Below are 70,907 nucleotides of genomic sequence, written 5' to 3'. Positions count from 1 at the left end.
GCTGGAGCCAACCAGCTCCACCCTGCCCCAGCTGAAGCTCCATCATTGGCACTAGGTCCAGGAATATTGTTAGATACTCTGGGGCCAAATATTACCAGTACCTTACAGACTTGCGCTTTACACTGAGGAGGTGTGATGCATCCCACTGACCCGGGAGGGAAGGGAAGGAGTGTGTGGCCCTGGGCCTTAGCAGCCAGCCTGCAAACTGCCCTGCTGAAAACCACAATTTTAGCTGAATTAGAAGGATGAGCACCCATTGCGCTGGGTGCCAGACAACCCCCTCCCACAGTACTGAATCCCTGGGAGGTGATTTGGGAGCCTGTACACTTCTGACCTGTAATAAACGGAGCTGAGGGGGTGTTGAAATCTTTAGCTTTAGACATTAAGACAGACTGAAAGGTATTACTTTCCGAGAGGTCCTCCAACGTATGCTAGCAGATTTAACACTATACACACCACAGGATAAACACCAGGGGAGAACCTTAGCTACAGTAGAGGTAAAAGAAAAGAGGCAGCCTGTATCCATGCAAAAGACAAAAGCGAAACGCGGAAATTGGGAAATGCCCTCTGTTAGTTACTATTGATTGTAAGAGATGATGGAAAATGTGTTTAGAGAAGGAGCTCTCTCCAAGTTAGTTCAATGGGCTGCCAACTCCCTTTCTGTGGCAGCTGGCCACGTTTCCCTCATTCGCTTCTGGTGATAGTCCTCCAGGACCTGTGTCAGGAGATGGGGGTGACACCATACAATTTAAAAGGAAAAGGGCTAGGGAGCCAGAGGACGCTGGGGTGTGAGCTTGGGGATATACCCAAATGTATCAGCACTAAACCTAGAGCACAAATATGTGGGAAACTAGGGTCGGGGCTTGGTTCAGTCCACTGCCGAGGATCCCAGTCCCAAAACGATGGTCACAGTTAACGATCACTACCTTACAACACTCCTCGTTGACACAGGAGCCCAAATATCAGTGGTAGATAAGTATACTTACAAAGGACTCTGCTTAGCAAGCAGTTAGTTTCCATTGTAAGTGTTAATGGGAAAATCACTAACCACCCGCTGGTCAGGGCTAAACTAATTCTGTCTGATGGTCAGACAGTCCACCCAACCTTACTTTTAGGTTCCCATGATACATTGGGTATGGATGTATGGAAGGGTCAGTCATAGGCGGACTCATAGCAAAAATGGGAAATAGGGACACCACCCTCTTTGCCCCACAGTTTACCTCCTACAAATGCATCCCTGACTGTTAATCTATTGCAGATGGCTGATTGTTTACCCCATAGCAAGCTAGTTAATATTCCACAATGCAAATTACGTTCTGATGCTATTTGTCCTGTTACTGCATTGACAAAGGAGCTGGAGGAAGGGGGAATCATTGTTCAGTCCTATTGCCCCTACAATTCTCCATTATGGCCAGCAAAGAAACCTAATGACAAGTGGTGACTAACAGGAGATTACAGAGCCTTGAACACTGCCAGTGAATTACTTACTGCAGCTGTTCCCGATACAAATGATATAGTCAGTTTTCGTAATGAACAATCCCCTGTGCTAAACCAACACCAGCAGGATGCTTTGAACACCTTGGTGTGGCATCCAGGAGATCGTGTGAGATTTCAACACCCATCATTCGGAAAACCTGGGTCACTTTGCAGCACATTTGAGGGGAAGGAGTGTGGGAGACTGTGGATACTGTCAGTATGATCCAAGACCTAGGTCTTCTTTCCCTCTCCCTAGGAACTGTTGAACTCCTGGACATATAAGTGAAAGCTGTGGTTCAACCTGCATCCTATGTAAAGTATCCATCTAGAAAGTACACTAAGCATTCCCTGGAACTTTGTTAATACTCTCTGTGGTAAAGTGCTATCACCAGAGAGAATGTTGACAACATCTAAAACGTCAAAAGCTTTCATGTGTCAGACAATTCTAACCCTCCTGTTGGGGATCTGGCATTCTGTCACATTAAAGTTGATGCACTCTGCAGTAATCAAACAAACCCACAGAAGCTGGTAACCTCCACAACACTTTCAGATACACTCTTTGCTCTGCTCAGGAGTATGAGCAGCCATCTCTGTTTCTAAGATAGGGATGAGGACCTAGGCAGGAATGTCTGACTTCAGGTTCCTAAATCTTTTTCAGGCAGTAGAAGAATAGCCTGATTTTCATCAGTGTTCAATGTCTAGTAGCCCCAGATTACTCCATTACCTTTTCAGAAATGAGTAGTAACTTCTGTGGAAGAAAAAGCTCTCTCAGAATATAATAGAATAGTTTTCTCAGGACTAGTCTCATGCTTCTACAACTTTAAAAAAAAAAAATATATATATATATACACACATATATATAAGGGGAAGTATTGATGAACAGTAGTTTCAACCAAGAGCTGACTTTTGTAGCATGCTCCAGGCTGAAATCCCTGAAAAGCAAAAGTGCTTACTTGCAAGCTATCTCCACAGCCCAGGTCAGCAGGCAGCAATTAGTTTCTCAGCCACTTGCTTTTCTTTCCATCTTCCTGATGGATATTTCATCTGAGTTTATGCTCTTCTCCCTCTCCTTCTCTTCACCTCTCTGCCTCTCTTTCGAATAAGGCTATGATCTGTCACAGACTCTCAATGGACAAGACCTATACATCCCATCACAACACTGTCATAGGCACTTACATTAGACAGGCCAGGACGAAAAGCAGTTTGGAAGCGGGAGAAGCCGTCATGCTTCAGGGCATAGACTTGAACTCTAACCAAGGGAGAGAGATGAAGGAGGGCTTTGGGCCAGGTGGTGAGAAAATTTTATTCAGGGCAGGTTATTCCATAATTACTCACTTAAACTTTATACCTTCTGAGATGCATCTGGTACTGGCCAACATCAGAGACAGAAGGGGTGGATCACTGGTCTGATCCAGGAGGGGCATGAGTTTCTTCATTCTTTTTGCCGATGCACTGAGTTTATAACATTTTCTGAAACCACAATGAAATCCCTTTCCAAGCATGACCCTTGCTCTGCTAGTGATAGCCAAAACTCCTTACCCTAGCCCCGTCCTTCACACTTCCACAGGCAATGCTGAGAGAAACCGGTACAAAGCCAGGTCAAGATGATAAGAACAAAGCCTTGAAGACTGCTCTTAGATACCAGCTTTACTTCAACAGAGGAGGAAATTTTCAAAGAGGTGAACTCTTTCTGTCTCTCTCTCAGGCAGGAGTCTCCTGGGAGGAGAAGAAAACAGCTTTCATTTTAGCGAGTCATGATATTTATGGCCCTTTTATGGGTTTTGTTTGAAAATATAAAAGTAGATGGACTTAAATCTGTTTCAAAAGAGAGGAGATGGGAAGGGGAGAGACAGAGCATATGAAGGGCATGTGGGTCTGAATCATCTGCCCATGTTCAACAGAAGATCAAACATCATCTTTGTTTTAATATGGACCCCTTCTGCCAGTCATGAGGATAATGTCTGACCTCTTCTTGCATAGACCCTTTTATCCCTAATGACTTACAAATTTTATATGTACACTACCACCAAGAACACTCACCTTGGGGTGAAACATGACAACTATTAAATTATGCAGCTGCAGCACCATGCAACAGTTCAGGTGTGATTGCTCGCAGGAAGCAGACTTTCAGATCACGTTTCCTGCAGGACTGAAAGCTTTATACTGTATTCCTGAGGGGCAACTGTCAGCTTCTGCTTGCTCACGTACCAGAGTCTCATGTGGGCTTTTATCCATCCTACTTGTGGTGTCTGTGCAGCAACTGAGGTTGCACCCTTTTGAGGGCCTCCTGCTTTTCATATGTGGAATCTCCTCTGACCCTTTGCTCCAGGAAATACTTTTGAACCAATTCACAGACTAAGGAGCAGATGCCTTTCAAAATTATTGAGGGAGGGAAGTTTAAGTTGAAGAGCTGGGGTTTGCATTTAGTTTTGAATGTAGTTAGGACTGTGGTCATTTTATCTGCTCTGTGAATGAACCTTCACAGGTTATGACAGCTCCTGGGAAATTTCTATGAACGAAATGTACAAAGCTCCCCATTAATTGGCAGTTTCATAAAGGCTAGTGTGGTTTCATAAAGCTCTCCTCTCAAGCAGGCAGGGAGAGATGTTCTTCCAAACTAATGGAGGGCTTTTGACTGGATCAGAGTTCAGTACCGAGTCATTGCAAAGACCGAATTACTGGGATGGTCCATAGAGATGGACCAGTCACACAATGTTTAATACCAACTGATGTGTGCTGCGTCTTTCTTTGATATGGTGCCCTGCACTAATAAAATGGAGAGATCACACATAGGCAAATCTCTAAAATTAGGCACGTTGCTGGCAGGATGCGACCTGAAGCATATAGCTGTCTGGCCAGTTGTAAACAGTTCTTGCCACCATGGTTATTGTCTAACATCACTCAGAAATCCGAAAAGCCTCTTAAGACATTGAGCCCCAGCTAGATCCTGTTGATAGTTGGGTGATGCTGTAAAAATGATTAGTTCCTTGAAGTGTTTCTGTCTTTTAACTAGCATCACCTACGTCTTGGTTCAGTTTTATGCCTGCACACATGCTCTTCTGACTGGAGTCATCCTTCCTTTCATGGTTACTTGTGCAGAGTCCTTGGTAAGTTTGAATCAGGTTTTAAGATTTATTGATCTGGCCTTGTCCATTCTGTGGTGTGTTCTTTGATTTAATTTAATGACCGTAAAGCACTCAGGCATGTTGGCATGAAAGGTGCACTGGGAAAAAATAAGTGATTGATTGATTGATTGATTGATTATGTAGAGACATTGTTCTCTCCATAGTTAACAATGCAGCTAGTTTTCCATTATACCCATTTGTGTCGAGGTCATACATATCTTAACTAAAAGTAAACCAATCTGTCGGCAGGTATGAATCATATGTGGGAGTAGTTACACTCTGGTGTAAGGTTTAAATTTGTCTGTTTGAAAGATATGACCAAATACAAACATTTGCAATGCAGTTCAGAGGGGAAGGTTCAAAGCACAGATAGGATGTCCCTTCTCCTGCTCTCTAAGACAATTTTCGCATCGCCACACCTGGATAGCTTGGCATAGACATCCCAACATTTATTTTTACCTGTTGGTCCTTGGAAGAACTGAATTCATATTGTTGCCTGCTTTTGTGAGTCACAAATAATGTTTTTCCTTTATGTCTGTGTGTGTACCCTGTGGCAGGGGAACAGCAGTCACAGGAAAACACCAAGATCAGAAGCTACTGAATGGTTGTAACAGGAGGATAGATGGAAGCAACATGAAATCAGCCCCTGAATATGTTGAAATGTACCAAAGAACAAAAGGTAGTCTAGAAAAAAAAAAAGGATAGGATTCTTGCATGTCCAAAAAACTTTTGTTCCTAGGCACAGGCAAAATGACAGGGTATTCATTTAAGCAGACTGTGCTCCTATTAGCAATAGACAACCCAAATACATGTGCTTTGAATGTCTCTCCATTTTTTATGTGAAGAACAATGTAACAAAGCTTACTGGCATTTAAATTATTACTCCTGGGCAAACAAGTTAGCACCTTGCTGAGATGACTGGGGCAATTCACACACCATTTAGGGCCATGCTCCCACCTCTCTGGGGGTTTTTTATTTGTTACACATAGTTCCAATTTTGGAAGTTTTCTTCACAATTAGAACAGCCAGAGATTTTACCCACTTTCATTTGTCTAAATGACAAGTGACATTCCAGAGGATAGGTAGTTCTAAAAGAGATGTTACTGAAGTACATGAACATTCAGTGTCTGTTTCCAAGCCCTAGACTATATTAATCACATGCTTTCTGCATCTCTGTTGGATTGTCTATAAATTTAGGAAGGCCATGAATACTGTGTTTTCATGTTATAATGTCTATATTTAATGTATTCCAGCTAAACCCTTTAAGGAAATGCAGGCAATGCAACATAACCATCCCCAAGTAAAACTTTTGGTCTCATAATTCACCTAGCTCTCCACTACAGCTAATGCGCAAGCGTTTCTCAAGGAGCTGTAAAAGAAGTAAATGGTGCTAAACTCCTTTTAAAATTATCCAGTCTAAACTAGTGCCACATACAATAAATCAAATTGCCCTGAAACTCCTAAATGGGGGGAAATGGGCCATGGCCCTACGTGTATCAGTATTATGACACAGAATGCATCTGTTACACTAGGAGTAACTTCCTTCTGGCACATTTCCGCTTCCTTCCAAACTTGCTTCTGCCACATTGAATTGCCAGTCTAGCACAGATATAATTTTATCATCCGTGTCCCACTAATGTCTCTCACCCTTTCCATTTCTCACAGTCCCCTTTGCATTTCTCACAAACCTGTAATTTCTGTAAACCCCACCATCTCCTTCCTTCCCCCAGACGTTGTGCTATAACCTTTCCCCAAATTTTTATACATCTAAGCAAATTAATATTTTGCATTAGCCTGTTTGGCTTATATATATATCTTACTGTCTCCGTCCAACGTAGGTCCCCTTCTTAATTTGTCTATTGTCTTCAGATCTGTTTTTGAAAACTTTTCTCCTAGCTCTCCAGCTCTCATCGCTTTCTTACTTCTTACTTCCCTCAGACCAACGTCAAATGGGTTTCTTTCTCATGTTCCTTCCTTAACTTCTTTGCTTCCCACGTACTCCGAGTTTCTACGTTGTTCAAAGGACGTTAAGGAAACAGTAGTAGAAATGAGAGGCTGGCTATGAAAAAACGCAGAAGGGCTTAATGAGACTGAGAGACTGAGCACTAAGATGGCAGCAGAAATTCAAGGCTAATAAATGTAAAGCATTATGCATAAGAAAACATATAAAATTATGAACTTGGAGCTGACTATTGCCATCCAGCAACAAGATTTTGTGGATATAATAAATAGTTCCATGAAAATATCACCTTAGTGCTCAGTAACAGCCAAAAAAGCACGCAAACTGTTAGGAATTAACAGGGAAGGAAGAGAGAACAGAAAAAAGAAGGTCATTATGCCACAGGATAAATCCCTGCCACACCTGCACCCTGAATACTGTGTGAGGATTTGGTCCCTCACCTCAAACGTGACAAAGCAGAACTGGAAAGAGCAGCTCCCATATGAGGAATGAGTAACCCGGGCTGCAAAACAGAGAGCTAAGGATGGGGCACAACGATAGAGGTGGGTAAAATCCTGTGTGGCACACAGGTACTAACTAGAGATTATTTTGGTATCAAAGGAGACTAGTGGGCAGCACGTTCAGAACAGACAAAAAGGAGATGGTTTAGCATTCAGTGCAGAGTAAGTTGTGGGACTTCTTGCCACAAGAGATCACGGAGGCTAGTGGGTACAAGGCTATAATGGCTATAACTCAAAAATGACTAGGCACCTCCATAGAAGGAAAATCTATCCAGGGCTATTAAATACAAAAATATCACATCTGGCTCAGGAGGTCCTTGAGTTGCAAATTATTAGAAGCTGGAAGATCATGCTGGAGAAATATCACTTATATCACTGCTCTTATATTCTTCCCTAGGTATTCACTGTTGTTCTCTGTCAGAGACAGGATATTGAGCCAGATGGACCTTTGGTCTGACCCCATACAGCCTTTCTGATGTCCCTGTGTTTATATTCTTAACTGACTGTATGGATGCTCCTTGCACTTTCACCTTCCACTATACAATGCCAAAAAACCTCTCGTGCCTACAGCAGCAAGCTGACGCTGAGCAAAAATATTAGTCCCAGTGCATCTTTGCTGAAAAATCCTCGCTAGATAAATTTGGGTACTTACCTACTCTTTCAATCTAGTGTCAGACCAGTGTCATTGCTGAAAAACCAGTCACTCTGCAGCGCTGGTCACCTGAAACAATCTGTGCAGACCTCTCCCCTTTCACCGATTCTCTGTCTCCTTCTAAATTCTCATCTTAAAACCTGACTTTCTAGCCTGCCTTCAACCTCTCCATTTCTGTCTTTCCTGGTTATTGGTCTTATGACTGAATGCTTTAATATTTTCACCATGCAAGGTCTTTATGTCACTGTTTCATGTAATTTATACCTGTGAGCTGAAGCCTTTCCCATCTCGCTTTCAAGCACAGGCCGTATACTGAATAGAGTCAAAAATGATCCCCACCCCCTTATTGCTTTGGGGGTTTGGCTTTATTAACAAGAATATAAGCAATAAGAAAATAAAGTTCAGCTGTTTCTAAGGCTTCTCCCTCATGACTGCTCAGCCGGCGTCTTAGATGGCCTCTCCCCAGCAAACCATTTTTGTCTCCCTTTTACACAAGTGAACTAATAAGCCACCTACCTCAGTGAGTCAGCAGAACCCACTTAACCCTTCCCCAGAAGGGTCAAAACTCGCTATCAGGATGGTTTGGCTCAGGCTTTTTACAGAACCATATTCTGCCCCTCGGTCTTGAATAATTTATTTGTGCGGCAGACCTAGATTACTGTTTAAATCAAAATGCTACCCAAACAAAGGCTGTACTGTACAGTGGAAGATGAAACCAATCGCTACATCTTATAATGCTCATCTTTTACAGTGCGAGATGCCCCCTACAGTACTGCAGAGGACGGACAGTTCTGTTGAGAACAGCAGGCAGCCGTAGGAAGCGGGAGAGGGATTTTTCACAGGGAACCAGCCGTTGATGAAAAAGTAAACCTAGTGCCAGAAGATGTTGTACACTTCCACTTCCATCCGTCGAAACTGAAGGCCTATTCTACACTGAAATTAAAGCGAGCTCCAAACATGCATGTGCAGAGTTCTTTTCCACAGAGTAACTTTACCAGGGATGAAGAAAAGAGGAAAAAGCCTATCCTAACACACATTGCAGAAATTCAATATAAAATCTCAGAATGTGGACCAAAGCCTGGAATTCCACTACTTTAAAAAAATACAACTCACAGAAGTACGCAGAAAGAAGGGATGCATTGTATTATATATTATACTGTAGTAGAAGTGCATTATATGCCTTATAGCGTCTCTGGATGCCTGAAACATTAACAAGACCATGTTCCTTATGTACTTCAAAAATGTAATCTGAGTTTACTCAAAAAAAAAAAACCCAAACCACAAGGAAAATATGTTCTTTCTCTTATTTTTCTACCCCTGTTATTGTTCAATCACCTGATTTTGAGACTCCATTCACCTGACAGTAAGCAGCTGTCATTTACGCTAGTCCTGCCTGTCAGAAAGAGTCATCTTTATCTTCAGAGAAGCAGGGATAATGTCTAATCAGTGAGTTATAGTTGAGAGAAATTATTCTAAGTTTAGGAAAATTGGCAGCTGCATTTTGTTATCAATAACCATTATTTAGATAGCATTGCTGATGTGCGTGGTGTCATACAGACAAGGACAAAGGCCAAGCCCTTGCCCTTGTGGAGCTTACTGTCTGTATTACACAATTAAAACAAGGAGAGATACTAGCATAATCGTGATAGTGAGCTCTAAGCATTGCAGTGAGAGGGAGAAGAGATGACAAGAAAAAGACACAACTTCCTGTGAGAGAGCAATACTGTATCATCCCTCCGTTGTTGTTTTATACTCAGCTCTGCCAGAGGGTTTTGTGGTTCTAAAATACAGTCTGTACAGAAGAGGGAACAGATAATCGGGAGAAACTGGCCTAGGCGTTTATAAGAGAGAGGTGGAGGATGCTGACTGGTGACAAAGAGCTGGGTGCTTTGATGTGTCGAAGACACAGCGTCATAGGAGCAACACAAGTGATGCTGTGGCAGGCCTGGCAGGTCGTGTCGCACAAGCTCGCGAGGCTCTGCAGGGCATGGAAGGACCCAAGGCTCTTAATTTGGTGTATTCAGTTAACATGGAGGCCATGCTCCTTCCACTCTGAAAAGTGGGCTCTGTAGCTCGTGATACAAACACCACATTAACTGCAACACGCCAACTAAACCTGCCATCTCCTAAGAACGAGCTTCCAAGTACCACATTCAACAGACATACAATTTGTCCTTAGGTATACGGTACCTTATACCAATGCGTTAGTTATACATAATTTTATTATGAGGTCAGTTTGTGTATCACTCTTTTCTTTTAAGGCAATCATGTTGAAAATTAATACATGACAATCTGACTATAGACATAAAATCACAGACTTAGCTGAGCTGCAAACATAAAACAAACTGAAGTCACTACTTCAGAAACCCAACCTAACCTAACACTAACTCCATCTCTTTAACTACCTCAGAACATAATTTTTAGATGGCTGTTAATATTACTAGATTTTTCCTTTGTTGACCCAAAGCAGGAACCAACCCTACTGGAACAGAGATGACTCCACCTAACAGAAAACAATGGTACCACAAGAATACATTCATTACTTCACTAAACTTCTAAAAAGAAGGAGGCATCTTCTTTTTTCTAGTATTTCATTTTGCTTTAGCTACTGAGTGAAGTAAAACAGCACATGTATTCCCCTGAAATGTCTTATTTCTGTAGACCTTCATAAGACTGGTGCAGAAAATGGAGTCTACCTGGCAATATCTTCTCAGTGGTATAAAGTAAAATGGATTAAGACAGGAACATTCTTCAAGTTCCTAGAAAAGGCTGTTGGCTTCTTCCATTTATGATCAAAAAGATCCTAGAAAAAATATGTCCAGTCTTTAATGAGACGAGGAAATTGAAATAACCAAAATGGGATGTGATTGGTCTTTTGAATTGAGGTGCCAGCATTACTTCTTTTGCTGCTGAAACATTGTCTGGCTCCTAATGGCTTCTAACATTGTGTTCCTACCTACATTGATCATTTAATACTAGCATCTTCTTTCTGACAAACCACAAACACTTCCAAAACTTGACCTCTTCCCTTTATCGCTTTTGATTAAGAAGAGAACTGTCTGCAGGAAATGCCCTACAGACCACAAAGGATTATCAGAAATATAATGATGAGTGATTCAGGGACTCTGTGGCTCTGCCTGTGTTCCTATAATCTGATCTTGGTCACTCTTCCCTTCTCCGCCGGAGCTTTGCCGTAGTTTCTTCTAGTCGGCTTCTCCAAGCAGCGATAATGGCATCATCATCCATCTCTTCTTCCTCTTTACGAACGCTTCGCCTGTACTGAGAGAACTGTCTAGATGCAAATCTTTCTTCACTTTGTTCCACTTTTGCCTCCTTCTTTCCATCCTCTTCAGACTTTGAAAAGCTCTGGGTGAACTTTCGCTTAGCTCCAAATTCTGATGTGTCTGACCTGGCCTCCTCTTCACACGCCTCCACACGATGAGATCTAACTCGACTCTGTGTAGATGGTTCAGGAGATTCAGAGAAAGAGGATGGTTCAGGTGTTCGGCTGAAAAAATGCAGCTCTGGGCTCTTTTCTCTGGAACTTGTTGTCTCACTGACCCTTGACCTTGTGAACTTATACATCTTTTTGTCCTCTTTCGCAGAAGCAGAGGAAAATCTTGACATGGTTCTCAGTGAATCTCCTTTTGACTCGTAGGAAGAACAGCTGTCTAGCTCTTCCCTTTGGGATCTGGAGAAGCTGTAACTGGATGTTTCAGAATCCGTCTCTCTCACTTTGGATGATCTGCTATATTTCTCTCTAGCCTTCTCACTCTGATCATAATATGATGGTGGTTCTCTTTCTGCTTTCAGGCCACTGAGCCACTTGGTGATGTCAGTCTCTATCTCTGACTTTGGTGCACCTGTGCTTGCAGGTTGATGGGGCAGATCAAAGACTGTATCAGTTCTGTCAAGATCTGCTTGCAAGGGGCTCCTGTGGCTGTTTGTTATACTCTCTCTGTCATCTTCTATTTCATTTTCCTCTGCTTTGGTCATCTTTTTTTTAAATAAAGTGCTGCGTTTATTGTCTCTGATCACCTTTTCAATTTGATAATCTGACATTTTCTCTCTCATTTCCATTTGCATCTCCTTCTCTTTCCTCCTGAGTTTCTTTAGGTCAACATCATCAGCAAAGAGGCTGTACAGTGGCTTGCTTGTCTGTGTTGTCTTCATGTTTGAACTAGTGCCTTCTGTCCTTGTGCTCACTGAGGTATTGCAAGACAGGACAGACTGAGACCCAGCTCTGTGCGTGTCCTGCTGGCGAAGCTGGGAGGCAGCAAGAGATGAGCCACTCTGAGCACTGAGAAGAGAAACCTTATCATCATCTACACGCCTGCCAAGGTCTCCTGACATTACGCTGGAGGCCATTGCAGATGATGGACGGGACAGCATCATGATCTCATTTTGCTTTTGAGCAATGGTTTCACTGACCACGTTAGCGATCCAGTTCTGAATGCTTGCCATGGATATTGTGTCACCTGGGCCAACTGGGAGATTGGGAAGGGGTACATTTGGCAGCTGAGGCTGCATCACCCCCGTGCTGCTCCTGGTCTGTGGTAAAGATGAATGATTTGTCTGCATGCTCAGTGCAGAAGCTGCATCCTCGGCACCGCTTGCAGAAGGCGCTGAGGGCCAGAAAGCTGACAGTGGGATACTCCCACTCATCATGCTGTCTGTCTCCCAGCTGCACATGGACTGACTTTCTTCTAAAATTTTCTTTGAGCGTTCAAGGAGCTCTACACGCCTCTGCTTCTTTTTGGCTGAAGCAGAATCCTCACTTTTGGCAAACTCCACAAATTCCTCTGTGCTTTCACTGCCCACCTTCTTCTGCCGCTTCATTTTCCAAGCCTGGTAAGCTGTCAGATTAATGTCTGACAAACTCTTCCCTCCTGTCCCCTCCCCACCAGCCTCGCTGCCATCTTCTGCTGGAGATGGTGCAGAAGACGATGATGATTCTAAATCCTTCTTGTGAAAACCAAACTGGATCCTCTTGACCTTCCACCTTTCTAGAGGAGTCAATTTGTCTTTGTTCTTTTGGCAGAAATTGTAAAAGGAGCTACTGTCTGAAAACACACTCTCCTCATCTGCATCCCTCTCCTTTCTTCCTGTTTCTGGGGATTGTCTCTCCCCACCAATTTTATTCTTAGAACGATACCTCTGAGCAGCTTCCTTCTCAATCTCCAGGAGCCTCTGGTTCCACATATCCCAAGTGCTCTCTGAAGACACAGAGCCTGTGCGGCTTCTCCTCATCCTGCTAAAGCTACTGGCTTCCAGCTGTTGTTTTAGGGTTCGGATTTCAAAACTGCTCACACTCTCAACATCACTGAATTCACCTGATCGGTAAGGTCTTCCTCCCATGCTGGAATCTCCATCCTCCTCCCTGGGTGGACCCTCCATTTGGTATTTCACATTTCTGCGCTGCCAGTCATGGATCCTCTGTTCCACATCCTCCTCAGATTGTTCCCCTTCCTGATCCAGAAGCCTTGGAGATGTTCTTCCTCCATGGTTAACTCCTGGTTCCTTTGCAGGCAGGCCTTGTTTCTTCCTCCATTCCTCATACAACTGTTCCTCTTCCTCCTCACTGATGAGGGTGGAGTGTTTGGAAACCCAGCTAGTTTTTCCTGCTGATGAAGAGCTCATAAGACTACCCAGCAGGCTGCTGGTGTCCTCTTCTTCTACCGTAATGGAATGGGCTTTGGCTCCCATGATGCTTTCTGAGTCCCCAGCTCCAGACAGCTGGGACGAAGTCCCTGCATGGACAACAGGACTTTGACTAGGAGTCACTTCGTCATCTCCAGTATGGTCCAACTCTCTTTCCTCCAACAACTGCTCGTTGAGCTCCCTTAGCTGTTTCAGAAAACCGTCATTGGGGTAAATGGCACGCTTCTTTCTTAGAGTCATCAGAGCCTCCAGAATGGTCATATGATGGTAGATCATCAGGTAAGCAGCCACCAGCACAGCTGAGCGACTGATTCCCATTTCACTGTTGACAAGGATTTTGCCTACAGATATTGAATATAAAAGTAATTAGCAATTTCCCATAACATGGAGGTTGCTCTGATATGTAGCACAAAAGCATTCTTTGAATTATGTTAAAAGTTAGACAGATTTTATGCTTCAGTGATTGAAACCAATACTAAATATTTGTTAGCTTTGTCTTAATAAAAATCTAGATACATATGAATAAAAACCATATTAGTTTCAAAAGCTGTGGGCAGGCACATTTTACAAAAAATTAAATAATATTTGTATTTTCACCTATACACTTCACTTCCCCAAATAATCGAAAAGCTTACAATAGGTATTAGAAAGATGAGTGATACAGTATTCTTGACTTGCTGGCTGACTTAGGGTAAGACATTTAATCTTGCCAGGCTTCAGTTTCCCCGTATGTAAAAGGGGAGATATTGGCATTAGCCTCCAGGAAGGTATTGGGAGGATAAGCAAATAACTTATTTTTTTATACGGCACATTATAGGACTTAGATAAAATTTTATATTGGTTTAATTATATTTTTGCCAGAATACAGATCTGCTGTTTTGCAAGGTACGCTCAGTCAGTTACCTGTAGACTGGATGGAGGCCAGAGTCACAGTATGTCTCAGCACAGGAAAACCAAGCAACTAGCAGAAGAGAGCTGATTTTGACTCTGACAAAACTGATACAGCTGCTCAAAACTACTGGGATCCACCGTTCGGTAAACAGTGACTGCAAGAGCTAGAATCAAAGCTGAGGATTTGCTTTATTTCATGGCATTTACACAGAAACCACCTCTTGCAGAAAACTAAGCTTTGGCACAGAATAATTGTTTTTTAAAGTTACTTTTGTAGCAAATTACAGTTAAAAAAAAGCCTGTAAATATGAAGAGGGCTTAAACGAGGCTTTGCTAGCCTCCAAATAACTGAAATTACTATTTCTAAATGTGTGATAAACCCCAGTTTGACCAAGTTGTTTGCAGTGAAACTTAACGAAGCCAGTTTGTGCCACCACCTTTCTGACTGCTGATAGATTACCGCAAGTATTTACCTACTGTAGCTGGTCCTACAATTCCAAAATGCCTTTTACACCTTTCTTAGTATCAGAAGTCTCGCTTGCCTTCTGCTCTAACAGCCAGTAAAGCCCATCTAACAGCTCACCAGAAGGGGGAGGTCTCACTCCTCTGCTTTCTGTCAAGGCTCCTCTGTCTCCCTGCACCCTCTCCTCGCCGGGCCCTTCAATAAGGCAGGGCAGCCCAGAACCCCCCGGAAAACCCCCTCTTCCCTGCCGGGCTGGCGTTTTTGCTGGGTTAGTGAGGAGAAGGGTCGATGAATGCCAGCAGCAGGGAGCATCTCTGCTGTGCCAAGGGTCGCAATGGGAGTTAGGAGGAGGAACGTAGATAGGTAGAGTGTCCCTCCTCGTGGTGGTGTTGGTGGTGAGCTATTAAAATTGGCTCAACTTGCATGCTAACAAAACTTCTCACTTAGTCACTTCTACTAGGAGGTAACCTGTTGTCTGTCTTCAAAAATGACAGGCACTGAATACATATATGAAGAATATCATATATGATATGATATGATATGATATGATATGATATGATATGATATGATATGATATATCACTGACTGTGATGTTCATTTTCATATTGAATTCCATAAAGGTATTTCTAACTGCCCACTGAAACTGCAACAAAATGACCAGTATGCACTGGAGGTCTGCAGAACAACAGTTGCCATGGAATCGGAGTCCAGCAAATTATACACTAGCCTGGGTGTGGACATGCAGGGGTTCAGCCCAGCTGTTTGGATGGTTCTAGTAAATCAGCCTGTTCTTTTTTAGTAAGCGTCCTGGCGAAACTGCAACTCGCAGTGTACTGGTATATATATCAGTATATGTAGTATTGTATAATACCAACATAAAAAATTATCTTTGTTGGAGCAGGGCTTCACCTCTTTGCAATAGCAGGGTACTTTCGAAGCAGCTGAGGGAGGTGGCTCGCAGCCAGTTTGAGTCTCAAGGCGTGGGGCTTGCAGCAGGGGCTGCTGGACTGCCTCCTCTCACTAGTTTGCCCTCTCCTGATTTGAATGCAGCACGGCAGAAATGGGCAAGAAGTGCTCACCGTAACTGGATGCAGGGAACAAAGTGCCTGCCTTCTACCCAGTTACAGATGTGGCACTGGCTGCTTATCAGAGTAAGGCTTCCACCCATTAATTCCCAAGCACTCTGGAACCACTGTAATCTTCTCCTCTTACCCCTGTAAGTCAGCAGTGCTTCATCGAGGAATTCTGCAGCTGGGCGGAAGTGTTTGGAGATATCCATATCTGGAAAATCATCCACTTCAATGCCCAGGTATTGGATATTCAGACCGTTGTAGAAACCTGGTCCTGTGTATACACCTGTACCATGAGCTGCGTTCAAGATATGTGTGATCCCCAGTCTCTTCAAGCGGCTTTTGTTCACTGCAACGCTTCTTCAGAAAAGAAAAAAAGATGTTAGATATCAGTGCTCCTATTTAGGGTAGGAAAGAAGCGGTCTGCTACCAGCTCTACAGAGCTCCCAGTCTGTGTTACTAATCCAACAAGCGCCTCCACTCAGACCTTAATGTCCTGTGAGAGTTCTACAGGTATTTCTTTCCAATACTCACTGGGGAAAGAAAATGAGAAACCTGCACTCACCAGTGCATGCTCAGTTTCCACTCCAGCTTGATTTTAAGCTCATCCTGCCATCCTAGGTTCAGGCTGTTTACCTGTTTCTCAATTTTTATCACCCCGTAATGGATGCTTTACATTACATCCCCTTCTCATTCTGTCTGGTCACTTGCACAGGTGTCCAAGGCAGCTGAGCCAGGGTACAGAAGACCTAACCATTTCCACTCAATATTTGCTATGGCATTTCTTTTTTAACTCTCCTTTACATAACAAAGATTTTAGTCCCAATTTCATGGCCAAATTCCAATCAGAACAGTGTAATTTGGGCTCATTTTGTCTTCTCCCCTCCTAAATTGTCAAAGCATCAAAACAGCACAGGAAAGCTGCTGACTCCATCCCAGAAGTATTTACTTTTCAGGCCACAGAGATCTTTGTGAGCATATTCTGAAAAACGCTTTGGGACTCTCTGGGAATGAAAGGTATTAGATGTGTGTAATACATGTTCTGTCTTCAACGGTTCCATCTGACCCTTCACTGGGAATCTTGTGCAACTCGGTGACAAAAGCTGACACTCACTTTTCTGCTATGAAGACATTAGGCCAGACTTCATCCACAGCATCCCTGGGGGTCTCCAGCCTGTCCTTCACAAGCGCCCTCTGCAAGTCCATCACACATGGCGTGTTAAACAAGCTGGTGTCATCAATCTTTTCTTTAACTCGGTTGTAGAGGTCTTCCACCATCAGCTGCTGCGCAGACTCTAACATCCTGGGACACACGGAATCTTCCTTGGCGTCCTTTGTCTTCAGTTCTGGAATAAACTGACATTGTAACTAAAAGCATGTAAAAACACACAAATATATGACCTGTCATTCTTTGTTTCTGGCACAAGACCTGTGGCTTCCCTTTTTCCCGGTAACATCACACCGTCCTGTCTGCAACGTGTGCATGTACGTGCTTATCTAGTAGCCTCAAGGCAGTTAGTAATGGCAAGAGCATATTGCACTGTCCTCTCAGTCCAGAGACTCACTCTGGCCAAAGGCCTGGGAGTGAAGGGCGTGCTCATTGTAGCCCCAGAAGAACGCAGCTTCCTGAGAAGGGGACGTGGAGAGAGGTGCTGAGCTCTCCTCCCTGGGATCCAGTGACAAGATGCGTGGGAACGGTTCACAGCTGCGCCAGGGGAGGTTCAGACCTGAGGAAGCTTTTCTTTACCGAGAGGGTGGTCAAATACTGGAACAGGCTTCCTAGAGAGGTGGCCAATGCCCCATCCCTGCCAGTTTTTAAGAGGCATGTGGACAATGCCCTTAACAACCTGCTTTAGCTTTTGGTCAGCCCTGAAGTGTTCAGGTGGTTGGACTAGATCATTGTAGGTCCCTCCCAACTGAAATTTCTATTCTATTCTATTCTATTCTATTCTATTCTATTCTATTCTATTCTATTCTATTCTATTCTATTCTATTCTATTCTATTCTATTCTATTCTATTCTATTCTATTCTATTCTATTCCATTCCAGTTTGTTGCAGTGAGAAACCAGCAATCAAACCATGTTCACCACTGTGGTACATGATTCTGCCACAGATTCCGTGCACAACTTTAGAAGAAGTCACCAAATCTTTCTGTAAATTGTTATTTCTTTGTGTTTTTCACCTCTGCCTCTGGTGGGGTTTTCTCATAAAGGCTTTTTTTATCATTGTAGGATCTCTGGATGAGAAAGCCAAAGCAAGTGCAACTCAGGTCTCTATTACTTACCTAGTTCTTTTACCCTTCCTCCTCTTACCTTCACTGATTATTTGTTTGGCAGCGACAGCAGAGGACAGATGGATTGGCTCCATGAAGATGCTCTCTGTATCAGTGTCCGATATCACTGAATACCTGCCAACCAACCACACTGCTTATTAGGCAAATGCCCTCCACTGGGATCCCATCTCCAGGACTTTAGCTCTTTTCACCCATTCCAGAAGAGAGCAGCAGGGAACTGGAGCAGCGAGGATCCTTTGACGACAAAAGTGAAGTCCCAGCTCTTCTTCCGCTACCCACCCCCACCCTGCTTTCCAGCATGGCATTACAGGCTTCAAATATGCCTTGGTATCCAGTGTTCGAAGGACACAGACAGGTCCCATGAGGAGGAGCTGCAGTGCTAGGCATGCAAGAGAATGGACTGCAGGAGGAGTTTTTGGGTAGAGAAGCTCAGTGTCTGGTTTGAGACTGGGAGGGGGATGGGTCACAAGGAATAGTCTCACAAGTAGCTCTCACTTAGACAGACAGTCATAAACATTGTCCTAACTAGAATTTATTGAGCAATTCAAAACAGATTATGCTAGACAACTGTTAGTGGTGGGGGTTTTTATTCTGTTGGCTAATTGCCTACAAGCTTCCTTTGAGTCATCACAAGGTGCAATGCAAGCATTAAGACTGAAGCCTGTGAATCTCTCCCTCAGTACTCAGTACTTGGGTCACTTCATGGCATGAATCTGTGGTCAGTCTCTCCGTACACATAGTGTTGTCTAACTGCAGGTCAGAAACAACTATGAAACCCACAAATGCCTTTGAAGGGAGTTCTTTGACACACAGCATGATTTACATAAGTTTTTGTTAAGCAAAGAAGGGCGACAATCTTGAAAACAAATACATTTCCATCTGGGTCCACCTGTCAAGTCCAAGCAAATCTTCTCTTCTTGTTCAGACCATCTTAACAAAATATTTTACAGAGCTTTTTCCCCAATGCACACCGTCTACATGTCCTTCCAAATAGATGGTGGAGATCATTAGGACAAGTTTGCTGCCATGACAGAAGCTATCTGGCAATGCAGGCTTGCAGTACTTGCAACACACTGTTTGTTTGTGATTAATTAAAGAAGGAAGAGGAGGGTGATTAATGTGCAGTCAGGGTGCTGCAAAGTATCTGGAGAGCTAACCTGCCTTCATTCTCCAGAATCAAAATGGAGGGCACAGCTGTGGGGAACAACTAAATGGGCTTGTCTAGGTCGTTTAGTTGGGTTCTAGCACTTGTCAACCGTGACTGAAAGTAATCCTTTTTTAGCTCTTCAGAGGAGCTTAGGAGATGAGCAAGGGCAGTCTCAGGCTCATTTACAGGAGCAGACAAAAATTTGCAGCTATGCCCTGCCTTCAGTTCCTTTTGCTGTAAAGGTTGCCTCCAAGCTCAATAAAAAGATAACAGTTGGTAATAATCTGCCACCACAGCCTCAGCACACTTTACCTGTAGCTGCCCCAAGCAACCACAGAACACACAGGTGCAGAACTGCCCAAGCCTGGATGCTCCAAGGGCCTTGTTCTTGTTGAGAAGGACCTTGCCACTTTCATCATTGCTTTTGGTATTGACAGCAAGGAAAAAAGGAGAGAAGAAAAAAGGGAAGAGAAGGCAAGGCAAGGGAAGGCAAGGCAAGGGAAGGGAAGGCAAGGCAAGGCAAGGCAAGGCAAGGCAAGGCAAGGCAAGGCAAGGGAAGGCAATAAACTGGAGAGGTGCTTCTGTTCATTTTGAGTGACCGATGAGCAGTAGGAGAGTGATTTACCAAGATCAATACATAATTTTACTTTATGTGAGCTCAGTGAACTTCCTAAACAACTTTTAAATGCATATGGTTAAATGAAATATGCACTTTGTCTTCATTATTCTGCAGTGCCCCACAGTTAATGGTAAACATTTCATAACCTCCTACTTGTTGAGGGCCACTGGGACAGGTTCTTTTCAAACTTGATCCCTACTCCCTGCCTTCAGATAAATCATCTCAAAGAGTACAGAAAGCCCTGCAGAACATTTTGCTTTAGGAAAAGGGTACAAAGAGACGTATTTTTCCTCATATTAGGAAAAAAACACATCTAATCATGCTTGTTTTGCTTGAGGTAACTCAATTTCTGCTTGCACTGTGACAGCCTCCTGTTCAGCGCCTCAAGCCTTTAGCTAAAGATGGCTCTGAACCCAACCCAAATCTGAAGACCTTCAGTCTTTCTGGGGCTGGGAAAGGCTAATATCAACATTAAAAAAATCCACAGGTCCTTAATAATTCACAGAAAGGCAGGGCTGAATTTGGGAGGAGCTGAAATCCAGAACAGAAGTTTCAGCATGGGGGTGGACGTGAGAGGATGAGACGGGGAAGAGCAACGACAGCACCCCACAGCAATGCTTTCCGCAATCCATCCCCGCCGTGTGCGCGCACCCTCTCGGCGGGGTGGATTACTTCGCGCAGGAGCCCTGTCTTTGCAGTCCCTCTCCCTGCTGGCACGCCGGCCCCTGCCTCAGGGAGGGCAGGGAAGCCCTGGGCTCCATGCTTGACCCCAGTGCCCATGCGGGGAGGAGGCGGTGGAAGAGGAGGGAAGGCAAGCGACGGATCTGCCACGTGCTCCCGGGAGGGCAGGGTGGCCGCTGCAGCAATACTCACCGGCTGGGCGAGGGGCTGCGCAGGTAGTGGGCCTGCACGGCCTTCACGTCCGGACCCTCGTCCTCCTCGTCGGGCGCCGCCTGCTCGCTGTCCGGGTCTCTGCTGCTGGCCATGGCGGCTGCGAGGGGATCCGCTACAAGGGGAGCGCGGCAGGAGGGAAGGCCGTTATGGAGGTCTGTGCGGGAGGCCACCCCCCAGCCGTGGGGCGGCGGTGAGGGGTGGGTACAGCAGAGGGGCTCCCCCATCTTGCTCCCACAGCCCTGCGAGCAGCCCTTGGCTCCTCTGCCAGGGTGCCGCCATTTCCCGAGGCCTGGCGCAGCTCCTTGGCCGCTGCCCAGTGAGAGCCGGTGCCCTTCTTGCCCGCGCGTAAGCGTGCAGGAAGGCCAGGAAGGAAACGGCAGAAACTCTATCCCCCCCCGGCTGGCTCAGCCCATGCGTGGTGCCTGGAAGGAGCTGTACACAGCCAGGGCCGGACTGGAGGGAGCGCCGGGGGCAAGAAACATGAGACCTCGCCTCCCCAAACTGAAACGCTCCTAAAGCTCAAGGCTGAAGGCGCTTCAAGCCTTGAGACTTGGTCCTTGTAATCCTTTGCGGGGAGGCTGCCGTGCCCACCCTGGGCGCAGGAGAGCGAGGGGGCCGCAGCTCGGTTGGGAGCATGAAAAGAGCAGCCGACGCTTCCCCGGGTCCTGCCGGAGCAACTCCCGCCTCGCCGTGCCACGACAGCCGGCAGCCGCTCCAACGGGCCCCGGCAGCCGGCCGGCCTCAGGCGGCAGGACCGCGGCCACGTGCCACCAGCAGGGCTGAGCAGCGGCTGCTGCTCCCGGGACAGCGAGCAGGGAGGCAGCGGAGCAAGGAAAGGGCACTTACTTACCCCCTGTGCCTGGATGACTCCGCCGAGGGGTCCCTGCCAGAGGCACAGTGAAGGAGTCCAGTGAAGAGGGCAGGAAACCTGGCAGGGAACAGTACGGGGGGGAGAGAAATCAGCTGCCCCCTCTCGCTCTCTCTGTGGCTTCTTCATCGAGGGGCAGGACAACTGTCAGCGCCAAACCTTTATCAGCTTTCTAAATATAGCGTTGTCCTGACTGGCTGCTGGATTGCATGGGGAAAGAATTCAGTGCCTCATAGACGGCAGCTGGTCAAGCACTTAACTCCTTCCCTGCTGGTGGCTGGATCCTCCGACATTTCCCAGTTGCAGAAGGAGCCCAGGGAAGAGCCCAGAGCCGGTGAGGCCAGACCTCCACCTGCAGGGAGCCACCAGGCAACTGGGATCCCACCAGGTGCAACGTGAAATGCTGCTATGACCTCTGATGTCCTTGGGAAATGCAGCGCAGGATAAGCTACTCCAAGCTTACTAGAAGCAAACTACTTGTCAATTACCTGGATTTCTATAAGGTCTTTGATATGGTCCCCCACAACATTCTTACCTCTAAATTAGAGAGAGATGGATTTGATGGATGGAGTGTTCGATGGACGGACTGTTCGATGGACAAGGAAGTGGCTGGATGGCTGCATCCAGTTACAGTCGATAGCTCAGTGTCCAAATGGAGAGCAGCAACAAGTGGTGTCCCTCAGGGGTCTGTGTTGGGACCAGTACTGTTCAGTATCTTTATTAATGACAGAGACAGTGGGACTGAGTGCACCCTCAGCAAGTCTGCGGATGACACCAAGCTGGGCGGTGCAGTCGATTTGCTAGAGGGAAGGGATGTCATCCAGAAGAATATTGATGGCCTTGAGGAGTGGGCCTGTGTGAACCTCACGAGGTTCAACAAGGCCAAGTGCAAGGTCCTGCACATGGGTCAGGGCAACCCCCACTATCAGTACAGGCTGGGGGGATGAAGGAACTGAGACCAGCCCTGCCGAGAAAGACTTGGGGGTACTGGTAGGTGAAAGATTGGACATGAGCCAACAACATGCACTCGCAGCCCAGACGGCCAAGAATATCCTGAGCTGCATCACGAGCAGCGTGGCCAGCAGGGCGAGGGAGGGGATTCTGCCATGCTACTCTGCTCTGGTGAGACCTCACCTGGAGTCCTACATCCAGCTCTGGAGCCTTCAGCACAAGACATGGACCTGTTGGAGCGGGTCCAGAGGAGGGCCACCAAAATGATCCAAGGGCTGGAACACCTCTCCTGTGAAGAAAGGCTGAGAGACCTGGGGTTGTTGAGCCTGGAGAAGAGAAGGTTCCACTGAGACCTTTCCAATACTTAAAGGGCGGCTTATAAGAAAGATGGAGAGAGACTTTTTGCCAGGGCCTGTAGTGACAGGACAAGGTGCATTCATTTTAAACTAAGAGGGTAGATTTAGATTAGATGTAAGGAAGAAATTTTTTCCACTGAGAGCAGTGAGACACTGGAACAGGTTGCCTAGAGAAGCTGTGGATGCCCCATTGCTGAAATGTTCAAGGTCAGGTTGGATGGGGTTTTGAGCAACCTGGTCTAGTGGAAGGTGTCCCTGCTTATGGCAGGGAGGTTGGACTAGATGATCTTTAAAGGTCCCTTCTGACCCAAACCATTCTGTGGTTCTATGATGGTGTGATTAGCTGATTTTTGTTCTTGGAAGAGCCAGGACTGAGGTACACCATGTCTTCTCCAATGCCTTTTCAAAGAGGAAACCTCCAGTTCCCATCTCTTGACTCACCAGCAAAGCTCACGGGCCAGGCTGGTCTGAGGCAGAACCAGATGAAAGCCTAAGTGCTATTTACCTGTACTGGGAGGCTCCAGTTCTGAGACATGCAATGACATCCCACTGTTGATTCCTTTTGCAAACAAACAAGCAAACAAGAAAGGAAGTGGAAAAGAGAACTGACCTATCTCATACCACAGATACTTTTGCTGCAGCATCACGCTGCGCAGGGCCTGCACACCCCGCTTCCTTCTTACTTGAGTGCTGCACCCCCACATGGGGATGGGGCCACATTTGTAGGGAAGCCACATCATGGCCGGGAAGAGCCATGAAACAGGCACTCAAGTCTTTGCGTGCTCTTGGCCTGGACTTGTGTTAATGCAGTTACTGGGGTGAGCAGGTAGGAACAAGAGAAAGTGGTGTGGTGCGTTGAATCTCGGGTGCCATATCAAGGGGACAAATGGATTACTGATTACAGGTCTGAAGAGATCCTAACGGTTTCATGTATCGAAAGAGGATGAAATGTGTTGATCTTACAGCTGCCTCCTCTGGGCAATGCAACTTTTAGCCACTTCTGCAATGCAGTGCCACATGTGTTCTTGTTAATTACTGCTAATTGAGGCAGAAAGTGATCTAAATATGTTTGCCTATGGACTCCCTTATTATTATTGGAGAACAGAGTTTTCAAAGGACCTAAACATTGTGGGAACACATATACCACAGACATTCAATAAAAAATGATGCTTTCAAGTCACTGCGCTGCTTCTGAAAATCCTGTTCGTAGATCTTTAGGATACAGCTGCGGCAGGGGATGATGGTTACACCTGAAAGCCCTCCCATGCCCACTGCAACTGTTCACAAGTAGAGATGCAGAGAGGATCGTCTGTGTTGCAGGCTTGTGGAGAACACACAGAGAGCAGGCAGCCCGGCAGCTCCCCCTCACTGCCTGTTACAAGCTGTTGCTTTGTGGGACCAAGATGACCATGCGGAACAGAGGCACGGATCTGCCTCTGTCTGCATAGAAACCTTTGCTAATGAATGTATGCACATGCAAACATAACAAAAAGTAACAAGCTGTAAGTTATTGGGCATCTGCCATTGGTGGTTAACATATCCATTCATAGATGAAGCCAAACTGAACATGGCCAGGTGCTGTCCTCTTAGCTGGGAAAAACGGGATCTTGAAGGAAGGTTCCTCTTTCTCTGCCTTAACAGGAGTTACTATCATTTATAGTGTTAGCACTATGCTACTTGTACATTAATCCTCACTGGCTTTTATAGGTGCTCCTTATCAGAGTATGTATTTTTGGCAAGACAATGAAGCCACCCTAGTTTTGTAGTAAAGCCAATAGCGGTTTCATTTAAATAAGCTAAAAATATCCCCTAAAAATCCTATATATCAGCAAAAAGATTTCCAAGAGCTGCAGCCATGATCAAAAATAAGACTTTAGGGTTTGCATTGCCCGTGGATGAGTGATGAAATCAATGTGTCTCAGCCTATGGTAAGACACAGGCCTGTGTTAGCCTAAGCAGGGCTACGACAAAGCTTTGGCAGTGTTTCTGGTGCCTGTGGCAGTTCTTTTAGCTGTGGTGCCAGTGCCTGTGAGGCAGCTCACACTATACAGGGAAAGAAAGTCAACCCAGAAACAAAATTAAAACCTCTTAAAACTGCCAACTGTCCCAGTCTTCCTGTTTGGGCAGCAATATCGACTTCTCATAGGTAAACTGTACCTTTGCCTCCTGCGTTTATCAACAGCTCCTGAGGCCCCCAACGAGAACTGCCAGGGAAAAGTGACAGGATAGAAGTGCCTAAATACCTGTTCCAATCTAGGCCTAAATAACTACCAAAAGCAATAAATAAAGTGCATCTAAACAAGTGTCTTAGTATCAGATTTATGTAAGTATCAGGTGTTGAAGCATATGTTCTCTATGATACCTAGGAAACCAATCTTATTTAGCTCAGTCTCCCAAACAACAGAACATTATCAATCTCAGTGCCAACTTATTTACTTGTAATGCAGCCGAGTGGCTGATAGAGGCAGGGTAAAACTGTTCCCACAGTGAACCACTCCCACACCAGTATCTCTGCACGGACACCAGAGAAGGCAGCTTGTCCAAGCTATGGACCGTGAGGCGAGATCCAGTGCTTGCCCCTCCTTCCCAGTGCAGTGGAACTAGATGCATGTCAATACGCTTGGAGAGGATGCACCTTGTTACTTTTACAGTTAAACGACAAATTTCTGTGAAGATAGTGCATTTGTTTCAGGGTTAACATGCAGTACTTAATCTACATACCACTTTTTAGACAGTAGGGTTACTAAGCTCAGGCCTGCTTTAGGTATTTGAGGAACTATTGTTACAGGCATTGTTTTCTGCAGGTTCTCTCTGTTGTGGCTTTTTTTTTACCAGCCAGTTGCTGCAGTTCAGAAAACAGACTAAACCCCACGCATTTCCACAGGCAGTGGGATTAACAAGCCTGGCTTCCAATGGACCTGTGTCCTGCAGTCCAGGTGCCCCAGTGCAATAAACACCCCTCACGGAGTCATCAGCTCTTGCTCCCTGTGACTTCTCACTATACCATCATTCCCCATCTGCCTGGCTGCGCATGGTTAGGTGCATCAGTTGTGCAACCACAGATTCTTGGAATACAAGACAATGGTTAATGTCCAAGAGTTACCATTAATTCAGATTTCTCTCTTATCCCAACTGATTTGGATTGCTGATCTTTATGAGATCGAAAGGAACTTCCCATCTTTAAGATTACTATCCATCCGTCAAATTTAGCTGAAAGCAGTCAAGTAGGTTTTGAATTTATTGGAGAGAAGTTGTATAAATAATACTGAAAGTCTTATTTCTGTGAAGAGGATAACGGCAAGCTTACCAAGTTGTACAGTGTCTGTCAGGGACTGTAACCAAGTTCTTTCGGTGAATACTCAAAGCTGTTATATACAGAAGTGAGAATTAACAGAGGAAGTATGGGCAGATAGTGTACTGCAATGGCATTTCTGTCGCCATCTCTGTTAATCAGAATCAGTTAAAATATTAAATGGGAGCAAAATCAGAAGTGTGGAAGCTAGAGTAAAGATCCTACGTGTCTCTCCTTGGAGGCTGTGGGATAAAGCCACAAAGATCTTAAAGTCTTTAAAGGAGGTCGAAATTTAAGAACCTCATCTGTGTGAGGAACCTCATCCTCGTGGGCTCCAGAGAGGACAAAGGAGACTACTGACCGTGCTCCAGTTTTGTTTACATCGTAAGTCATTTGCAGTTAGCATTTAGAGGTTAGCAAGCTGTTTTTGAAAAAAGGCTCTCCTCTCTTTACAGGGTCCTTGCCATCTCCTGATGCCTGCAGCCTATCGAAGATGAGATGTATACAGCGGGATGGATTTTTCTCATTTGGAAGATTGCCAAAAAATACAGTTTATGTACTCTGATGTGCCTTCATTTGCTTTGTGCTAGCAGTTTGTTTGAAGAGAAGTGAGGTTATCTATCAAGCACAGAAGAATAGATTGTCCTTTCTATCAGAGGGACTGGATTTCCAGTCACTCATTAGCTTCATTGTCCTGGAGGTGTTTTGAACAACAGCCATATAGACAAAAAGGCAGCATTAGTGTGGCTTTTGGCAGGCTTACCACGCAAGGATGGGGTCAGCATAAGATCAAGGTCTACTTCCACTTTACTGGTTTAAACACAGGTGAAGACACCCGCTCTTGAGGTAGCCTCCTTCAATCACCAAGACAGAGTTCGTCAGTATTATCACTGCATTGTAAGTATGACTAATTTAATCTGAAAAAGATGTCTGAAGTCATGAAGTCCCCATCTAAGATGCCTAAAATGATCACTCACACCCTAAAAGTAACTTTATCGCTCAAATGGCTAGAAATAGAGCATAGATGACCATTCCAGATGGAGACATCCCTTGATGCCTATTGGCAGTGAAGAGTTTAAAAGACACGCTAGCCAGCTGCACTCGATTAAATGTAATGTCAGATATTTGCCTGAGCTGCCATCAGTCCTCCTTTTATTCTTCAGGCAATTATAGTAGCGGTTTGTGCTTTCCAAGTGCCCATCCAGAATATGTGAGCAGCGGCTGGACATTCACTGCCTCGATGGACACGTAGCTAGCATGCTACAAGCTATTGATCGGTTTATCTAACAGCCTTTTTCAGCAGAAAGGTAGAAAGTACCTTCGGTACATAACAGCTGTTGGGCAAACCACACACTGGGACACTTGAACAATAAGCATAAGAGCATAAGAACCTGGCTGAGGAGCATCTCACTTATATTTAGATAACCCATTGGTCATAAAATTCTCATAAATTATGTATTCTTACAGGTATTTAAAGTAAGTGGAGTTAGACACCTCAGTCCCTTAATGCCTGGATGGAGGCAGTTGCCTGCATTGTGAAACACTTCGATACCTTTTTAACTCCGGCCCTAGGCTCCTTAAATAAATATTTAAGATGAATGAGGCATATCCTCCCCTAGTTACATGTCACCACATACATTACTTCAATTGTTGTATTGCACACTCCCAGTCACCGCACCCTTCCATTTGCCTCTTCTCTTGTTTTACATACCTGTGTGTTCTGAGAAACTGGGAAAGGCAGTTTAACTGGGGGAGAAAGTTCACAACGGGGTGGGGCGGGGGGGGGGGGGAGGAGGGAAGGGAAAGGAGTTCACAAGTCTCTTCCTTGCCCCTAGGCAGAGACCAGCAAGCGATGTCGAAGCCTACTGGTGATCTGGCTTGTCATTCTGCCTGGGAAGGGAGCAGCAGACCGGAGAAGAAGCACTGAGGAAGTGAAGCTGCGATGCCGCGGTGAAGCAGCCCTTCAGCTAAAGCCAGTTACTCCCCCAGCCACCTAGAGATTACAAGGAAGAGCACTGTGAGGTGAAACGAAGGAGCGATGAGGAGGACGGCAATGAAAAGGCTTTGGCTGTTCATTTTCAGTTCAAGTGAGTACTAGTTTGGTTGTGTCCTCAAGGGTTGGGTAGAAGGAAACAGCACTACAAAGTCCGAGTGTTCCAATGGACTTTCTGTGTTCTTTTTTTGTTTAGTAGAAGTTCCTCCATGTTTATGATCAGGCAGGTGTGTTTACCATCTCTGTGCTGAATGTCCAGACTCACAGGCATCTCCTAAAGCTGCAAGACAGTGTTAGGAACAGGAAAAGAACGCTATTCTTCATGAGGCTGGAAAATATATTTTAAAGACAGTTTTAAATGGCTTCTGTTAAATACAACATTTATCTCTGAAGAAGGAACTTCCTCAGCTGGAAGTGGAAAAAGTCCTTGGGTTTTATTCTTTTATACATAAATCTGCACGTAGCGTATATCTCTGTCAGTCTAAATCCTACTGCTTCTATGTACTCTGATACAACTTGTGATCTCTATGTATTATTCATGTCAAGGGGATGCACAACGATCCCTACTAACGCATATAAATCAGCCATCTTGCCCTTGGCCTTCATCACAGACTTGCCCTTTCTCATCCCTCCTTGCAGAGCTCGCAGCCTCCATTCCACTGCTTTTTGACCTGTCTCGTCTTCTCACACCAATGCTCCTACACCTTCTTCCAGGCTTCAGACAAAGCTATGCACATGCGAATCGCTTGGGTTTTGTACCAAAAATCCTGAAAACCTCACTTCAACAATAAGATCCACAAGAAGGAAATTCACAAAGTTTAATGTAATTAGAAAAAGTGGATGTGCCCCACATGCAACAAATGTGACTTGGGTCATGATCTGATGCTCATTATGTAAATTGTGTAATGCCATTGGTATTCGCTCTCCTTCTTCATCATTCTCACCATTCATGCTATCCAAATTCTAAATGGGAAACTTTTCAGAGCAGAAGTATGTTTGCTGGGGGAAGCTCTTCCTCCTTGTTTGGGCGGGACTCCAATGGCAATAATTCAGCTTTAAAATACTGGCCTGTGAAAAACTTTTGGAGAAGGTATAGTAGGTTCCTGCACTGCACCAGAGTGGAGAAACTGCACAGCACATGGCAGTGCAGTGCTGGGGTGCCAGAGCTGCCCTGAACGAGCTGCATCAGGATCTCGGCACAGGCTGACTTCTGCTGTACAGCCTTTCACTGCAGTTGTGTGAATAACTGGTATTGTGAAATTCTTGCTGAAGGAAAAGCCCCAAACAGTCACTCTGAATCAAACAAAATATTTACTTTTATGGCAAATTGCACATTTAAGAGCTTTCCCCTCTCCCATGTGGAATTAAATTGCAGCTAAATTCTGAGGTAAAGTATTGAGGAATTAAAAGTTGGAGCATTTCCTTGTAAAAGCGAAGTAAAACATTTCCACTTTTCCTACTTTTCTCGCTAGACAAATCTAACAGGACAAATCAGCAATAATCATTTTGCTTGATCAGAATCTCAGTTTTTTTCAGCAAACAAAATACTCCTTTAACTGTTTCCAGCTCTATTAATTGCCCTTCATTCTGTTTTGATTAACACTTACTCAGTAAGGAATGTGAAAGTAGACACGTCACTTGAATTTTCTTCTTCCTTTGTACAAGTAGAAATGTTTAAGTTGAGCAGAGGGAGATAAAACCTTTCTCAATTACTTAAAATGTTATAAACATACCAATTGATAACACACAGAATAGTAATTCTAAGGCTTAAATCTAGGTGATGCCATCCCTCTAGTACTATACAGGCTAATCGTCCTCTCTCCTTTTCTGAAATTCTTTCAGAATTGGCCCTCCCCTCCTTTCCACTGTACTTTGAATAGCTTCTGTTTTCTCTCAGAATAAAAACCCATCCCCTGAAGAATAAAACTCAATTTTTAGACACACTGACCGTGACTAGCTGGCTGTTGGTGACCTTGTGAAGAGGTGAAATGTGGTGAGAAGGAGGAAGGGGGAAATCGGTGTGAGTAAATGGCGCCTCAGAATGAAACCACGCAGCTTCCCGGAGAGCCAGAAGGAGCCCTAACAAGAGAGGAGTGGGAGCGAGAAAGAGATCTTGTGGGTGAAAAACAGGGGAGCATCAGAAGAACTCGGGCATTAGGGTCACAGCAACAGATGAATAAGCAGTCTCACTTGTTACAGGCTGTGTCTCTTGCAAGTGGTGTTTGGTTCAGGTGGAAAAAACCAAACACAGATCTCATTTATTCTAGGATTTAAGTCATCCAACTGGAAGAAGGAAAAGGGCTTGGGAGGGGAAGCCGTAGGGTTGGGCAGTCTCTTCTCTGCCGAAGGGCTGAGTTAATGACCTGTCAGTAAAACCCAGCCTGGTGGAACCAGTTTCTGAGTGACAAAAGGATCAGGAAGTGGGCTTTGCTCCACCTCCTGCTACAGGTGGTGGTGCTCTTCACCCAAATGCAGGAAAGAAAGTCTCTATCCAGTCGCAACAGGCAACGAGAAAGCTTTCATCGGTGGCATGATGAAAAATGCAGTCAAAAAGAGCCCTGGGGCTATGCAAACATGGCCCTTGCACTGGGTGCTCCAGAGCAGGGAAAGACCTGGGAGTGGCTGCAATAAAACCATGCTAGAAATACTTTGCCCTGCTGGTTCCCTTCTCATAGCTGTCAGTAGCTGTAAATGAATTAATCCACAAGAGAACTGAAACCACTACCACCTTGTCACAGAGGAAGAGACCAGAACGCACGCTTAACTAATTAACTGTGCAAGACCACAGAACAACTCGGCTATGGGATGGGGAATGCAGAAAGATCGGAACTTCAGCTAGAAGCCTCCTGCTCTGGTTGCTCGGATGCCTTTTCTTACCAGGATGCTAACAGGCACAGAAGGCAGTCTTTGCACTCCTGCTGAAAATGCCTGAAGCTGCTTCTGAAGACAGCTGTGGAAGGAAGGGTATCCCTGCCCAGCAGCAAGGAAGGAGGGGTGCAGGGGAGGGAAAGGTTTGGCTGCCGTGAAAATTACCATCAAACTCCTCTCTGGAGAGGGAAGAAGCAGCAGTTCTGGAAGTATAGGCCACTTCTACGAAGACACTTGAAGGACCGTTTGCTATGGAGAACAGACTAGATCCAGGAGGTTGTTACAGAAGCTTCTGCCTCTCCCAGGGCGAGCAGATCCCCATGCCACCTGTCACATGTTACCCTGTGCAAGTACCTGAACTGCTACCAGCGCAGTGACAACAAAACCTTTTGGGTCCCTATTCTGTTATTTTCTAAGGGTCACCATTGTTCACTGCTGCTGTGGCCAAGGATCTGGTAGTGCTCAACTTGCCAATGGCTTACTCTTACTGACGTAATGCATGCGTCTGGTTTTTTCCTGTCTAAAAAAGCATGTATTCACAATCAGTTTGCAACTCCAGGTGGAATCTAGACATCCTTTGCTCTCTCGCTTACACATTACACTTCCGTATGGATCTAATCTGGACAGAGATACGGCAGAATGAGGACCCAAAGCTTGCTAGACAGCAACTTTTCAGTCAAACCCTCTCTGGGGAATACTGACTGGGCCTAGTTCTTCTGGAAGCAAACCTTTACCACCACATACAGCGTGCCCCTCTGGGGGAGAGCATACATCTCTGCCCTCCTCCACTTTCCTCCTTACTGGACCATGTTCCTCTTTGCCATGGGAGTGCCTCTGGGCAGCACTCCTTTTCCTGCCTCCTTGCATTCTCTCTAACCAGTTTCAAACTTAGATTTTTTCAAATTATTCAGTTTGGTGCCATAAAAAAACAGCCAAAACCCCACACAAACTGTAAGGAGAAAGGTGTTTTTAAACATGGGTTCCCACAGGCATGGAGGTCATCTGTGGCAGGGCAGAGGCAAACCTCCAGCCCAATTCTGAGAATAACTAAGACCTGCCACTAGCTAGCGCTTGGTTATGATGAATTAAGCATCAAGTCGAATGGAATACAGTGTACAAGAAACATCTAACCTGAGCTCTGCATGCTTCACCAGTACACAGAGGGATTTCTGTTCCATTCAACCCTCAGCTATTGCTGTGCTCCACAGGCAGGAGCTACAGTTCTTCGAGAAAGGTGACTACTACCCTACTCATTTTTAAAAATTAATAGCTATTCTTCTCTTGTTTCTTCCAAGCTCTTTTTGCTTTTCTAGGTTTTTCTCTTTTCAGGGCATTACATGAACAGGTTTTGATTCCCTGGCACAAAATGTCACTTCCGTATGGACTTTGATTGAGGCAAGTTATTTGACAGTTTTCGTGATCCCTGAAATTTGACAATATCAATTTGTTAATTTAGCCCGAATCCTTAAGTCTGCTGATGCATTTGTATTATCTGTTTATCTGTCTCCCTCTGTACATTTAGAACTGCCAAAGGATGTCAGTCACACTGAAAAGAGGGCTCAGAAAAAAAATACCTCTTTATAAATTCCATGGCAATGTATGTCCAGGTAAAGAAGAGGGAAGCAAGAAAAAGAAAGCAGAGTTCAGCTCTTAGCCATCCTCTGCAGCAGCTTCCTATAGTCAATCAGCCCCAGCACACGTCGCCTCTTCCTCAGTGGGGAATGTCATGGATGACAGAGGGGATGTGGGGTTGTTGTTGCGTGTAAGAAAGCCAAAGAGACAAAACGTGGAATCCAGATGTCGTTAATTTTGCTGACTGCAGATTTGATTCTCTTCCTAGTTCTGGTGACTGCTCATGCCCTCACTGTGGAAGCACCTGCCAAGGAAACACAAGTGGCACGAGGCAATGATGTTACTCTCCGCTGTCATTTTAAAACGGACGCTTCTGTCACTTCAGGAGACATTGTTGTCTGGAAGAAGATCAATAGCGTGGTAAATCAAATTGCATAAAGAAACATATGATAGGGCATCCAAGAGAGGGGTGGGAGGAGAGATGGAAGCAGGACTGTGGGTGGGAACATGTGTTGGAAGAAAAAGATTCCTTCAAGACTTTCTTTAATCTCAGAACTATGCAAACAGAAGCTCTGATTCTAGATGCAATTTATCCCAAATCTATTGCATGATATTAAGCAAGCCCCCACCCTTCTCTTTCCTCTCTTTTATCTTGCAGCTGTGTACTGAGGATACATCACTGTATGTACTGTGTGTTTACATCTATTAAAATATGCGAAATACTCGCTTTATAAAAAGATGTATATTTTAATGTATTATACATATATATTTTTATATCTACATATCTTGGATACTATGTAACAAGTTTTAAGTTGATGGTAATAGTACATGGAGACATTCTTGAGGTCTCCTACATTCATATGGGGTATTTGAAGGTAAAGACATCTCTAAAGTTCTCCTTGACTTCCAGGAAATTAGAGAGGGGAAGCAGCCTTTGGAGATCTCATTGCAGTGACTGCCAAGGGCTTCTTCTCTGAAGATCCTTGCTGGAAGAAAGCAAGGGAGTTTGTTTAATCACAGGGGAATTTGATTGACATATGGATCTCAGACAAGTCTCACAGTGTCCTGTCATGGAGAGGAAAGATGAATAATCCCCAGCAAAAGAAATTAGTTGTCTCTGACTTCAGATAAAGTGGGAGAAGGGGATTCCAGACAGAAACCCATACCCTTTTGAATTTTTATGTTTTTCTTGGCTTTTTGGCAAACCGGGGCAGTTTAAGGCCCTCTTTTCCAAGCTGCTTTTCTCTTGAGAGTGGGCTAATCCGTCGAGTTAGGTTGTAGACTCACACAGAAGAAACTAAGATTGATCATTTTCCCTCCCTCTCTATCAGGATGATGCTGTCACTAGGTATTTTGATGGACTTGTACAGTATGGCAAGGGCTATGAAAACCGTATACAATTTAGTGGTGATGTAAACACGGGGGACATCAGTATCACCATGAATGCAGTGACCATGGAAGACAACGGAACATATGCATGCAGCGTTCGTCTACGGAATGACCCCCCCAGGCAGACCGCAATCATGGATCTTTTTGTCCTTGGTAAGCATGATGGAGGCAATACCAGATCCATTAGATAGAACACTGTACTTCCTCTCAGACAACAGATTTTCTAACAGAAAAAAACTTTCCCAGGAATTCATCATCCAAGATTCCATCTTTGGTCTTTTCCTACTACTATGGAAGTAGGTTGGAAGGCTTAGAGCACCCAACGCCCTTAGATACCTGGCTGTAGAAAATAGTCTTTAGAGTTGTATAGTTCACTTTCCTAATAACCGTTGCCTCATTACAGGGCATTCCTCATTCCCCCTGTGGCTTGTCATACTCCAGTTATCAAAGCATGAGTTACCCAACACTTCTAGACATATCCCAAAAAGCATCTTACAATTACTTCTTGGCTGACCAGTACCAAGAAGGCAGAAAAAAATTAGAGAGAAGTTCACTCCAGTTCCTTTGAGAAGAAGGTGGCAGATGCAAGACCAGCCTCTGTTTAGCAAGAATAAAAACCATAGGTGCAGGAGATGGATTGAAACAAAAAATTACTTCTATTTAATAAAATTCCTTCCTTTTTTCTTCCTTCAGTTGCACCATCCAAGCCAGAATGCAAGATTTTGGGGACAGCAGAATATGGACAGACAATCAATCTGACCTGCATTTCTCATGAGGGCTCCCCAAAGCCCAGATATACCTGGCAAAGCTTCAATGTACAAAATGAGCCCCGTGTACTGCAAACGACGGAAGGTATGGGGAATTGAAAGACATAAAGTCTTTGAGCTCTCTGTAAATCAGGGTTGGAAAGATTTTGAAAGGCAAATACAAAAACACACTTAAGACTTTTTCTAGGAAGTTCTCTGACCAGGATTTTGAAAAGTTGTCCTTTTGATACAAGACACACTTATGAGTAACTTAGCAGAGGGAAAAGGACTGTTACCTGAAGTAACAATGGTCAGTAAGATTTTTTTCTTCAGCTCTCACCTGGCAAGAAAGCTGGCTTGCTCTGGAAGCAGCCAGAAATAATAATTACTTCTCCATTGCTTGGCGTAAGGAGGGGCATAACATGAGGAATAACATGAGTTTCCTAACTGGTGTGTCTTTATATCCCAGCTTGCTTGACAATGACCAGGTCACTTTCTGGGGTGAAGGCAAACAAAAGGTGGCTCTGGAAGCTACTTTCCTTTCTGAGGTGAATCCTCTCACCTAGAGGAAGGTGGTATGAGAAAACAGTAACGCCATTCCTGCTTTGAGCATATAAGAGGCTTCTGGTTCTTTAGGACTGTCACCACACAGGTCCCAGTATTTTATTTTCATTTTAAGTCAGTATCGGGGAAAAAAAGGACCTGAATGTCCCCAACAGGACCTTTGGTAGAAATGAGGGTTTAATGCTCTTTGCAGTGTAGAAGCGACAGAGGACTCAAACTGATTCCTTTAAACAACTTTGTTTCTTCCTGGTACCTTCAGCTCCGGAAAGAGTGAGTAGCTGAACCTACCCTTCCTGGTGTAACTTACTGTCGCACCACTATGGGGGTGAACTAAATACAGTCAGACTCGACACGATAGTCAACGCTTGCTAGCCGATTCTCGCATAAATTACACCAAGTAATATCAAAATATGACGAAATATGACACAGAGCCCTTATTCATTGGACTGGCCGCTAAGTGGTGCCAGCACATCAGGCACAGGCCTGAGCAGACGGATTCGCCCTCTGGCAGCAGCAGCAGCTGTCTGCCTGCTCCTGCCAGCACCCTGCTCTTGCCCCGTCCATCGGCACCCCATTTCTGTTGTCAGCCGAGCACGGATGCCCAGGCAGCGTGCCGCCTGTCCCCTTCTGCCCCACGCCGGCTGGACGCCCTGCTGTCGCTACGAGCGGTTTCTTTCTGTGCTAAGCAAGTCCCAGTGCTGCAGAGCATGCAGAATCCCCTGAGGAGCCACTCCAAAACTGATAGTATCTGACCCGCATTTTTCCCAGTTTGACTCACCAGTCAATTATTTTGATTTAGTATAGGAGGATTTACAGCCCAGTTATAGACCACAACTCTGAGAGCTATAAACATCACACTGGAAAAAAAAAAAGAGAGAGAAGTGCAGAGAGTACGTAGAGACTTAAAAAAAATAAATCAAGCATGCAGTCTGTTATTTCTTGGTTTGTATGCTCTTTTACTATCGGGCGCTAGGCGCCAGCAGAGACTGAACAGAATCCCAGCCCCACGAGTGGGCTGGAAAGAAGTGAGACCACAGGGAAAGTGAAACAGGAAAGTCGCTGAAAAGTGTTCAGAGACTTTTGCTTCTAAGAGCAGGAATCTGGACCTTTATCAGCAGATCACAAGCAAAAAGCATGGACTACGCGTACAAATGTCAGCTGGAGATGTAACAAACAACAACTGGCTGCTTGAGCAGACAAAGCTGAGCTTTAGCACACCGCTCTGAGCCTTGTTAGGTTGGACAGAAAACACCAGTACCACAGCAACCCCATGTCACTGCATTTCCTTTCCTTCCATTATTTTCACAGACTGCATGACTTCGCCCAGACTAGAAAACTATTCCCCCCCACTGCTAAATAATTCAGATCTGAAATCCTAAGAGGTGGAGGACTGCAGAACTTTTTGTTGTTTTACAAGTTAATTCATCAGGTGGCCAGTTCTCAAAGCCAGATACCGGTCTGGGCCATCTTATATTTCTCAGCAAAACCCAATGCAAAAAAGCTTTCACTCAGCGCACATACTTCCCTACCCTCCACCTACAATTTTCTTTCGAGAAGGAATGTTCAAATGCCACCTGTTCCCTGTAACCAAAACAGTACACTTCCGTTTGTCTTCCCACAAATGACACCAAAACCTAGGGACTAGCATGGCAGCTCCCAGGCAAGATAGAGCCATCCATCAGATTTAATAACCTCTCATCTCTCCCACCACCCTGGGCTGCAACTGAAGGGTTACTGTCCCTGCTTCCTTCCCTGCTTTAATTATTTTCTTTTTTGGACTGGGTTTGTGTTTTCCAACAGGGGAACAAATAACTCTGAAGAACATCTCGGCGGATACCTCTGGCTTTTACATCTGCACTTCAACAAACATTGTGGGAACGGAGTTTTGCAACATGACAGTCAGCGTGGTGCCACGTAAGAGACAGGGCTGCTTACTGGAAGAGTAGTACCAGAGAAAATACCCTAGCTAACTGGCAAAGGATCAACAGAGGCAATGCAGACAGATGTATAAAATTCTGCTGTCTCTCCAAGAGAACTTCCTTTTACCTTTAAGACAGATTCTCTGCATCGATTTACACGCTCATAGAGCACTCACTAACTCATAGGGTTAGTTCACAGATGACAAAAAAAATGTGTGAGCCCCCCCTTGAGTCTGAATCTAAACTTTATTGATAAAGTGCAGCAGTTGTTCAGATCCAGGGGCTCCTCCCTCTCACCAGCTAACTGATCGCTCCTGCAGACTTATGAGCTACCCAGTACCAAATTAATTCCAGTTGCTGTAGTCAAATAAATGTGGCTTCCACTCAGGCTGGATCTGGTAGTGAGATCTGACATCTGGTGGTGGCATTTGAAGCCCAGTGATTGTGCTGATTGCATTTGGTGTCACTCTCGCTGCAAAGGACTAAATCTTTTCTTCCTGTGTAGCATCCATGAACATAGCTCTGTACGCTGGCGTCATTGGTGGAGCTGTTGCTGCAATTGTAATTATTGGTGTTTTAGCCTATTGCTGCTGCTGTCGGGCGGACAAGGGCAAGGACTATGAGATGGCGTAAGTACCTTTCTCTAGAAAAGTGAACAGAATGTATGAAGGGTTCACATTCTCCCTCCAGCATCAACATATGGAGTGGAAAGCATAGGAGAAAAAAGAAATCAAGAAAAGTGTGCACTGCTTTCTCCTTTCAGTTTCTACCCTAGTGCCTCCCATCTCTTCTGATGGAATATGCCCAGTGTAATACCTAACCAGACACCGTTGTGGTCTCTGGGGTAGAACCCAAACACTGGAAACTTGGAACTGACTTAGCAAGCCCAAGTCAGTCAAGCAGGCACAGCTACTTGATAAGCAAAGCCCAGATTGTTTCCCATTTCTCTGAGTCGCTGTAGCTCTTTCTGTCCTTCCTAGCCTAAATCACCACGAGGCTCTGTATCCAGAATTATCACTCCAAGATAGAAACCTTTTGTTTATTCTCATGATGGGAACAGATCACTGGAAGAAAAGTGGGATGAGAAAAGCTACACCAGTCACCCTTCCTCTACATACATGCTATGGAAAAAACCCCGTAGCTCGCGCACTTCTTGCCTTGCCAGCAAGACTTCATTTACAGATTTCAGTTTGGTACACTTCCAGGTCAGCTTAGAGCAGTCTAAAACCATTGTAACACAAAATCTCTTCCGTAAAATTTCTAGCTGATTTTAATTAACATCTCTACTCCTGAACAATGTTTTAGGGAGAGAGAAGAGAGAAATGAACCCTCCGGGGAGATGCCTACAAGGAATGAGAGAGCAGAGGATGCTGGTGAAGATGCATGAAGAAGCAGGAGGCCAATGCCATCTTCAGGATTTGCTGAGGCACAGACACCACTGTAGAAAAGAAATCAATCCCTCTTTCTTACTGCAAGAAGGCTTTCTGGAATAACAGAATGAAAGCTAATGGTTCTGCCTTGAAGTTCTGGGACAGAATATCCTTGTCTTCCTGGAAAGAAGTGCCTAACGTACAATGAGTACTAATGTATAACCTCCCAGCAGAAAAATGCATGTGAAGCACCGTTTCACACAGTCATCCAAAAATAAGCAGTCTTCAAGACTTCCCACCTTCTGAAAAAAGAAGCCTGTCAGGTCTATTTGGAGAACAGAGTTGCTGCTGTATCCCCAGATTTACAGAAGGTTTTGAGGTTACCAATTGCAAGTCATCAAGGAAGGGTGGTCTTGATTACAGTGTTTTGCAAATGACACAGCTTACAGCATTGTCCAGTATAGAAATATTTTATGCAGACGGAAGCAAGCTGATTTTAAAGGACATTTTATTAAATGTGTTCTTTGTATATATTATACATGCACATATAAATAAAAACACGGAAAAAAACCCACAGATGACCAATGAACGTCTCCCCTTTGGAACAAGAATGCAGACTAATGGAATGGGTAAGGTAAGAAGTTAGATGGATTTGTAACTGGCAGCTGATAAGATCTAGAAACAGTCTAGTAGCCTACATACTGTCAGATTCCTGAACTTAGGAGTTACAGCTCAGAGAGTTCCTAAATACTAATTTTCATTACATTATTCCTTCCTCCTGACTATTGCATGGGCAGGTCAGAAATAGTCCATTGCTCCTACTGCTGTGACAGTGTGAGAGCATGTACATGGCAAGTGCATCTTCAATAAAAGGAAAAAAAAAAGGGAGAAAAGGAGGAAAAGTACCTTTTTATTCAAAATTGTAACACTTAATTTAATCAGGAGTCCTGTATGTGCAAAATGTATGCAAATGTGGAGAACTGCCATCACTAGTATCTTATCTTTGGAAGAGAATGGAGTGTCTGTCCAAAAGACTGTCAATATGGTATTAAAGCTAATTAAGAGCTGGGGGTTTGCAGGGTTTGTTGTTTGTTGTTTTTTGGTTTTTGTTTTTTTTTTTTTTTTTTTTTTAAAAAAAAGACACGTTCCACAAATGACTTACACTACAGTATTTATCCTTTCAAAGCTATTTCATCTTCAACTTCAGGAGTTTCAGAAACTTACTGCAATGCCTCCCACACACCCTTTGCCCTCAAGTAGTCACTTTTAAATCTGTAACAAAAATCTAAAATACAACTGTAAAGAAGAACCAGCAATCCTCCTACACATGGGCAGCATTTTGTAGATTTTAAACTACACAAATCGGACTACCAGAATTGTTATTCTGGCTTGCTTTTTGGCTGCCTTTGTTTTACATGGTACTTCAAATACAATTATTCATTTGTACTAGCAACAATTGCAAAGACCAACAACCAGAGTTCTTCACAAAGTACATATAAACCCAAATCTCTCTGGCAATGAACAACCTGAAATGCAACTCAGCAAGACATTCTGAGGACCTATTCCTATGCTTAGTTTAGATGCATGACAAAACACTGCAAAAAGGGATGACTAAAAAAAAGAATTTTGCACATAGAAGCTGAAGGCAGATAAAATATGAGGTGCATAGCTCAGAAACTGAGCGGAGATCTATTTTATTCTCCTTTGTAACAAGCAAGTACAGTATGAATTATCAAATTCTCATTGTAACAAGTTTTCACTGCGAAACAAAAGCTGTTTCTTTTATAAATGTTACAGACGTTAGTCAGCACTCCATGTTCCCTCACAAACACCCATACCCTGGGACTGAAGAGGGCTTCTGCTGATGGGTCATAGCGTGGATTCTTATCAAGGATCTTAACTGGAAAGACCAGCAAAAGGATTTGACAATTATCAGCAGTATTTATGGCCAGAAACTGGCTTTGGTCTCTAAGCCATTTTAACACTGTGTTACCTATCCCATACTCGTCACTTTCAGGCTATGTGAAGTTTAATTACTGCTTGTTGGCTGAAGTCTTGAAGTAACATTTGCACATCGGTCATGTGAAGCATAAAGAAAAATGCAGATTAGCAAATCTGCATTAAGTTCTCTGAAAAAAACCGCCACAAAATACAGAAGAGATTACATAAGGACACCCAAACCCATGAATTCAATTCTCTGTAAGCAGGTTCCATAAGAACTAGCAGGGAAAAGGCGAGAGAGGCAAGCCTGACAACCATTAAAGCAGAAATACTTACATTCTGCAATGCTAAGCTCAGTTCTACACTGGGAAATAAACTAAGTGATAGCACGTAGAGAGACAGCTGAGATATTTCAATGCTGCTTGTAATTTTTTTCCTTTTCTTTTTTTAACAAGACTAACATTTCGGAAGTTGTGTATTTATCAGAATGCTACATGTGTTTTTCCTCAACCAATCTGCCAAATTCAGGCAGCAAGAAATACACATATTCAAATTCCCATCTTACTCCAAGGTTTTCCTGTGACTGAATTAATTACTTGTGTATCTTCTATGTCTTTTGAAGCAGGAATAACTCCAAGACCCTGTAGTGTACCCACAACTTTAAACAAAATTAAAGCAGCACTAACATATTTAGAGGGAAATCGGGAAAGCTAAGAATATTTAATTAATTCCAAAGAATTAACATATGTATGTTCAACACTCACTTCCCTCAAAAGGTGGGAAGTAGAGAGAAAATGAATGGCCAGGCAGAAAAGCAAGTTCCTACTTTACCCTTTACACAGCCTACAGAAAACTACTGTTTAGTTATGTTCAGCTTTCACATGGAAGATTATGCACGTATAAGCTTTGTCTGTGCTTGAACAGGAAGAATCAGAACACCAGGATTTAAGTCCTCACCAAACCATTTTCCCATCTGCGGGAATGCTGAGATCTGCTACCCCCTTACCACAGTAAGATTTTGATATATCATTACTTCTCAAGATTTGTTTTGACAAGCATACCAAAAGGATATTTAAAAATTACCTGGTTTTCCTTCTGACCCTACCTCAGCAACCTGCAACAGGCCATTTACTCTATAATGAAGCATATGAGGGAAGCAAAGAAGTCCAGTTCACCAGTCTAGCAGCCCAATGAAAAGCAGGCAACACAGAGATCTTGCCTGAACTTTGAAAACCCGGCTCATCCTGCACTGCCCAAAGCAATTCCATTAACCAGGACTATACCACATCTTCCTCTTGTGTTTAAAGCAGAGGAACATCTCCCCAGTACACAGCTCCTTCACTTCCCAGCTTTATTTGTTTCCAGTCACATTAGCATTTTTACTTGCTTATAACATTCTGAAGGCAATATACTGTACAGCTTACTGGGGAAAAAAAAATGTTTGTAATTTGTTCCTAATATCAGTTGCTAGCTTTTAAGATTTATTCCTATCTAGGCACTTTTCTTCCAAGGAACTCAAAAGTCTGCTGAATGCTGCAAGCAAATCACTATCACTTATGAGTGACAGAGTGATGAACAAAAGCTGAATGACCTGACTGGAGACAACAGATCACCATGACGCAGAAGCAGCATTGAGGTAAGAAGGAGTCAGGATTCTCAGTCCTGATACACCCTGCAAGGCAAGTATTCTCATCAACACCCTTGTTCCTATTTCACCTTCCAAACTCCCTTTTTTTGTTCCCTTCTTAGTTTTTGGCTTTCTTCTTGGCAAAGTTGCTCTCCTGCTAGTCCTGACTGTACTGTCGCAAAGGGTTCTTCCTTCCTCGGTGCAGGACTTCGCTGCATTTCATAAGGTTCCTATTTGCCCACTCCTCCAGCCCGTTTAGGTCCCTCTGCCCTCAAGCATATCTGCTGGTCTCCCCAATTTAGTGTTTTCTGCAGGCAAGAGTGCACTCCACCACCTCCAGATCACTGCTAAAGACACTAAAAAGGCCAGAGTATAGAATTCTCCAATACCCCACTTGTTATTGGCCTCCACGTAGAGTATGACCAGATTTTTACCCAGCTGGTTGTCCACCCATCTAAACTGTAACATCCCAACTTGAATACACGCATACTGTGAGAGACCCTACCAAAAGCCTTGCTAAAGCCAATACTGACCACTGTTGTTCTTCCTTTATTCACAAACCTATCACGGAAAGCAACCAAGCTGGTCAGGCATGATCTAGCCTTGGCAAATCCACGTTGACCGTTTCCAGTTCCCCTCTTCTCCTTCATGTACACAAAAACATGTTCCAAAAGGACTCACTCCGTGTTTTTTCCAAGAAGTCCAGTGGAGCTCAGCAGCCTATAGTTTCCTAGATCATCCTCTGAGAGATGGATGAAGTATTTGCCTTCCATTGCTGTAGACTTTCTGTGATCTCTGTGACCTTTCAAAGGTGAGAGAACAGCCTTGCAAAAGTATCAGGCAGTTTTCTCAGCATCCTCAGATGCAACTCCTCTGGCTCTATGGACTTACATAGGTCTAGAACTCCCAACTGATTCCTGACTCGCTCTTCATCCACTGCTGGTGTTGCCCCTGAACCCCTCCTGAGTACAGAGATCTGAGCGACCTTATTAGAAAAGACTGAAACAACGAAGGTACTGAGCACCTCAGCCCTCTCTGTGCTGCCCCAGCCATGTTACTACATCACTCACACCATTCAGCAACAAGATTACTTTTTTGTTGTTCAGTCTTTTACCACTAACAAAGTCATAAAAGCTCTTCTTAACGTTGATCCCTTGCAAGCATGAACTCCTGGTGAGCTTTGGCTTTCCAAACACCGTCCCTACAGGCCTGGCCAGTGTTTGCGGAGACTTCCTTTGTAGGACACACCTGCTTCTGCCTCCCTTACGCTGCACTAGGAACAGGGTGCAGTCATTAGTTCCCTGTAAAGACAAGACAGTCCCCTGATCCATCTACTTGCATTCCTGGACCGTTCTTGCATCTGGAAGATGCTGCTCTTAATGAACTCCTTTCTTCTTCAGAACTGCCCCTCACCAGGGATTCCACCCCTACCCATTTCCCTCAGCACAAGAAGGACACAGACCTGTTGGAGTGGGTCCAGAGGAGGGCCACAAAGACACAAAAGCTGGCACTGCCAGTGATTATTTCAAGATTCAGTACAGTGCACAATTCAGAACTGATAAGACACAAGAGTTAATTATTTCACAATTCTTGTTGCTAGAGTAACAGCACTAGTTTTCTATTCATTTGCATCTTCCGCTCCAGGAAAGATGCCGAGGCAGTCTTCTATCTGAAGAAGTTCACGGTACAATGAGCAAACCATCAAGATAGACTGATTCTGGATGCACTGGAACAGTACTAAATATATTAAAGCCCAACATAAGGGCATTTGGAACTTCTCTCTCCTGCATTTTGCCTGTTCATTAAGGAGTGAGGGGAATTATTTGAAAATGGTAATTAGAGAACCTTGTGGGAGCTTCTAAGACAGAAACAAGGAAAAGTGAGGGAACATAGATAGTACAGGGTTAGACTATTAAAACTGTTTGCCAATTTCTTCATTTTACTGAATCATTGCAATAAAAATTAATTCGCAGCTCATTCTGGGGTGAAAGCAAGGGACGATAATCCTGCAGAAGACATCAATAGGGCAAAAACTAGGTAACGAACTTGTTATTCCCCTGCCCCACTACAGTACTTTTACTCTGCCAAATGGAAAGATGTTGTTAAAGCCTTTGCAGCCAGCTGCATATACCTCTAGCTATCGATCACAAATTAAAAACTCAGTTTCACACATATCCTTGAGTCACTAGACTTTTGGGGGAAGTTGGAGTGCTCAACAACTTTTTTGCCTCAGTCTTCACTGGCAACCTCTCTTCCCACACCTCTCCAGTGGATGGACTGCAAGACTGGGACTGGAGGAGCAAAGTCCCTCCCATTGTAAGGGAAGACCAGGTTCGTTACCACCTAAGGAACCTGAATTTACACAAGTCTACGGGACCTGATGAGATGCATCCCAGAGTCCTGAGGGAATTGGCTGATGTCATTGCCAAGCCACTCTCCATGATACTTGAGAAATCATGGCAGTCAGGTGAAGTCCCTGGTGACAGGAAAAAAAGGAAACATTGCACCCATTTCTATAAAGGGTAAAAAGGAGGCCCCTGTGAATTACCGACCTGTCAGCCTCACCTCTGTGCCTGGGAAGATCATGAACAGATCCTCCTAGAAGCTGTGCTAATGCACATGGAGGACAGGGAGGTGATTCAAGACAGCCAGCGTGGTTTTACTAAGAGCAAGTCCTGCCTAACCAACCTAGTGGCCTTCTATGACAGACTGACTACATCAGTGGACAAGTGAAGAGCTATGGATGTCATCTGTCTGCACTTCTGTAAAGTCTTTGACGCAGCCCCCCCACTACATACTTCTCTCTAAATTGGAGAAATACAGAATTGATGGGTGGACTCTTTGGTGGCTACAGAAATGGTTGGATGGTCGCATCCAGTGGGTAGGTGCTCACTGGCTCAACATCCAGATTGGTGAAGAGTGGTGTCCCTCAGGGGTCTGTATGGGGACTAGTACTGTTTAATATCTTCATCAGTGACGTAGGCAGTGGTATCAAGTGCATCCTCAGGAAGTCTGCAGATAACACCAAAGCTGAGTGGTGTGGTGGACAAGCCTGAGGGACAGGATGCCATCCACAGGGACCTGGACAAGCTTGAGAAGTGGGCCTGTGTGAAACTCATGAGGTTCAACAAGGCCAAGTGCAAGGTCCTGCACATGGGTCAGGGTAACCCCCAACATCAATACAGGGGGGAGGATGAAGGGATCGAGCCCTGCTGAGAAGGACTGGGTGGTACTGATGGATGAAAGACTGGACACGAGCCACCAATGTGCGCTCACAACCCAGAAGGCCAAGCATATCCTGGGTTGCATTAAGAGAAGCATGGCCAGCAGGTCGAGGGAGGGGATTCTGCCCCTCTACTCCGCTCTGCTGAGACCCCACCTGGAGTCCTGCATCCAGCTCTGGAGTCCTCAGCACAGGAAAGACATGGACCTGTTGGAGTGGGTCCAGAGGAGGGCCACAAAAATGATCAGAGGACTGGAACACCTTTCCTCTGAGGACAGACTGAGAGAGCTGAGGCTGTTCAGCATGGAGAAGAGAAGGCTCCGGGGAGACCCTACAGCAGCCTTCCAGTACCTGAAGGGGGCCTGCAAGAAAGGCTGCAGAGGGACTTTTTACAAGGGCCTGGAGTGATAGGACAAGGGGTGATGGCTTCAAGCTGAAAGAGAGTAGGTCTAGATTAGACATAAGGCAGAAATTCCTTACTGTGAGGGTGGTGAGGCACCGGAACAGGTTGCCCAGAGAAGCTGTGAATGCCCCCTCCCTGGCAGTGTTCAACGCCAGGTTGGATGGGGCTTTGAGCAGCCTGGTCTAGTGGAAGGTGTCCCTGCCCATGCCAGGCGGGCTGGAACTAGATGATCTGTAAGGTCCCTTCCAACCCAAACTATTCTATGATTGTATGAAATTCTTGCTAGGGGAAATGATTAGCACTTTTAAATTCAACTAACAGGTCAAAAAGCACAATCTGTGTTAATCATGCAGTTTTTTTAAAAGGTATCAGGAACAGAAAACTACAGCTATTTTGCAATGAAATCCAGACAGGGCTTCCCTGAATATAGGTTTTCATTCACCCAAAACAAATTTTCATTTGTAAGAATCTGACCTTCAGCACAACACCACCTGACTGTGATGGCTCAAGACCTAGAGTCCCTGAAATGGAAGTAAGTTTTCTATATGGGTGTGACTCAGCTTGGACCTCACTCCAGGAGCTGGAAAAGAACACTCCCAGTGGCATGAGTATCAGCTGTGCCATTTGACCAAGGATCACAGCACTGCTTCCTCCAGTTTGACATGCACCCGAACTGCAAAATCCAACACCTAATATTTGACAGACCCTCCACCCAGAAAATCCCCACTGAATCACTGCCTTCCTTCTGTCTTTCAAGATTTTGCTGACTGACATATTGCTAAAGATGTAGTAAAGATTAGTCTTACTTTAGGCACAGCAAACACACTCTGGTAACTTCACTAGTTATAATGCAGATCCTGAGACTGGCTCAAGTGTTGAGCCTACAGGCCTCAGGAGTAAGGGGACTACGAGACTTCCCTTCCCACACATTGCTTACTGTCCCACTTGCTTTCTCACACTTGGGAGGTGAGAAGGCAGAGTTAATCTTCACGTGAGAGCAGCTGGAATGCTCAGAGCTCCACCTGCGGATGGGGAATGAGCCAGCCAGGAGCTCACAGGTTAGACACAGAGGGCAGACCAACATGGGTCCCATTATAGTGGGCATCTGCTGCAGACAGCCTTCTCAGGAGGAAGCACAGAAGGCCTTCTTCAGACAACTGGAACCAGCCTGACACTCCTGCTACAAGTGACTGAGGAGCCAACAAGGTGAGGCACTCTCTGCTGGACCTCATACTTGGAAACAAGAAATAACTAGTCAGGGAAGTGAAGGCTGGGGCAGCAAACTTAGCTTCAGTAACCGTGAGACAGTGGAGTTTAGGATCCTAAGAGGACGGAAAAAAGCAAAAAGCAGGATCGTAACCCTGGCCCTCAGGAGAGCGATCTTTGGCCGGTTTAGAGATCCGCTTGGAAGAATCTCATGGCGTATGGTCCTGAAGAGAAGAGCAGTCAAAGTAAGCTTGTTGATTTTTCAAGTATCACCACCTCCAAGATAAACAGTAAAACAAGCAGAGGCTGACCAAAGAGCTCCTGACAAAACCCAGATATAAAAAGGAAACATATGGGAGGCAGAAGCAGGGATGAGTGATCTGGGAGAAATACAGAGGTGCTATGTGAACTTGCGGATATGGGCTTAGAAAAGCCAAAGCCCACCCAAAGCTAAATCACAGAATGGTAGAGGTTGGAAGGACCTCTGTGGGTCATCTAGTCCAACCCCCCTGCCGAAGCAGGGCCACCTACAGCAGGCTGCACAGGACCGCGTCCAGGCAGGTCTTGAATATCTCCAGAGAAGGAGAATCCACAGCCTCCCTGGGCAGCCTGTTCCAGTGCTCCATCGCCCTCACAGTGAAGAAGTTCTTCCTCATGTTCAGACAGAACTTTCTGTGCTTCAGTTTGTGCCCATTGTCCCTTGTCCTGTCACTGGGCACCACTGAAAAAGTTTGGCCCCATCCTCCTGACACCCACCCTTGAGATATTTATAAGCATTTATAAGGTCACCTTGCAGCTTCTCTTCTTCAGGCTGAACAAGCCCAGCTCCCTCAGCCTTTCCTCATGGGACAGATGCTCCAGTGAAGCATATGGTGAAACATGTGAAGGGCAACAAGAAAAGGCAACAAGGAGGACTTGTGTGGGTGCATCAGAATGGGAATGGGGACCTGGTCATAAAGGACAAGGAGAAAGTCAAGGGACTGAATGCCTCCTTCACCTTGATCTTTACTGGTAAGATCAGCCTTCTAAAACAAATTTCAAATTACAGACATCAAAACCAGGTATTACTGGATCTACAGTATATATGTATATATTTAAGGGAACACCTCTGCTAAATCAGGATACAAGGTAGTGATAAGAATATTCTTAGCTGGAGCAGAGACGGCAGTCAACAGGAATTTCTCCTGCGTACCTAGTTTCTACAGTTCACTGACAGCACAAGGTGGACAAGCCAGCAGTGCACAAGTAACAGTCAAATTTATAGCTTCTACTATATAGAAGCAGTAACTTCTGCTTACTCTGCATAGACATGCTTTATTTTTCACTATCAGTTATATACTCCTTGAATAGAATGTAACAGAAGAAATATGTGATTACAGGTAAATATACTGATGTCAGACTAGATCAGCAAAATTGTCACCACAGTCCATTGTGTTTTCATGACCCTCAGACAATTGTTCTCCTAGCCCCAACCTTTATAGTAGAGAGTAGTAATAGACAATTGGCTTACTTGTATAACGAGAATAAAAATACTTCGTAACTGTCCAATGCGTACACAAAGCCACGATGACTTTTACCCATTACAGCCATGGGACTGAGTAAGCTACACTAACAGCAGGACAGAAAGTCATGCCTGATACAATCTGTTAGATGTCTCCTTTACAAAAACAACTCTATTTATACAGTTAAATTTGTATGGTACCTATATATCCATGTACGGAGAGTATTAAGCTAGTTAATTCTCACCATGTGGAAAGTACATGTTTAAAGCTTCCAGCCTGCATCGCTCAAACGCCATTCTGCCTTTACCTGGTTTTATTTCCTCTTGAGAACTCTGTTGTGCAAGTGGGAAGAATTTTGTTCCGACATTGACACACAGTTTGTGCCTTACCAGTACTATTCCCCGCACTTAAGAAGCATGCTAAGGTTGGAAATCACCGTCTTTCCCTCATCTTTACTTTGCCATTAAAGGAGAGAAGCATTACTGTATTGTGTTTATTAAGTAGAATTTATTTTTCAAGAAATCAAACGATTTCAAATGGCAAAACAGCCAGGGAAGCAGAGCTCCAAAATGAAAGAATTTTCTATCATCCTCTGATAGCTGTTATATATGCAGAACAATAGTGATAGTGTCTGATAGCTCCATATATGCAGAACAATAGCGGGCTACATCAAGTTAGTATACCTACTTATTATATAGGTCTTGCAGTTTTCAATACTGAAACCACCACAGGTTGTTGATTATTACAGCAAGACAGTTACTGCCCTAGTTAACAGCCCACTGCCTACAGCTTTTAACTAGGTCTTCTACAGCTACATACTATTTTAAGTTACAGGTGGTAAGATACAGACATGCCATGGAACCCTAACTGGGTACTTCCCCACTTCTGCTCAGATTCTTTATCTCAGTCTTGAAGATATGTAATACTTTAAGTACAGTAACAAATGCTCTTAAGTTTGTCTATTTACACTGATACTGAATAAACATTTTAATAATAATGGACTCTCTTCTTCATGAGAACTGAAACATGAAACATTTATTGCAACACTGACTTCTGAAAATAATTCAAAGACTACAGTTCTGTGTGTTTTGAAATGTCAATGCACCAACGGCTGTCAGTTAAGAAACTTAAAACTTGAACAACTCTATTCCAATGCAGAGAAGCCTTTACCACTACTAAATAGACACTCTGTTACAACATTCGCAGATGCTTCACTGGTAAGGGTTTATTATCCCTTAGCTAGTGAAATTCAGCAGGTAGAACAGCAGCAGCAAAGGAAGGAAATACAGAACAATTCAAGAAAATTTAGGGATACAGGCAAACTGTTAGGTAAAAGGCATCAAAATGGTTCAATGATCCTGCAATACTGGAAGAAGGGTCTCAACTGGCCATAATACAGCAACTGTAACAGGTATCCAACAAAACCAGCAATTGGCCTTTTTTGACATACTGATCAGCGTACTTGAGTTTATTCACACATGTGCTGACCTCTTATTTTGGATAGGTTTTGTCTGAGTTTGGTTCTTTTTTTCTCCTAATATCCAAAAGAATGAACTACCTAATTTTGAGTTTCAGTTCCTACAATGAACGAAATAAATATCTTCTCATAGTTAGTTGCTATGGAAATAGTATGTCACAACTGGATCTCTGTTGGAACAAAATGTAGACACAACTCAAAAAAACCCCATCTCCTATTTCTGAGAATCAGTTGCTTAAAGACACATGGACTAAGGGCGAGGCTCAGGCAACAGAAAACTTTTTGGGGACTAGTCCAACAACTGTATCTCCATGAAATGCAACATCTAACTTCCCAGTGATACATCAGACAGTCTCCAGTTTTTATGTGCCCTCAAGTAATTATGACTGGTATCTACCCAGCCCAGCTAAACTTGTGAAATTATACCTGCAGATTAATATACCAGTTTGAATTTTATATTCCTTTCAAAAAAACCCCGTAACACCTACACTCCTCTTCAGTCTGTAGGTTTGAGGGACATGCATTTTTTTAAACAGAAAAACGATGCAAAGGGAAAAAAAAAAATTTATGTTGTACTTGTTCCTGACATATACAGCCTTTGCCTCTAAGAAAACACTGACAGATAAATTTGCCACCACATTTCTTCCCAGACATTTCACAGAAAGTCTGGTTTTTTGCCTTGAATGACCACTCAAATTCTTCATGGCTAGAACTGACAGATTATAGCAAACTTTCGAGACTGTTATACCTTTAATTCCCCTAGTGCAGCTCTTCATACCTTCAATGCTCGCCAATCCATCACTTTTTGTGGGGTAAGACTGTTATACACTGGAGCCCTATCTTCCACATGCAGAAGAGCAAAGAGGGTTATTACAGAAGAAATGAAGCACTTATTTAAAGTCACATTGGCCACTAAAAAATTCTTCTAATCCAATGATACTGACTAATTGATCATGAATTTGCACTCCATCGATTAAGAAACAGAATTAGTATGGCACTTATTTTTAAAGAGAAGATGCAACATCAGGTCCCTTCAAAATAAGTCTTTCTGTAGATAATAAACAAGGTTTTCATCTTCTTTAAAGCCAGTCAATAGTTTTATCATTCTAACAAGAACTTGAACTGTTAAGGGTTCCACGCAAGATGAAAAACTGCAGTCTGGAGAAACTGCTGGTTATCTTCAGGAAACAACAAAAATCAGAGTTTACTGCTGTTCTGGATGTAGAAAAGATTTTCAATTACTGAAAGACTTGGATAGATCAGCTGCATTATTCAGCAATCGGGTAATTCCTCTTCCGCGCATGGTACTTGTTCCACAAAGGGAAGTCTTCACACCACGTGGAGAATCACCTATTAAATTAAATACAGTTTGCAATCAAATCAGGCTTTAAAGCTTGCATAAATGAATGGAATTGTTCTTCATATGTTGTGGAGCTGAAATGATTCAATAGCTCTAATACAAAAAGTCATAGACGGGGGTTGTGTTCTCTATAAACACCAAGACCATAAGGTCTCATGATTTATAATATGAACAGTTTCAGAATTTAATTCAACATGTATTTTACATGCAAGAAAATAAGCTACAAGCTCAGAATTCTTAGTTATTTGTCTTGCAAACTTGATTCTGTTCCTCTGAAGATCAGCCATGAACTGCCCAGATGAACTGAGCTCACGTGCCTTCTACTAAAAAACTTCCATCTCCAGAAAGATGACTTACAACGAGCAGCCTTCATAAATTGAGTTATAACAGAATACTTGCAACAAGTACCAGCTGAGTCTGCACATATGACTTAAGAGCAAAGAGAGTATTTTAAAGATGGCCCTGCCTCAAAGCAACTAAGCATATGAGAACGGACCTCATGTAGCAGAAAAATAAAGGGGTATGAAATCAGAGAGCAACATTTATGAGAAAAACTAAATTTTGAGAGACCTTTTTGACCATAAGATTGTGTCCAGTAAGAAAAGGGCAGCTCTTGATGTTTACATCCTCATATATTCAGTTAAATCCTTTATGCCACTGACAGGCAACATCTAAGCCCAGAAATCTGAAAAATCAGCAATTGGATTAAGTTTAAATACTGCTTTCCCCTTACAAATGTGAAAGTTTCAAACTCACAATTAGAAGGTACAAACTCTTCATCCTGACTTGGAGAAGTGAAATGTGCGTCACATCTAGAACCCTCAGCCTTCATCTTCTGTATGAAGAAACAGACATTCAAAATAATGTATGCATCTTCTAAAATGCAGTATACACAACCATCCATAAAACCTAGGAATTAGGGTCAAAAATCACAAGAAATGACCCAGCTAGTGACTTTTTTTTTTCTTTCATTAGTATGCCCAATATACGTTACAAAAGACAGCATCCAAAGAGAAAACAGCTAACCTGAAACTGGCAAGTCTGAACATTTGAGTTAACTAGAAATAAAACAGGCTATCAGTCTAAAGAATCTGACCTGAAAACATCCAGCATCCAGTATCACCATCCTGGTATTTGTGCTTTCACCATAATCAAAGTCTTCAAGAGGTAGGTGAGCTGCCGTCAATGAGACTCCATATGCACTAGCTAAAGATTTACTGATGCAATAACTTGACCAAAAAAAGAGAAAATTTGGCTAAGATGTAATGCTTATGTACAGAAGCACATCGTTTTTAGCTGGCAAAGACAAGCAATCACAGACTGAGATGCACAGAGCAAATGACTGAGGACAGAAGGACCTCATCGCAGCAGCTAAACAGTCACCCTGCATCCTTCCAAGACCACGAGCCTATTCTGCAACTACACGTGAAATTAAAAAAAAATGCTTCCTCACACTGTCATATGCAGCCACTTAGAAGTGTGAAAAGCAACACTTTTTTTTGCAAGGCATAGCAGTACATAACAAGAGTTTTTTGAACAAAATACTATTCGTTATTATCTCAGAGCACTACTACAACTGACTGAGCTCTTAAATGGCATCTCCTTGTTTCCCTACCATTTCCTTTCTCTTTCCCTACACCAAAAAGATTACAGAACCGTATGTATCTACACTGTATGTAACGCAGTATAAAAGTTTCCAAAGAAGAGATACACTAGAATATACTGAAAATTTCTCACCAAATAGCAGTATACTAAACCACGGAAGAAAACCAATGAATTTTAATGTAATTAACACTTCTCTCAACTCTCCACTAGTAAGTGGAGGTAGCGAAAGGATCACTACAGAGTGATGGACATTACCACCACAGAAATTACATTACATCCAAGTGCTGAGATTTGTAGCATACTGCTAAGCCATACAAACAACAATGAAAGTTACAAACACAACAAAATCTTGGGGGTGGAGGGAATAAATAACACTCAAGATTTAGAACTAGAGTGCTCCAGGCAGTCAGAGAAGCCAGAGCCAAAAAGGTGCATCTGCAACAAAATAAAAAGTCCGCGCACTGGAGATAACTCCTTAGCAATACTCACGCAATTTTCTTACAGGACGCCAAAGCACAGCAGAGTATCTCATTCTCTTCGTGCCACTTGCACCTACATGAAATGAAGTTCAGGCTTATTTCAGAAGCATCTACATCGTTAATCAACATGAATAGCTGGTCTGCTCAGAGGGAACAGGAACAAACATTAAAGATGTTATCTTTTCGTCTCAGTGACCATATAGTACCTTTGAAATTTCACAGAGGACCAGCGTTCAATAACTACGCTCTAAGTGGTTTGTGCAGAGTTAAAAGGCATGCTTAACAGGCAACGTGCATCATGCTGAGGTGGGGGGAGGGGGAAAAGAGAATCCTGAGATTTGGAAATGGAATTTAAAGGTAACAATTTGAAGTTTCCCATTAATGTAAAACAGGTCCTCTTAGTACAAGCATCCCCACTTTCCTCTCCAAGTGTGTGTTTTAAAATGCATTTTTCCATTCTTGTTAAGGTCTCCCTCTAGTGTGAAGATACTCATAGAAATGGAAAACTACCCGACCATAAAAAGACGAAGTGACATTGATTATCCCAACAGATCTTAAAACCCATTCTGTAAGCAGACTTGCAAGAATAATCTTTTTTTTTTTTAGAAAAAAGATCTACTCAAATTTAAGATCAAATTACTGGTTCTTACTTAATACTTTTAACTTTTCCTTTGCTACTGCTTATTTCTCCAAGTTAACTGTGTCATCACTACATACTCCCTTGCAACACCACAAACTACACACCACTTTTGTACAAACACAGAAGAATCTGAAAGTAGGAAAAGCTTTACCGTTCAAGACTCGGGGGAGGGGGAGAGAAAAAAATCCTACAAAGTAAATCGGATTCCAGAAGTGTTATAAAGAACATTCATTCCAGAAGAAAAAAAGATAGGATCTTGCTTAATGCTTATGCTTGAGAACTTGATTTATACCACTGGGAAACATACCTTATCCCTCTCATCACAGTAGCAATATGAGGCATTTGATGTATAGAAACAGCTAGGTCTGATTCAAATTACACTGAGAGTCTGAATCTTCTCACTTCTATGATTTCCAGTTAAATACCACAATATATTTTATTCCAGTTTTTCACCCCATCCTTTAAATTGGGCCTCAGCGTTAAAAAGCTGAGTATCTTTGTACTTCTTTTGGGGAAGTATTTTTCCTTTCCAGTTGTACTCATGATGTGACAAGAAGCGTTTCTTACCAGAAGGCTTGCAGAACATTCTAGCTAGCAGCATACAAGCTGTATGTAAGGCACTAAGAACATCACATTAATACATATTTCCACAAAGAAGAATCCAACATACCTAGTATTACTGGAAAAATCCCACAGGAAGACATCCAGTTCTCTACACACCCAAGTCTTGGATGGCTCCTTCTGGTATTTCATCTGGTAGAGTTCTATGATCAGGTCTTCTACAGCGAGAAGCTCCAGATGGCTCTCAATGCCTATAGCTCAGAGAAAATCCATGTCAGGAGAACAAGAGAGTCAGTGAATATTCTGCTGAGCTCAGTTCTCAGTCACTCACTGTTCACTGCCCAGCCTCTTAACGGAGCATCAAAGCTCTTGTAAACCTTAACAAGTTATTCCACCAGTGGTTTTAATAAAACTTGGCTTCCTAGCAAAGCAGGTCCCATACTCCCATAATTTCCTCCATCTCAGCAATTATGTATTCTACCTGCGAGCCATCTCTCCTCAGAAGCTGTCTTCCCATGTGTTACCATACGCTCACCTTCACAGTCATTTCACTGCCTCTAATGCTCCTTTAACTGGCTGAGCAAGAAAGAGTGTATATTGTTCTATGGATGTGCTCACTAGCCAGTCAGCTGAACCACAGAATGGCAGGGGTTGGAAAGGACCTCTGTGGGTCATCTGGTCCAACCCCCCTGCTGAAGCAGGGTCACCTACAGTAGGCTGCACAGGATCTTGTCCAGGCGGGTCTTGAATATCTCCAGAGAAGGAGACTCCACAACCTCCCTGGGCAGCCTGTTCCAGTGCTCCGTCACCCTCAGAGGGAAGAAGTTCTTCCTCATGTTCAGACAGAACTTCCTATGCTTCAGTTTGTGCCCGTTGTCCTGTCCTTGGACACCACTGAAAAGAGTCTGGCCCATCCTGTTGACACCCACCCCTGAGGTATTTATAAGGTCACCTCTCAGCCTTCTCTTCTTCAGGCTAAACAAGCCCAGCTCCCTCAGCCTTTCCTCATAGGACAGATGCTCCAGTCCCCTAACCATCCTTGTAGCCCTACGCTGGACTCTCTCCAGTAGCTCCTCATCTTTCTTGAACTGGGGAGCCCTGAACTGGACACAGTACTCTAGATGGGGCCTCACTAGGGCTGAGTAGAGGGGAAGGAGAACCTCCCTCGACCTGCTGGCCACACTCCTCCTAAGGCACCCCAGGATCCCTTTGGCCTTCTTGGCAACCAGAGCACACAGCTGGCTCATGGTAAACTTCTTGTTCCCCAGCACTCCCAGGTCCCTCTCCACAGAGCTGCTCCAGCAGGTCTACCCCAAGCTTGTACTGGTGCGTGGGGTTGTCCCTCCTTAGGTGCAGGACCCTGCACTTGCCCTTGTTGAATTTCATCGGGTTCCTCTCCACCCAACGCTCCAGCCTGTCCAGGTCTTGCTGAATGGCAGCACAACTTTCTGGTGTGCCCACCACTCCTCCCAGTTTGGTGTCATCAGCAAACTTGCTGAGGGCACACACTGTCGCTTCATCCAGGTCACTGATAAAAAAGTCGAGTAAGACTGGACCGAGTACTGACCCCTGGGGAACACCACTAGTTACAGGCCTCCAACTAGACTCAGTGCTGCTGATGACAAGCCTCTGAGTTCTACCATTCAGCCAGTTCTCAATCCACCTCACCGTCTGCTCATCTAGCCCACACCTCCTGAGCTTCACTAGGAGGATGTGATGGGAGACAGTGTCGAAAGCCTTGCTGAAGTCGAGGTAGACAATGGCTCTCCCCTCATATACCCAGCCAGTCATGCCATCATAGAAAGCTATCAGATTGGTCAAGGATGATTTCCCCTTGGTGAATCCATGCTGACTACTCCTGATAACCTTCTTTTCCTCCATTTGCTTGATGATGACCTCCAGAATGAGATGTTCCATCACCCTTCCAGGGATGGAGGCGAGACTGACTGGCCTGTAGTTCCCTGGGTCCTCCTTCTCGCCCTTTTTGAAGACTGGAGTGACATTGGCCTTCCTCCAGTCCTCAGGCACCTCTCCTGTCCTCCAGGACCTCTCAAAGATGATGGAGAGTGGCTCAGCAATGACATCTGCCAGCTCCCTCAGCACTCGTGGGTGCACTCCATCGGGGCCCATGGATTTGTGGATGTCCAGTTTGCTTAAATGATCTCTAACCCAATCCTCCTTGACAAAGGGAAGGTCTTCCTTTCTCCAGGCTTTCTGTCTTACCTCCAGGGCCTGGGATTCCTAAGGGCCAGCCTTGGCAGTAAAGACTGAAGGGACTCCTGAGCACCAGCCTTAGCAGTAAAGACTGAATCAAAGAAGGCATTCAGTAACTCTGCCTTCTCCATGTTCTCCATCACCAGGGCACCCACCTCATACAGCAGCAGGCCCACATTTTCTCTAGTCATCTGTTTGCTACTGATGTACTTGAAGCCCTTCTTGTTGTCTTTGACACATCCCTTGCCAGATTTAATTCCAGATGGACCTTAGCCTTCCTTGTTGCCTCTCTGCATGCTCTGACAACGTTCCTATATTCCTCCCAAGTGCTCTGTCCCTCCTTCCACATTCCATAGACATTTCTCTTCCATCTGAATGTTGCTAGAAGTTCCTTGCTCATCCATGCAGGTCTCCTGCCTCCTTTGCTTGATTTCTTACCTATGGGGATGCACCCATCTTGAGCATGAAGCAAGTGATGGTTGAATAGCGACCAGCTCTCCTGGACCTCCCCCTACCTTCCAGAGCCCTAACCCATGTGTTTCCTCCAAGGTCCTTGAACAGGCCAAAGTCAGCTCTCCTGAAGTCCAAGGTTGTGATCCTACTTACTGCCCTGCTTCTTCCACGCAGGATCCTGAACTCACACCACCTCATGACCACTGCAGCCAAGGCTGCCCCCAACCTTCACATCCTCAACCAGTCCTTCTTTGTCTGATCATGCTGTTTTACTGTCACCGATGGGGAGCAAAAATGAGGGAGAAGCATGCAAAGCAGTTCTAGCTATCAGTACCAGCTTTTATGAAACCTTTGAGACACAAAGATTTTCAGACAAATACAGCTGTCCATGATTACATAACCCCTCTCTCGGGAGAAAAAAGAAAAGACCAAAAATGATCCTTTTCTCACCTGTTATGCTAGCCATTCGATTGAGACACCAGTTAATTCGGAATCTGTCATTAGACTAGAGGAAAGAAAATTTCAGTCACTTTGAAGAAGTACAGCATATAACTCTGACATCTGCAAGGCTTCTGACTGCGTCTGAAAGTCACCTCCAAAACAAACTTCAACGTTTGTGGGATTGAATGTACACTCTTCCTGAAAATTATCTTGAAGAGGAACCAAATGCCACGGAAGGTCTCCAACCAAACTCCAGGCGAAATACTGCACTCATGTTTGGGGGCAGTTTAAAGGTTAACCCATACTACTGGAATCTCCATTAAGCGCTATATCACTTTCACGCATTTCTTCAGAGCCTTATATTTATGGATGGAGACCAACATCTTCACCCTTCCTGCCTTTTTAAGAATTAACATTAGGCTCAAATGGAATCAAAACGTAATATAGCTGTCATGAAGCTTAAATGCCTCTGAATCCTAACATTTTGTTTTGCTCACTGGCAAATGAAACTTGAGCAAAAATTAAGATGTACAGTGTTCTCATGGGGAAAGTGTCATAAGAACATGCCTTAGAAAAGCAGGATTGTGCAACTATTACTCAGAACAATCAGTTTAAGTCCATTTTAAAAGCTCTTAACGTAAGTTAAAACAAAGCCAGAGACCAAGTGAAATGTTCACCAGCAGACTACAGCCAGAAGTGCAGGCTGAAACTAAGAAGGCAGAAAATTAGGTCTCTGCTTTATAAAAAGGTTAGCTTCTAGGGGCCATTTCTTCCTGCATGGAACTGGGAACCTTTAGAAAAGAGCGTCTTTTCCCACTCATTTGCACACCAATTAGGTTTTAGAGTGAAGTATCGCCTTAGCCATCCAACAGAAGTGAAACTAAAGGTTTTGATTTAGAGCATCTTACTTTGACCTTGACCATACCCTGCAGTAACAGTGAGGCCAAACACCGCTGGCTGGCTGGACAAACTCAAGAAGTTCCCGTAAGACAACGGCGTAACAAGTCTGTGAAAGATGAAATCCAGATACAGGGATCTTATGAGTGGCATCACCTAATGGGAGGGAGGGTGGGTCAGAAAAAAAACCAAAACAAAACACCAAGTTATAAGAAGTTCTGTTTCCTTAAATGACACAGTTCTCCCCTCCTTTATATCTATCTTTTTATATCCATATATGCATACACACACAACCCCCCCCCCCCCCCCCCCCGCCTCTTCTTCTCTACAGGCAGTGCCTGTGATTAAGCTATCAAAACCTCACTTTCGTCAGCAGAAGACTGGCGAGTCTGGGCTGCGAGCAAACACACACACCACTTTTAAAAGGCAATTATCTAAGTATTTGACATAGGAAAACATTGGCCAAGTTTGTTCCCTCTGTACACAAGAGGAGGAAGTGTCCTAATAGTAACAAACTGGAACCTATAAACACTACTGAAGAGTCACAAAGGAAACAAGGCAGGCCAAGCCAGACACAACAACTGTATAAATACTTTAACTTTGTTGACATATGTGAAGCTGCCAAACACAACTTTTAAATGCAAACTAGTATCTTTGAGCTACCCTATTATGAATTAGCAGTTCATGGTGAAGATATAACACAAGGACTATCAAGGGAAAGACACTCGGCTCAGATGGGCTTTAAAGCATTTAAAGCCATACAAAGTTGTCACGTTTAAGAAAAACATACTGCAGTTATTGAATTAAAATAGGAAGACAGAACACAAAATAACTCTCCCAGTGACAAAACTTTTTTGGGTTAAGTGCTCTGCCATTTGTGGGTACAAGAAACATACAAAAGGTAACTGACTGCAACAAGCTGCTCTGTCACTCCTTTTTCTTCAAAACTTGACAAGTTCCCAAAAGCAGAAACTGCAGACTTTGAAAACGTTTGGATACAAATCAGATAAGCTGAGTCTAAAATCATACACCTTTGCACACCATTCTTCTCCTCCATTGATACTCACTAGCAGCCTGGCAGTGGTACCGAAAACCACGTGGTGGTACTTCTGCAGAAGTGCAAGGGAGATGGGAGAAAAAGAACAATCATCATCCAATATCCACAAAGACAGATCCTTAACTCTCAACTACACACCAGTTTCATGTACAGAAACGAACAGCTTCATCTTCCACTGTGGGAAGTACAACTGCCACAACTATTTTTGAAAAAGTTATTTTCAGTTATACACATTTTATAAAACAAAGTCTATTATACAGTGTATGTGTGTGCGTTTAGGTCCAACCAAGATAAACACTCATTGGCATGAAATACAAAGCACAAACATCTGAAGGTCCTTCTGGATTTATTCTGCTCTCTTTAAAGCTTCACAGAATCACAGAATGTTAGGGGTTGGAAGGGACCTCTGTGGGTCATCTAGTCCAATCCCCCTTGCCGAAGCAGGGTTACCTACAGCAGGCTGCATAGGACCGCGTCCAGGCGGGTCTTGAATATCTCCAGGGAAGGAGACTCCACAACTTCCCTGGGCAGCCTGTTCCAGTGCTCCGTCACCCTCAGAGGGAAGAAGTTTTTCCTCATGTTCAGACGGAACTTCCTGTGCTTCAGTTTGTGCCCGTTGTCCCTTGTTCTGTCACCGGGCACCACTGGAAAGAGTCTGGCCCATTCTCCTGACAGCCACCCTTAAGATATTTATAAGCATTTATAAGGTCCCCTCTCAGCCTTCTCTTCTTCAGGCTAAACAAGCCCAGCTCCCTCAGCCTTTCCTCACAGGACAGATGCTCCAGTCCCCTCATCACCCTCATAGCCCTACACTGGACTCTCTCCAGTAGCTCTTCATCTTTCTTGAACTGGGGAGCCCAGAACTGGACACAGTACTCCAGATGGGTCCTCACCAGGGCAGAGTAGAGGGGGAGAAGAACCTTCCTCGACCTGCTGGCCACGCTCCTCCTAATACATCCCAGGATCCCATTGGCCTTCTTAGCAGCCAGGGCACACTGCTGGCTCATGGTCAACCTGTCGTCCACCAGCACTCCCAGGACCCTCTCCGCAGAGCTGCTCTCCAGCAGGTTCGCCCCAAGCCTGTACTGGTGCATGGGGTTGTTCCTCCCCAGGTGCAGGACCCTGCACTTGCCCTTGTTGAACCTCATCAGGTTCTTCTCTGCGCCCAACTCTCCAGCCTGTCCAGGTCTCACTGAATGGCAGCACAGCCTGCTAGTGTTTCCACCACTCCTCCCAGTTTTGTGTCATCAGCAAACATCAGAGGGTACACTCTAATTCTTCATACAGGTCATTGATGAAGAAATTGAACAAGACTGGGCTGAGTACTGACCCCTGAGGGACACCACTACTTGCAGGCCTCCAGCTAGACTCAGCGCCGCTGATGACAAGCCTCTGAGTTCTGCCGTTCAGCCAGTTCTCAATCCACTTCACCGACCACTCATCCAGCCCACACTTCCTGATCTTCCCTAGGAGGATGTACCGACACTTAAGTCCATCTCTCCAGAAACAACCAGCACTGCTCCGATATTTTAAGAAGTCTAACCACTTACAGTCGAAGAAATAAACCTATCTTAATCTAATCTGGGCAGCAGTAAGTAACAGTAGAATGCCTCCCTCTCACCCCAAAGCAAGATGAACTACTTCTCGTCTCCCTGCCTTGGAACTCACCTGGATCTATGAAATGATGGAAATCGGCCATTATGCCATCCTTTAGGGAGTACTTCACACACCCAATCTCGCAAGGAAGGAAGCGCTGTTCACAGTGGGATGGCAGCTTGCCATGGCTGTAAATGTTCAGGAAGTAGAAGACGTCTGAAACCACAGCTGAAAGGAAAAAAAAAACAAACATATTTTCAGAAGAGCCAACAGAGGTTACATCCAGCCATCGTAGCCTCACGTCATCCAGTGAAAGCTTCAGTGTGTTTTATCATATGAGTAAAGTAGGGTAATGACCAAGTAAAACAAAGCTCTTTCTCTGTATCTGAGATGACGAGGTAGTTAATAAGAGTCAAGTATATTAGTAGTCCTGGTACATCTTCCATAGATACTACTGTGTGTAGAGATCAGGGCAAAAATAGAGAAGGGGGGAAAAAAAAAAAATCAACCCCCAAACCCATACAAATGTTAAGAAGGCTGGAATCCAACAGGAACTACTATTCCTTTTTATGATAGGTCTCTTCATCCTCTAGGAAAATAAGGTTACAAAAAAATCAGCGTGAGGCAGCAAAGCAGCCTCACAAGCTCAATTCAGTGACTTACACAAGTTAAATGAGCTAAATAATCTTCTGCAGCAAGAGAAGATGAGAAGTCTGCTAATTAAAAGGACTGCTTCTCCACTACTAAATGAGCTCCCATAGAAGTCAGCAAGAACACCCAAAGCAAATGTTGAGAAATAAATTTACCATTTACTAATTTAAAAAGTATCGAACTATGAAAAATGTTTCAAGAGTACACCTTAATCCTTCTCTTCATGAATGTCACATAACATTTTCACTGAAGTTTAAGGTAGTCATTTAATCTTTATCCGTAAATTATGCCCCTCAACAAAAAATCCTACTTGTTCTACTAAATAACAGAGATGTATAACTGCTTTTGCATACAAATAATGCTGTATGCCAGATTTTAAGGCATTTAACACCAGTTGTCCTAAGCTTGAATGCTGGTGCTCTCTTACACGGGTATTAAGCTCTACAAGCTGCAGGGTCGCAAAAGATACCTCTGAACTGCTTTCCTTACGAAAAAATTGATATAGCTGCAGGGAACCATGCAGGACTTTTATTGAGAAATATAAAGGAGCAGCATCATAAAACGCGTCTCAGTTATCCCTTATCATTATCCCTCACATTCAGTTTAAAGATAAATTGTGTCAGCTCAAGCCACCATGATCAATCCCATCAAATTTGCATCACAATGACAGGGGAGCATAACCTCTGGCAGGGAGGACACTAACACGTATCGCACTTATTATGGAGCTACTCTTTCCTGCCCCTCCATAACCATGACAACATGAAAATAGTTCAAGAGACTTGTTAGGCAAAAGGCTTGAGCTGAAACTTAGCCACACAGCAGATACAGCTTGTATTAACTGTCTGCTTAACTTATCTTCTAAGCACTACCATTTATCATTTTTCAGAATAATGTAATATTCATTAGGAAATGATTACAGATGTGTTCATTACACAGTTCTAATCAAAACATCCACTTGAAGAGGGGGGTACAGATAAAAAAGGTTTAGTTTTTCAAGAGTTCTTTCAGTAAGAAAGCAAGTCACGATGCTATAAAAGCAATGACATAGTATATATCCCCTCTTTTATTCTCCCAAAGAGGCCAGGTCATTGTTTTACTTAACACCTCTACCATACAAATTTTTGAACTTTGATATCTAACTACTCTTCACCCTTTAACATTAGTACAAATATAACTTTATGCTGAACTTGGGTTAGACCTTGTAAATCATAAATCGTAGGAGTTCAAGAATTACTTTTTCTCAAAAACCTTGAAATAATTGTAAAGAAACCATTAGTGGCCGTATTTCCATCAAGCTAAAAAACAGAGGACAGAACTATTTTGGGGGAGGGAAAGTAGGGAAGGGGACATGCCAGGACAACACACATCTGCACTGACTTCCCTCTATACTACAAAAGACATTTTCACAGCAGTAGACCATCAGTTTAACACAAAGAAACAGCTGACACAGATGGCTATTAGCAAAATGTAAACAGCCTATGTATAGGTACCCTTGAGAATATCTACAAAGGGCAAGCTTTTATCTACCAGGATCAACTGCTTTAAGATTACTATACCCTGATCATTCTTCCAAGACATAGCAGAGGCATTTGGAAGAGAAGTAACACTGGGCATCTTTGTGGTCAGACAAGCAGGAACCGGATGAGCCAGATTACAGGTCTGGAAAAGATGAGAAAGTTAAAAAAACCCAATCAAAACAGTCCACTCACCCCCAATAAAGTCCTTCACCTCCTCCTATCAGAGGAACATAGGACGTCCACTAACTGTTATGGTTAGGTGGAACAAGTCTGCAGTTTATATACAAGTGCCTATGCACTTGCAGACTGGAAAGGCAGGATTTCTCTTCTAACAAAAACAGAGGTAGGCATCTTAGCACCTTGCTCTTCCTAGTTGTAGTGAGTTGACCTACAGCTAAAAATCACAAGATGTAATTAAAAAACAAAAAAAAAAGTTGTTTTGAGGAACTTTTCAAATTGGAATCTCAAATTTTTTTCCATAAACCTTATGAAAAAGTTTGGCACATGCATTAGTTGCCTTTGACTAAGACTGGAATTGATGAAAAGCTGACAAAGCCTCAAGGCAGTCATCAGATTGCTCTGGCACAGAGCAAGTAAGAAAGGCACATGTGTCCATTAAGCACTGCAAATACACGCATGAACAATAAGCTCTTAAGAGGACGGGAAGAGAAACCTGGCAGGCTTACAGAATTCAATCACTCAAGACCCAAACTGGGAATAACATCCACATCTCGGTACACTAATTCCAGATGACCATCTTAGCCAAAGTTTAGTGATTATCAGTTTAAACTATTTAAAATAAACCGAGGAATCAGTCCCATTCACATAAGCTTTAGTTATCTCCAAAAGATGACCAAGACCTTTCACTAAGTGTGGTTGTCTGTGTGATTAAGAAACTGAGATCACATATAATCTCATACATACACACTTCCCTATTTCCATTGACAGGCAATAAGGATGATGTTCTTTATTTTGGTAAAGCAATTATTGCTTTCCCTGATTACAGCTTTCTAAAATGCTACCACTCGTGGAAGGAAATACAGAAGCCTCTGCTTCTGACTTTGTTGTCATTTCATGTAGCTCTCCATTACACATGAAAACGGAGCTTCACTAATTACATATCCCTAGCCTGCTAAATAACACAATGATGATCAGATTTTAAACAGCTCTTTTCCATACAAGCAAGCCCCCAAAATCAGAAAACATTGCCTAGTATCTCCCTACTAGTCTAGACTGACTAAATTAACTAATCCATCTTTACTAGTTACTCCAAACTACGATCATCCTGCCATTCTCTCTAGCATCATGTAAGTGTTTCAAAGTCCTAAATTTTACCCTCACCAGTAATTTGTAGTTCATACTCAGTATCTAGTAATACGGGATGAAGAAATAAATGCAGTATTATCCATTTGCTCAGCCAGGCTCTTTGCTTTGACACACAAGTTTTCACACTGCCAACCAAGACTGGAATAAAATAAGCTTTCCCACACCTCACATAAGTCAAACTCCGAAGCAAACTATGCTTCAGGGAACTGCTGGGAAAGGGAGAGACAGACATAAGGGGAAAAAAAAAGAGGGGAGGGACAGACACATGACACACACACCTTTTCAATACAGTAAATAGTAAAAGGCACCCGTTTAGCACTATTTTTGACTACAACCACACTCAGCTTAACGTAACTGCTTACTTTTACATTGCGGGATTTTGTCCTCCGCCATAGCATTACTATTCTCTCCATAACCAAACCAATCTAAAAATAACAGCAAGGTATAATTATTCTCTTTGTGCACAGGTTCCGACATTTCATTGACCTGGTCCACCACACAGCCACTCAAGAATGCCACATCAGCTGCATTTAAGATGTGGCTTCAGGCCATCAGCCAAGAACCACCTAAATTAAGGACATCCACAAAGCAAAAGCAACATGAACCTATAACCAGAAGCCATACCAATTTACAATATTGCGAATAAAAAAAAAATAAAATTGCAAGCCAGTCACTGCAAAATGTTGTTAACCATAAAACTAAGTTGCTAGAGAACTACATTTTACTTGGGAAAAGAGCCCAAAGGAACAAGCTGTGCTGGTTTAAAATGGTATGGAGTATTTTCACCTTTAATTCAAACCAGAACAATTTTCTGCTTAACCTTCATAACGGTATGGACTACTCCAGCAGCCATAACTTCCAGAGGTTGGATGCTCTGGAAAGCAAATCATCCTCCGTGGCACCATAGCTGACCAAACGCCAACATCACTCACTCCGCCTCTTGTTTAGCTACATTGGAAGGTGTTCCTTTCTCAGCATTTACCTCTTTCACCATCTTCTGAGAGTGTTTCTTCTCATTCCACTTACGAGCCTTCTCTGCATATGCCATCTTTTCTTCCTTAGTCAGCAACTAAAGGAAAGTAAATTGTTAAAAAAAAAGTTTTACTACTTCCTTCTAGCAGCCCCACAAAGCAAGAAACTCCATGTAAGAAATTAATTGTGCATTTCCAAAGGACATTATCAATGCTTGGCAAGAACTGCCAACTGCTAGTATTGACTCAAAACATTTTCTGCAGCCTTCTCCCTAACGACGCTATAAGCTTTGACTCCAAACACCTAGCAAGCACACGCTTTTGAAGCATCTTTGGATGAGAGCAAACCAGCACTGCCCCACCACAAACAAGAGGTCTTCTGAAATCACTCGAGCCAGGCAGGGATGCCACTACCCATAGAATCATAGAGTAGTTTGGGTTGGAAGGGACCTTGAAGATCATCTGGTTCCAACTCCCCTGCCACGAGCAGGGACATCTTCCACTAGACCAGGTTGCCCAAAGCCCCATCCAACCTGGCCTTGAACACTTCCAGGGAGGGGACATCCACAGCTTCTCTGGGAAACCTGTTCCAGCGTTTCCCCACTCCTCTGCCCCTTGCCCTACCGCAACAGGCCCTGCTAACATGCCTGTCCCCACCGCACACAAGCCAGAGGGCAGGGGGGCACAGCCTGGCCACAGCGCCAGTCACGGCCACCCAAAGCACCCACCCGAACCGCTAGCCACACAGCAGCCCAGCCCCCGGTTTGCCCTCCAGGCAAGGCCACGCTGACACCCCACCCTCCCCGGATCCACCCGACGGCGCCCGGCTCCCCACCACCAAGAGGCAGCCCCGCTGGCTACGAAGCCCAGGGCCCCGGCGCACCGCGGCTAGCGCTGGGACCGCGCCGCGGGCCTGCCCCCCCGCCCTCCGCGCCGCAGCCCGAGGCCGGACTCTTCCCCTCACCGCCCACGCCCCGGAGCAGCAGGGGACGGCGTCGGCCACGCGCGCCACGGGCAGCCCGCGCCGCTGCAGCTCGGGCAGCCGCTCGCGCGCGAAGCCATAGCAGGCGCCGCGCCGCGCCCCCCACTGGGGAAGGGCCGGCGGGGCGGGGCCGGGCACGCGCGCGGCCGCCCTCGTCTTTTGGCGGCAAGGGCTCGTGAGTGACCGGCGTCCTGGCCCCCTCCCCGCCGCGGGTTTGAACCGTCACCTCGGGGCGGGCTGCGAGGAGAGCTTGGCAGCGCTGTTTGGGTGGTTTTGTTGGTGGTTTTTTTTGAAGTTTTTTGGGTGCTGAAGGCGAAGGAATAGGCAGTGGGAGCAACAGCTTGCACCAGGTTCTTGCAGGCATTCAAAACGCAGGCTTCCCCCTTCCCGAAATGGTTTTTCAAAATAAAAGGGTCGTGCTCCTCCACATCCTCTCAACCTGAATAATGTCATGTACCAGATTTAGTAAGATCCTTGGAAACAGTCACGACGTCCGTTTGTGCAAATAGGGAACGTTCATATGCATAAACAACAACAATGAAAAAGGAACAGGAGACCGGCTGGAAATCCATAGCTAAAATACTTCTGCCGGTACGTGGGACTTCTGAAAATACTCTGAGTTTGTTAGTACTGGTTGGAGCTACTTCACCTTGTGCTGCTTCATGCATCCTACCACACCTGACCGCAGGGCTGGGCTCTGGCAGGGACGGTGCCTGCCCTGCAGCCTGCGTGACGCCCCTGGGCACCCCACTTTCCACTCCCTCCGGAGCCAGGTGACCCCCTCAGTTCCCCGCTTTCCACTTCCTTTGGAGCTGGGTGACCCCCCTGGGCACCCCGCTTTCCTCTCCCTCCAGAGCCAGGTGACCCCCTCAGCTCCCCGCTTTCCACTCCCTCCGGAGCCAGGTGACCCCCTGGGCTCCCCAGTTTCCTCTCCCTCTGGAGGTGGGTGACCCCCCTGGGCTCCCCGCTTTCCGCTCCCTCCGGAGCCAGGTGACCCGCCGTTGTTTTGAGATACCTGGTAGAAAGGTGGAGGAGGTGCGAGGGCATGGGTGTGCTAGGAAAGGCAAATGTGCCTATTAAAAATAATTTGGGAACTCCTGTCATACAAAACTGAGGCTGCTGTCCAGGCTCTCTTCTTGTAGTTTAGGGTTGGTTTTTGTCGGTTTTTTTTTCCCCCTTTCATCTATTTTATTGACATAATTGACACTTCCTTCACTGAAAGTTTGCATAGTGAGTCACAGTTCAGATAAGATAAAGGCTGGAATTAATCTGATCAGCATCATCTTGATGGGCAGCATGAGTTGCTTCCCCTCTTAAGATTTCTACTGATCTCTCTCAAAAACCTAATGATCTTCACTGGCCATAGAAAAAAAAAAAGGAAATTCATAGGGCAAATAACCGCAACAGGCTTCAAAACAAAGTTTAATGAGTTTACACAAGGAATTGTGGAATCTGGTTGCCTGCAATATGTTTGACCCGAGGCAGGGTTACTGAAATGGCAGTGTTGCCATAGGCCCTGATTGCATTCTGGCCAGGTTTTGCTTGTCCTAGGCGTGTGAGGTCTCCCACATTCCTCACTGTTCCCCTGGTCTTTTGGGGGATCTCCTCCAGCATGCGGCTGCAGCTCCCGCAGAGCCTGCGTAGCGCAGCGGGACAAGAGCTAGCACACTGCTTCTCACACAGCCATCTTCAGTGGAGTTACCCAGACAATCTCGATAACAAAGAATGCTGTAGCCTTGAGTTGGAAGATTCTTTCCAATCCTCTATCCCAGAGTCCTCTTGAATTTACGATAAGCCTAGACATGAAGATAAAACAGGTGATAAAATACCTCCATGCATTTCCAAGTCACTGGAAAACTCTGCCTCTTCCCCTCAGTCTTAAGTGCTTTATTTGTCTTCTGGTTAGGTAATGTAAGTCTGTTTAGCTCCAAAGGAGGTATCTGTTGTTTAGGCTTAAATCTTTGGCTTAGCTGATTGCGTTTGTCACTGCTGGAACTGCTGGCAGATAAGGTCAGATCAGATTGCTCTTGCATCTCACCGGTGACTGTTTTTTCTGAGGGTTAAAAAGTGCTGGCGCAGTTTAGTCTTCTGGAGGCTATTCTGTCTTGCTCAAATCCAGTGAAACAGTTTGGTTTATGTTTGTGAACCACTTACTGAATTTGCTGTTAAACATACAGGAGGAGTCAATCACATTGTTAAAAACATATAAAATCATGATGTAAACTCAATGAGTGCTTCTAAAGTCACTTTCACTGCTGTGGAAAATAATTTATATTCTGGTCCAGTTCCCGATACATTAATGCTAAATCTCTGAGGAGAGACTGTAAGAAATAACTTGTGTCTTGTAAACACAAACTTCTGCACAGAGACTAGTTTTTCAGGCAGAAAGGCGAGTATTTACTGTTATATTACTGTAAGAGTTGTTGCTAGGAGCGCATCTGTGCACATTTGTTTTACTTTCCTTCACACCACGTTCTTTTCTCTAGTGTGTAGCTCTGGGACCCACCCTTAACAGCCCTTCCTTTTAAAGAAATTCAGATAATGTGTGCATCAACTGTTTGAAAAACACAAGGCTCCAGTAATAGCTCTCCTAGGGCTAGAGGTGTGGTTGGAAAATAAAATTCATAAGCTGCTGAGAGATAAAGGTTTTTGCTAGGTGGGGTGGGGGGCAGCGAAAAAACAGGGACCAGGTCATCCTCGGAGCACCATGTCATCAGTATTCTTCCCCACGGCGCTGGGGAGAGCACAGTGTCTCTGAAGGAACTTAAGTTTTAAATCTTCAATTGTCTGCTGTAGCTGGCAAAGGAATTCTGTGGACCTTATACTGATTTGTAAATAACTTGTAGCACTGGGGACATTCCAGTGGATAAAAGCAAGTGTTGTGCCACTGTTTATACATTACTTTTTTTTTTTTTTTAAAGCACTTAATTCAATTAAATGACTTGATATGCCAACACTTAACTCCTAGGTACTTGGCTTTGGCAACCCAGCTCCAGAATTAGGGGCCTGGGCTTTCCCATCAATGCATGGAGTTCGCCAGATATCTCAAAATAGGGTCTATGTACCCTAGTACCATATAGAGAGAAAAAACTATCTGGAACTTTTCTGCCACTAATGCATTTTTATTCATTCAGGATTAATCACTATAATCTTCTTTACAAGGTATGTCTTACAGTTGTTCCTTGGAAAGAATGCGCAATGTTATTCTAAAAAACGTAGCAGTGACCACAGCTGCTGCTGCCCACTTATCTGCTGCCTGGGGCTACGGCATTTCCCCACAAAGTGAAATATTTGGTGTTTATTTTAGGGGAATCTGGCCAGATCCATTAGCCCAAGAGAGGTGAGTCTGACGCAGCTCCGTGTTCCCAGGTCCAACTGAAGCGAGGTTGCACAGGTATTCCCAGTGTAACATGCCAGCTCCTCCTGTGGTCTTGCCGTTAGAGATGCACCGCCCGCCCTCTCTGCATCCCACCCCCCCCCCCCAGGGCACATCACCCCCTCGCCATCCAGTCCAGCTTGATCGCTGTTACTGCTCACACACTCACTGGCAAGCTCGCTCCCCGTGGCACCGCTGGCTTAAGGACTTCTGACCCCTGGTCCACTCTAGTGTAAGGCACTTGTGGTCACTCGCTCAGGTCTTTCCAGTTGCTGGCACCCAGGCACATGGTGCCTGCGGTCCCAGCCCAGCTTGTGGCGCCCAGACCCTCACTCACGCCAGTTGCTGGCCCCATGGACACATGGGGGCCCTGCAACCCGCAGTCCCATTCCAGTTGCTGGCACCTAAATCGACTCACTCCTATCTACCTCTCTAGTCACTGTCACCCAGGCACACGGGCTCTCCAACCCATGGCTTGACTAGAGGGTGGCGCTCAGACCTCCATACACATGCATACACCCAAAATAGTGAGTCCTTCACTCAGAAAAAGAGTTATAAAAGAATTTAACACAAAGATAGGAACGGGCTGTGCTGAGCAGTTGCAGGGCATAGCAGACAAGTACATCACCCAGCAAACTGTTCGCACACAACCAGCCCTTTCTATCCCCTTGTCCCTCTATTTTGCCACACTTGTTACTTCCCAAATCACGTAGATTCCCTCACTTTCTTTGTCTTTGATTCCTCCCCTAAGCATCCCACAAG

At 44.4% G+C, this 70,907-nt stretch overlaps 3 protein-coding genes across 4 annotated transcripts; 1 reads left to right on the top strand and 2 right to left on the bottom strand.

Annotated features, from left to right (window-relative positions):
* Window positions 1-9,917: 9,917 nt before the first annotated feature.
* Window positions 9,918-21,748, bottom strand: STYXL2 (serine/threonine/tyrosine interacting like 2). Of its 2 annotated transcripts, none has more exons than XM_075434578.1 (6): window positions 21,599-21,748; window positions 20,732-20,864; window positions 18,112-18,206; window positions 16,913-17,144; window positions 15,941-16,158; window positions 9,918-13,715 (listed from the first exon to the last, which is right to left on the bottom strand). In XM_075434578.1, exons 2-6 carry the CDS (start codon window positions 20,842-20,844, stop codon window positions 10,876-10,878), a joined length of 3,498 nt encoding a protein of 1,165 aa, XP_075290693.1. In that variant the 5' UTR covers window positions 20,845-20,864; window positions 21,599-21,748; the 3' UTR covers window positions 9,918-10,875. The 2 variants fall into 2 exon arrangements, with proteins under 2 accessions (XP_075290693.1, XP_075290682.1); XM_075434567.1 differs by having other exon boundaries at window positions 21,603-21,748.
* Window positions 21,749-28,231: 6,483 nt separating this feature from the next.
* GPA33 (glycoprotein A33) lies at window positions 28,232-39,611 on the top strand. The gene is made up of 7 exons (XM_009943293.2): window positions 28,232-28,306; window positions 32,921-33,072; window positions 33,984-34,194; window positions 34,735-34,893; window positions 37,152-37,265; window positions 37,776-37,899; window positions 38,576-39,611. Exons 1-7 carry the CDS (start codon window positions 28,258-28,260, stop codon window positions 38,655-38,657), a joined length of 891 nt encoding a protein of 296 aa, XP_009941595.2. The 5' UTR covers window positions 28,232-28,257; the 3' UTR covers window positions 38,658-39,611.
* A 10,026-nt stretch (window positions 39,612-49,637) lies between these two features.
* Window positions 49,638-68,573, bottom strand: MAEL (maelstrom spermatogenic transposon silencer). Its single transcript, XM_075413403.1, has 14 exons — window positions 68,449-68,573; window positions 68,348-68,405; window positions 66,752-66,925; window positions 65,799-65,885; window positions 63,530-63,632; window positions 61,395-61,550; window positions 59,737-59,778; window positions 58,698-58,825; window positions 57,782-57,836; window positions 54,774-54,915; window positions 53,474-53,536; window positions 52,476-52,608; window positions 52,136-52,214; window positions 49,638-51,369 (listed from the first exon to the last, which is right to left on the bottom strand). The coding sequence occupies exons 1-14, from the start codon at window positions 68,571-68,573 to the stop codon at window positions 51,254-51,256; spliced, it is 1,461 nt and encodes a 486-aa protein (XP_075269518.1). The 3' UTR covers window positions 49,638-51,253.
* Between the last annotated feature and the right edge of the window lie 2,334 nt (window positions 68,574-70,907).

This window comes from Opisthocomus hoazin, chromosome 1 (genome assembly GCF_030867145.1).
Source record: "Opisthocomus hoazin isolate bOpiHoa1 chromosome 1, bOpiHoa1.hap1, whole genome shotgun sequence".
Classification (NCBI taxonomy): domain Eukaryota; kingdom Metazoa; phylum Chordata; class Aves; order Opisthocomiformes; family Opisthocomidae; genus Opisthocomus; species Opisthocomus hoazin.
The sequence above is the reverse complement of the archived record's forward strand: the minus strand, read 5'-3'. Positions and strand labels throughout refer to the sequence as shown.

Coding starts and splice junctions, on each gene's coding strand:
- STYXL2 (XM_075434578.1), bottom strand. CDS start 20,844: ATGGCCAGCAGCAGAGACCCGGACAGCGAGCAGGCGGCGCCCGACGAG. Junction 18,207..20,731: donor CGCAGCCCCTCGCCCAGCCG/GTGAGTATTGCT, acceptor GTTGGTTGGCAG/GTATTCAGTGATATCGGACA. Junction 16,159..16,912: donor AATGTCTTCATAGCAGAAAA/GTGAGTGTCAGC, acceptor TCTTTTCTGAAG/AAGCGTTGCAGTGAACAAAA.
- GPA33 (XM_009943293.2), top strand. CDS start 28,258: ATGAGGAGGACGGCAATGAAAAGGCTTTGGCTGTTCATTTTCAGTTCA. Junction 28,307..32,920: donor GCTGTTCATTTTCAGTTCAA/GTGAGTACTAGT, acceptor TTCTCTTCCTAG/TTCTGGTGACTGCTCATGCC. Junction 34,894..37,151: donor TGTACTGCAAACGACGGAAG/GTATGGGGAATT, acceptor GTTTTCCAACAG/GGGAACAAATAACTCTGAAG.
- MAEL (XM_075413403.1), bottom strand. CDS start 68,573: ATGTCTAGGCTTATCGTAAATTCAAGAGGACTCTGGGATAGAGGATTG. Junction 68,406..68,448: donor ACTCCACTGAAGATGGCTGT/GTGAGAAGCAGT, acceptor TGCGCTACGCAG/GCTCTGCGGGAGCTGCAGCC. Junction 52,609..53,473: donor GCGTCCTGTAAGAAAATTGC/GTGAGTATTGCT, acceptor TTTTTGGTCAAG/TTATTGCATCAGTAAATCTT.